This window comes from Pectinophora gossypiella, unplaced genomic scaffold (assembly GCF_024362695.1).
Source record: "Pectinophora gossypiella unplaced genomic scaffold, ilPecGoss1.1 Pgos_48, whole genome shotgun sequence".
Classification (NCBI taxonomy): Eukaryota; Metazoa; Arthropoda; class Insecta; order Lepidoptera; family Gelechiidae; genus Pectinophora; species Pectinophora gossypiella.
In genome coordinates, this window is record NW_026063258.1 from 53,641 (window position 1) to 125,729 (window position 72,089).

At 37.2% G+C, this 72,089-nt stretch overlaps 3 protein-coding genes and 2 long non-coding RNA genes across 7 annotated transcripts; all 5 read left to right on the top strand.

Moving 5' to 3' along the window:
- The first annotated feature begins 3,063 nt into the window (after nucleotides 1-3,063).
- LOC126381381 (uncharacterized) lies at nucleotides 3,064-4,784 on the top strand. Its single transcript, XM_050030869.1, has 3 exons — nucleotides 3,064-3,628; nucleotides 3,972-4,037; nucleotides 4,451-4,784. Exons 1-3 carry the CDS (start codon nucleotides 3,417-3,419, stop codon nucleotides 4,782-4,784), a joined length of 612 nt encoding a protein of 203 aa, XP_049886826.1. The 5' UTR covers nucleotides 3,064-3,416.
- A 23,146-nt stretch (nucleotides 4,785-27,930) lies between these two features.
- LOC126381378 (uncharacterized) lies at nucleotides 27,931-36,495 on the top strand. 3 transcript variants are annotated; one of them, XR_007568791.1, is made up of 3 exons: nucleotides 27,931-28,007; nucleotides 28,410-28,429; nucleotides 36,411-36,495. It is a non-coding gene; the product is annotated as an uncharacterized LOC126381378 (long non-coding RNA). The 3 variants fall into 3 exon arrangements; XR_007568790.1 differs by lacking the exon at nucleotides 36,411-36,495 and adding an exon at nucleotides 28,832-28,916; XR_007568789.1 differs by lacking the exon at nucleotides 36,411-36,495 and adding an exon at nucleotides 28,698-28,782.
- Nucleotides 36,496-50,149: 13,654 nt separating this feature from the next.
- Nucleotides 50,150-50,689, top strand: LOC126381382 (uncharacterized). The gene has a single exon (XM_050030870.1). The coding sequence runs from the start codon at nucleotides 50,150-50,152 to the stop codon at nucleotides 50,687-50,689; it is 540 nt and encodes a 179-aa protein (XP_049886827.1).
- Nucleotides 50,690-57,307: 6,618 nt separating this feature from the next.
- LOC126381383 (uncharacterized) lies at nucleotides 57,308-58,087 on the top strand. The gene has a single exon (XM_050030871.1). The coding sequence runs from the start codon at nucleotides 57,308-57,310 to the stop codon at nucleotides 58,085-58,087; it is 780 nt and encodes a 259-aa protein (XP_049886828.1).
- Nucleotides 58,088-61,880: 3,793 nt separating this feature from the next.
- LOC126381379 (uncharacterized) lies at nucleotides 61,881-62,732 on the top strand. The gene is made up of 3 exons (XR_007568792.1): nucleotides 61,881-61,957; nucleotides 62,360-62,379; nucleotides 62,648-62,732. It is a non-coding gene; the product is annotated as an uncharacterized LOC126381379 (long non-coding RNA).
- Nucleotides 62,733-72,089: the final 9,357 nt, after the last annotated feature.

The window sequence follows — 72,089 nt, forward strand, 5'->3', positions numbered from 1 at the left end:
CTCTAGAATTAGACATAAAAGTGATGATACAATGTGTGACCCAAAAATTACCACATGGGTGTCAGAAATTCTGTCCAAATTGGCGTGAGTCATAATTAGATTCAAGGACAGCAAATTGTAATAACATAATGAATTTGACTTACATGATATAATTCCCATAGCGGAAGCTTTTTCGTAATAGTGTGATCAATTAATTTAACTATTTATAAAAGAATCAAAATCACTCTCTAGCTCACTTGTCATGCCCGGTCAAGGCAAGAATCTATACTGAATTACATTACACATTGCACAGATTGTGCCTCGTATGCATTGAGGAATGTGGGCTATACTATACCATATACTATTGTATCAATCAAGTATCCTCTGACTCGTGGGAAACTTTTTTATAAACAACTAGTTTCAGTTACTGACTTCGCTTGATAAATTATTTTTATTGCAGGGTACAGGTTTACCTACAATACATTATGAAGAAGGTGAACAAGTTTTCACTTTTGATTCATCATGCAGAATCAATGCTTTGCGTTTACTCAAATATTGTTATGTTTTTGTTCAACTGTAATGATGATGGTGATTATAACGTTCGATTTACTGTTCGATTCAAAGCAGGTTGAAATAAGGTTAATATTATTTAAAATATCAGTATTGAAACGTTGCACTCCTTGTTCAGTACAACTTAGGTACCTACCTAATGTACAACTAGATCGTGATTACATAATCATCACAACCATATGCAGGTATATTCATGATATTCCTCTTCGTAAGATTATCGTTTATATTCAATGTACATAATGTAGTCAGAAAAAAAAATGTATGTAGAGAATCGAACATACATACATACATACATACATAAACTCACGCCTATTTCCCACCGGGGTAAGCAGAGACTATAGAATTCCATTTGCATTAGAGAATCGAACTTGTAACATATACCTACATTGAACATCAAACTCTTAACCACTGAGCCATCGTCGTACTGCGTCATCTATACTTATAATAAATCTGTAGAGAGGTCAATTCTGTACATTAAATATTTTTTCAAAATAACTATCAGGGGGTGATAAGTGGTCGATACTGATGCCAAAAATGCAATCAGTAAAATTTTTGTCTGTCTGTCTGTCTGTCTGTCTGTCTGTCTGTCTGTCTGTCTGTCTGTCTGTCTGTCTGTATGTTCCTTATAGAAACAAAACCTACTGGACGGATTTTAATGAAACTTGGTACAATTATTCTTCACACTCCTGGACAGGTTATAGTATACTTTTCATCACGCTACAATCAATAGGAGCAGAGTAGTGAAGGGAAATTCTTTTGTATGAAAAATCTAAACCACTCAAGTTAGACGTTTGAAATTTGGCATGCAGGTACCTTAGATACCGTAGAGGTATACTAAGAAAGGAATTCCCGAAAATCCTACGGGAACGGGAATTAGCGGGAAAATCCTTTTGTATGAAAAATCTAAACCACTCAAGTTAGACGTTTGGAATTTGGCATGCAGGTACCTTAGATACCGTAGAGGTGTACTAAGAAAGGAATTCCGGAAATTCCCACGGGAACGGGAATTAGCGGGAAAATCCTTTTGTATGAAAAATCTAAACCACTCAAGTTAGACAATTGAAATTTGGCATGCAGGTACCTGAAGTACCGTAGAGGTGCACTAAGAAAGGGATTCCCAAAATTCTCACGGGAACGGGAATTAGCGGGAAAATCCTTTTGTATGAAAAATCTAAACCACTCAAGTTAGACGTTTGAAATTTGGCATGCAGATACCTTAAGTACTGTAGAGGTGCACTAAGAAAGGAATTCCCGAAATTCCCACGAGAACGGGAATTAGCGGGAAAATCCTTTTGTATGAAAAATCTAAACCACTCAAGTTAGACCTTTGAAATTTGTCATGCAGGTACCTTAGGTACCGTGGAGGTGCACTAAGAAAGGAATTCCCGAAATTCCCACGGGAACGCGAATTAACGGGAAAATCCTTTTGTATGAAAAATCTAAACCACTCAAGTTAGACGTTTGAAATTTGGCATGCAGGTACTTTAGTAAACTTAAAGCTTAGTTGCAACAGGATATTACAAAATTCCCACGGGAACGGTAGTTAGCGGGAAAATCCTTTTGTATGAAAAATCTAAACCACTCAAGTTAGACAATTGAAATTTGGCATGCAAGTACCTTAAGTACCGTGGAGGTGCACTAAGAAAGGAATTCCCAAATTCCCACGGGAACGCGAATTAACGGGAAAATCCTTTTGTATGAAAAATCTAAACCACTCAAGTTAGACGTTTGAAATTTGGCATGCAGGTACTTTAGTAAACTTAAAGCTTAGTTGCAACAGGATATTACAAAGCCTGAACGGCTAAACGTAGGCATTTGAAATTTGGAAGGGACATAGCTTAGGTACCGTAGAGGTGCACTAAGAAAGGAATTCCCGGAATTCCCACGGCAACGGAAATTAGCGGGAAAATCTTTTTGTATGAAAAATCTAAACCGCTTAAGTTAGACGCTTGAAATTTGGCATGCAGGTACCTTAGTTAACTTAAAGCTTAGTTGCAACAGGATATTGCAAAATTCCCACGGAAACGGGAGTTAGTGGGAAAAAAACATTTGTATGAAAAAATCGAAACCGCGTAAGATAGATATTTTCAATTCAATTCAATTAAATTATTTATTGCATTCCATGTAGTACAATAGGGTGTTACATAGGCATAGGAACTAAAACATGGACCCTATAGGGCACAGCAACGTTGAAGGGAAGAGAGGAAGTGTGTATTAAAATTAAAACTCAATGAACAATCAATTAAAAAAAAACAATTCAATCAATTGATTCAATCTAGCACGCATGCATACCTTAGTAAATATAAAGTTTATTTTTGGCTGTATTTTGAAAAATGGGAGTTATTGGGAAAAAAAAATGTACTTATGAAAAAATCTAAACTGCATAAGTATGCACTCCCACACACACAAAGATCTCTCTCTTATATAACACGCCACGCGGACGAAGTCGCGGGCAAAAGCTAGTCGGAAATAGGTGTAAGTTTACGTCTGTGTAATAAATACCTAATTAATATGAATATGCGGTGTATCATTTTACAAAGTGTTGCGACTAACTCGTTTGTTCGTGAGAATAGCAACTAAGCATTTTAGCGATGACTACGCGTCCAAAATGCTAAAATTTGAAATATGCAATGCATAATCCGTTATTGTCTTGCATTTAAGGTTTTATTTTGCATAATTCAGTTTTGCACGGATTTGTATTGTTTTTCTATAAAATAGGAAAAATCATTAAACTTTACTCATTCCTTTGATCGATTCCCAATTGTCCACAATTGTGGTATCCTCATCCGTGTTATTTTCATCTTCAGTGCTTTTCTTCAAGAAAGTTTGTTAAAATGTTAGTAAGTATTTACATTTACTTTTAGTTCATGTATTGTGTTGGAGTTTTTTACATAATAAATTTACACAACATTTTAAATACCATATACCTAACCGATTTCTTAATTTTCAGGTCTAACTACGAATATTCATCCGGTTCGGACTCCCAACTGCCGCTGGCGCCTACGCCTGCGCCGAAAGTGTTGAAAAAGAAGCCTGCGAGCAAGAGGAAGCCGGCGGAGTCGACCCCAACGCCTACTAGGTAAGATTAACATGATTATCTTTAATCTTGTGTGCTTTTGAGAGAAGTTAATAGTGAGACAGTCGTGCCCATCAGTGGAACATTAAATAGGTACTTTAATATCTATCACTTTACTTTTATTTTATTCGAGATAATTTTACGCTATTTGCAAATACAACTTACATATCCCCTATCTCTACCCTTTTGAGATACATGCAGAATTATATGTTATGTTATGTATCTTGATTAATAGTAACAAAAGTAATATAAAATAATGTAATGGGTATAATGAGCGTTCTAATTGGAAATCGTAGCGCACGGCGGTAACACTTGCATCGTTTCAATATAAACATTATTGTTACAGTTCTAAAAAGAAGTCGCGGTCGAGCGCCAACGACGAGGCAGGCGCGACCGCAACGTATTCATCGAGGTATGTAACAAAACCTAATTTTCTACATATTTTGTCTACATTATTAATTTTATAAATAGGAAAGATTTGATTGTCAAATTGTGTATTTGGATCGAATAGACTCCGAAACTTACTGGATCGATTTGAAAAATTCTTTCACCATTAGAATCTTACATTATTTCTGATGAACATAGGCTACTCGTATACCTATGTATTTTGTCCACCCGAGCACCCGTGCGACGCCGGGGCGGACAGCTGGTTCAATAATTGTGTAGATATCTTTATTACACTCCATAATTCATTATACACATTACGAACAATATTATTATGATAAACATAGTTCAAAATAAGGTGACGAAGACGTTTGTGCAGCTATTCCTTTGTTCCTTTAAACCTATATAAATTATTACTTATTTGTATTTTTCGGTTTCCAGTACTGGCCCTGGAGGACTCTTCGGGTTTGAGACGGGAGCAACTTCGGGGACGTCGAAGTCTGCAGTGCTGCAGACTTATTTGACCAGCCGCGTCCCCAACGGTCGAGTGCGCCGGGAGCTCGTCAACCAGTCTGGCGAGTACTATATAGAGTTCCGGGTGTATAACACCGAGAAAGCTGTTGCCTCTAAACCAGATCAGCGGTGGAAAGAGGCTGAAGTTACTCTTAAAGTAAAGTTAGATCGGGGGACTCCGCAGTGGGAGAAAATGCAATCGTTTATGCAGCGGATTCATAATTTATTTGAAGATTGTGAGCCCGTCTTCATAAGCGAATAGTAATAAGTACCTACTACTCAGGTACTTATTACAACCTTTTCTCTCACTGCTGCTGTTCATTGATATAACTTCACTTTAAGATACTTTCCACTGCATTTTCAACCAAATACCTATGAAATTATAATTGTAAATCATACATTCATTGTGTATATTGCAATTTTATGTCGTTAGCGTATGAAAGGCGAGGCATTTTCTTTGTATATTTAAAGTATACTTATCAAAAATGGTGTTTTGTACAGTTTGTAAAGTCTCTGTAGATCGTGTTCATTGGGTGGGGCATTTACGAAGCACTAACCATAAAAATAAAAATATTTCTCCTTTTAGCGACGGGATTGAATTAATTGAGTCCGCATTTCGCAACCGAATAGCTTCATCTATACTTATAATAAATCTGTAGAGAGGTCAATTCTGTACATTAAATATTTTTTCAAAATAACTATCAGGGGGTGATAAGTGGTCGATACTGATGCCAAAAATGCAATCAGTAAAATTTTTGTCTGTCTGTCTGTCTGTCTGTCTTTCTGTCTGTCTGTCTGTCTGTCTGTCTGTCTGTATGTTCCTTATAGAAACAAAAACTACTGAACGGATTTTAATGAAACTTGGTACAATTATTCTTCACACTCCTGGACAGGTTATAGTATACTTTTCATCACGCTACAATCAATAGGAGCAGAGTAGTGAAGGGAAATTCTTTTGTATGAAAAATCTAAACCACTCAAGTTAGACGTTTGAAATTTGGCATGCAGGTATCTTAGATACCGTAGAGGTGCACTAAGAAAGGAATTTCCGAAATTCCCACGGGAACGGGAATTAGCGGGAAAATCCTTTGGTATGAAAAATCTAAACCACTCAAGTTAGACGTTTGAAATTTGGCATGCAGGTATCTTAGATACCGTAGAGGTGCACTAAGAAAGGAATTTCCGAAATTCCCACGGGAACGGGAATTAGCGGGAAAATCCTTTGGTATGAAAAATCTAAACCACTCAAGTTAGACGTTTGAAATTTGGCATGCAGGTACCATAGGTACCGTAGAGGTGCACTAAGAAAGGAATTCCCGAAATTCCTACGGGAACGGGAATAAGCGGGAAAATCCTTTTGTATGAAAAATCTAAACCACTCAAGTTAGACGTTTGAAATTTGGCATGCAGGTACCTTAGATACCGTAGAGGTGTACTAAGAAAGGAATTTCCGAAATTCCCACGGGAACGGGAATAAGCGGGAAAATCCTTTGGTATGAAAAATCTAAACCACTCAAGTTAGACGTTTAAAATTTGGCATGCAGGTACCATAGGTACCGTAGAGGTGCACTAAGAAAGGAATTCCCAAAATTCTCACGGGTACGGGAATTAGCGGGAAAATCCTTTTGTATGAAAAATCTAAACCACTCAAGTTAGTCGTTTGAAATTTGGCATGCAGATACCTTAAGTACCGTAGAGGTGCACTAAGAAAGGAATTCCCGAAATTCCCACGAGAACGGGAATTAGCGGGAAAATCCTTTTGTATGAAAAATCTAAACCACTCAAGTTAGACGTTTGAAATTTGTCATGCAGGTACCTTAGGTACCGTAGAGGTGTATTAAGAAAGGAATTCCCGAAATTCTCACGGGAACGGGAATTAACGGGAAAATCCTTTTGTATGAAAAATCTAAACCATTCAAGTTAGATGTTTGAAATTTGGCTCGCAGGTACCTTAGATACCGTAGAGGTGCACTAAGAAAGGAATTCCCGAAATTCCCACGGGAATGGGAATTAGCGGGAAAATCCTTTTGTATGAAAAATCTAAACCGCTTAAGTTAGACGCTTGAAATTTGGCATGCAGGTACCTTAGTTAACTTAAAGCTTAGTTGCAACAGGATATTGCAAAATTCCCACGGAAACGGGAGTTAGTGGGAAAAAAACATTTGTATGAAAAAATCAAAAACCGCGTAAGATAGATGTTTTCAATTCAATTAAATTATTTATTGCATTCCATGTAGTACAATGGGGTGTTACATAGTTAACTTAAAGCTTAGTTGCAACTGGATATTGCAAAATTCCCACGGGAACGGGAGTTAGCGGGACAAAACATTTGTATGATAAAAGCTAAACAGCGTAGATAGATGTTTTCAATCTAGCATGCATGCTACGAATAAAAGCATGCATGCATACCTTAGTAAATATAAATTTTAGTTATGGCTGTATTTTGAAAAATGGGAATTGGCGGGTAAAAAAAAATTGTATGAAAAAATCTAAACTGCATAAGTTAGATGCTTGAAATTTGACATGCATATATTATATACCTTAGTGAATGCAAAGTTAGAAATTTCCCTGGGAACGAGAAGCGAGTTAGAGGCTTGAAATTTGTAGCTCGCGGTAGTGGCAACCAAGAAACGTCGCGGCCGCGGCGGCGTTTGTGGGGCGGCGACAGCGGTGGCGAGGCGCGGAGGGGGGGCAAATACCCGAGTGAGCAACCGGAACGCGGCAGACGCGTGAGGGCAGACGTCGTTGATGGTCGTGTCAAATATTGAATTTTGCGGGCGAACTTTTCACTATTCTTGGATGGTTCAAATCTTTCGTAGGCAGTTTTCTGTTGAATTTTCCAGGCGGACGTTTCACGGCGTATTTCTGTTGTAATTTTTAAATTTTGTTTAAATTTTCGAAACTGATCGTATTTTCCTAAAATATCAAACCAAATCATAAACTAATAATCTAGAAATTAATAACAATTCATTATTTAACTGAGCTACTTATACTGTAACCTCATTTAAAAATAATAAAATTAAGCATTTTTTAACCTTTCTCCTTTTATAACACGCCACGCGGACGGAGTCGCGGGCAAAAGCTAGTACAGAATATTATCACCAGATTTGGATGGTCATAATTCTTTAGATCGGTTTCTTGATGATATAAAAAATAAAATCAAAACATTAATTGATTTGTCTCTCAAGGAAAATGACTGTATAAAACTCAATTTTGAACATTTTGCTGTTTTTCTTTTAGTAAAAAATGATTCTCAGGAAATAAAGTCTTTTGGAACTAAAAATTATACTCTCTATAAAAATTATGACTTTGATAGTTTAATGAACAAAGTGAAAATTAGTTTGATGAGAAAAAAATGTGAATTTCAAGAACGTGATAGTGGTTGGACCTTCTTACATAATTCCCATTTAGAATTGAATATTAATAAATATCAACCATTAAGAGGGTCAGGTCACATTGATTTGCCTGCACCAATCAAAGCCAGAAAAGCGTGTGTAAACATAAAAAACGAAGACAGTTTTTGCTTTTTGTGGTCAGTTACAGCTGCTTTATACCCAGTTAAATCTCATCCTGATAGAGTATCATCATATCCTAATTTCAAAGACGTTTTAAATGTAGAGGATATATCGTTTCCAGTTACTTTTTCAGACATAGCTAAATTTGAAATTAACAACCCTCAAATATGTATTTTTTTTACGGTTTAAAAGATAATAATACAGTTATCGGCCCTCTTTACAAATCTGAACCATTAAATAAAAAAGTAATTCATCTACTGTACCTACAGGAAGGTAATATGTCACATTACTGTTTAATCAAGGATTTACCGCGACTAGTTAGAAGTCAAATTTCTAAACATCATGGTAAATTGTATTTTTGCGAACATTGTTTGTTATTTTTCAACTCGACCGATCAGTTAAGTTCTCATAGTTGTGGAGGTGTAGCTACTAAATTACCCCCAAAAGGGTCATTTATAGAGTTCAAAAATTATAACAGAAAACAAAATGTTCCTTTTGTTGTTTATGCAGATTTTGAGTCAATGCTCGTACCCTACGAGACTTGTGAAAATGATCCTATCAAGTCAAGCACAGTGACTCATCAGCAGCACGTGCCCGTAGCTTTTGCTTATCATCTTGTTTGTACTGTAGATGAACGATATAATCACATTACATCGTACCGAGGACAAGATTGTGTTGACAAATTTGTTGATTCAATTTGCAACGATGCAAAAAGGATAAGCGCAGTATTAAGTAATAGTGTACCTATGGTTTTTACAGAAAGTGATGCGTTAAACTTTGAAAATGCCGAAACTTGTCACATATGCGAGCGTTTATTGGTTATGGATAAAGTTAGAGACCATTGTCACATAACTGGTAAATACCGCGGTGCGGCTCACAGTCAATGTAATTTGAACTTTCAAGTGCCCAAATTCTTACCTGTTTTCTTTCATAATCTTTCAGGTTATGACTGTCATCTTTTTATTAAGGAGCTTGCTAAAGTTCCTGGACCCATCAAGGTCATACCTAAAACCAAAGAAAATTATATTTCTTTCACGAAATTTGTGTCTATATCCGATACCGATAGCTTTCAGATACGATTTGTAGATTCCTTTAAGTTTTTGGGAACTAGCTTAGAAAAACTAACCCCCTCTTTAAAAAACGATGAATTTAGATACTTAAAATCTTACTATCCCGATGAAAAACACTTTAATTTGCTTACTCGAAAGGGCGTATACCCTTACGATTATATGTGTAACTGGGAACGATATAAAGAAAAGTGTTTGCCTCCCAAAGGCTGTTTTTACAATTCTCTTACCAATGAACCGATCTCAGATGAGGATTATGAGCACGCTCAATCAGTGTGGTTAAAATTTTCATTAACCAATATGGGTGAATATACTGATTTGTACTTGATAACAGATGTACTTTTGTTGACAGATATCTATGAAAATTTTCGACTTACATGTAAACAATATTACCAACTCGATCCTGCATTCTACCTTACGGCTCCGAGTCTATCATTTGATGCAATGCTCCTTAAAACAGGCGTTCGTTTAGAACTTGTAACTGATTTAGAAATTTACCGTATGTTACAGCAAGGTATACGCGGTGGCGTTTGCATGTGTTCTAAACGACATGTTAAAGCAAATCATAAATATCTGGAAACATTTGATCCATCTCACCCAAGTTCATATATTGTTTACTTTGACTGTAACAATTTATATGGATACAGTATGTGCCAAACATTACCACATTCAAACTTCAGATTTGTGAACGATTCTGAATTAAAAACTTTATAGAGTCGAATATTTTAAATATTATGGATGACTCTGAAAATGGTTTTATTCTTGAGGTGGACTTATCGTACCCTTCACATTTACATGATGAACATAATGATTTTCCATTTTGTCCTGAAAAAATTATTTCACCCAGAGGAAAATCGAAAAAATTAATACCTAATTTGTATGATAAATACAATTATGTTATTCATTACGTACATCTAAAAAAATGCTTAGAACATGGCTTGGTGTTGAAAAAGATTCATAGAGCTATAACATTTAATCAAAGTAACTTTTTAAAAAAATACATAGAACACAGAACAACGAGTAAATGTACGATTGGTTAATAAGTGGTCAGACAAAAATAATCTAACTAAAAAATGTACTGGCGCAGAGACCTTAATAGCAAGTCCCAATTTCCATAGTGCTTCAATTTTCTCTGAGAATTTGGTAGCTATACAGATGAAACATTCACAGATTGTGCTTGACAAACCAATTTATATTGGTTTTGCTGTACTTGAACTCTCAAAAAGTCATATGTACGATTTCCATTACTCAAAAATAAAACCATTTTATGGAAACCGCATTAAGTTGTGCTATACCGATACTGATAGCTTCGTATACAGGGTGTAACGGAACGGGGGTATCAACCCGAAGTGTGCCTACTCTGTCACTATCTACAAATCACATGCGAGAGTATTGGCCGCCTAAATTCATATTTGCATTAGTTATGAGCAATTGAATTCCAGGTCTTCATGTAATAAATTCAAATTTGCACAACACTACGTAGCAATCAGCTGTTCAAGGTATTTAACTTTTGAGTGAACAGCTACCACCTCTTTTATTTATGCCTGCCCTAGTAAAGGGTAAACGTGCCAGTGATGGCCATATTAATCAATATTTTTTAAATTGTTTTGTTTCATCCTTGTGAGGCCAAGATTTCCAGACACAATAGTTAAAAAAACAATGGGCATTGGTCCCGGTTACTGCTTACTGATGTAATAAGTAGTCGTTACATGAGCCATGTCAGGGGCATTTGGCGGCTCAATAATAACCCTCGCACCAGGATTGACGAGGTTGGTTATCCACCTCACAACCAATAGGATAGAACAAGATGTGAACATACATAAATCACGGCTTTATCCCTAATGGACCAGACAGAGCTACAAGTAATTACACATATCTAATATCACACTTACTGCGCTACTGAGATGGGCAGAGTCACTTTGTTGTACAAGTTTTGTCCAAAAATGTAGTCGATTACCTACATTAATAGTTGATAAAGAAATGTACTTTACAATGCATCTCGTCTCCTTGTGTAGTATGCTTTATTTTATGATTACGTAATATCAGGCTCCCTTAACACCGTCATCCAGGTCAAATGGGCATCACACTAGCGGCGAATGCGTTCATGGCTAGCTAGGTACGGGACAGTTTCATTAGAATACTTTCAGAGTTTTGCAGGCCCTAAACAACTACTACTACTCATACACAGTTACCACCAATCACTGACTAAGGTGTGCAAATACTAACACCTCACTTTACAATGGATCAAAGGACACAGTGATTCAAGAGGTAACGACGCGGCGGACGAGTTGGCCAGAAGGGGAACGGGAGGTAACAGCCATCGGTCCGGAACCGATATTGCCGATCTCATTCGGACAGGTCCGCTCGCTGCTACGAACGAGAGCAGCCAACAAACACACCTTTTTTTGACGTGACTTATCGAAGTTTTGCCGCAAATGACATTAACTACTTGGCCGGACAAATGGGGAGCGCTGAAGGCTCTCACCCGGTACAACGTTTAAGACAACAGGCCTGAGGGTGCCCAGTTGGGCGCGAACCTCGGCTCAGGGCGTCGTCTGAGAGGAAAAATATTTGAAAGAATTAAACGACCCTAGTAAGTCGATAGCGATAAGCGCTGATTGAGGGAAGTCGTCGACCACGCCGGCGGTGTCGGTATCGGGGTCCTGAAATGTTTGTTGTCGCGAGCTGATTGGCTGATTCTATGGCTAGAGTAATCGGGTCGTCGGGATCGTATTACATACTTCGGACGCCGATGCTATTCAGTACCGTTCCTAAGCGGGATGTATTCGGAAGCCGCAACTACCAGGGGATTTGGTTGGTGCGGAGCAGAATCAAAAAAACTAATTTGAGCCATTGGGCAATGGTTGGAAGACTTAGGTCAATGTGCAGATTTTCATTGCGATGGAACCACGAACGATTTTGTATTTCCTGTAGACGGTGGATTTGAGAGAGACTCGCGTGAGCGAAAACTACCCCTGCATAGGTCATGATCGGACGGATGCAAGTCGTGTAGATTCCAAAGGGATAATTTACTACGCTTGTTAAGGAGACAATGAACACGGCCCATTACAAACGTGGCGCGATCGCGCACACGTTTGATATGGGCCTTGAAAGTAAGACGTCTATCTAAGACTACGCCGAGATATTTGACTTGCTCCTCCCAAGGGATCGGCTTGCCAGACATCTTGATGACTTAAGTTGACAGCGTGACCGTGACGTATTATAATAGCCCTTTGAAAAGTACACCGCTGCACTTTTCTCCGGGTTTACCTTGATTCTCCATTTGCGAAACTACTTGCCCAAGGCATTGGCGCGTTGGAGAATTCCGGTCATCATAACTCGACCACGGCACGAAGAATAGATGGCTGTATCATCCGCAAATAAAGCTAGTTCGGTATTAGGGTATTTGGGAATGAACAAACACACCAGACTATGAACCACCGTAAATAAATGCAGGCAGGCTAAGATGGCACTACCCAACATCAATAGTTGTCTCTCCAAAAGAATTCTAAATGTGAAGAGGTCTCCACTAATACAGGTAACAGCTGCAGGTAGCAGGTGTAGCTGTGTGGTCACGGTGATATCAACAAACATCTGTTTACACTAGGTGTCACCGACAAGCCCCTGTGCAGAACCTGCATGGACGAGACAGCGGCCCATGTGCTACTGGAGTGTGAAGGAGCCGCCAACTACCGGGTCCGGCACCTTGGCCAGACGGGGTGCCTCCCTGAGGCGGCCGGCAACGTCAGAGGCTTCTTAGAATTCCTTGGGGATTTACAACATAGTAAAAGCAAAATAAATTTCTCAAGTACCGTTGTGACTGCCTACCCCTTAGTGATACGGGCGTGATATTATGTTAGTATGTTCTGATTACTTATGGCTCTGCCCACCACATTAGGGATACGAGCAGCTGCAAGTGATTGTGTATCTTATTAACGAGACATTAATGTTACGTTTACAACATAGTAAAGACAAAATCAATTTCTCAAGTAAAGTACCTACCTAACATAACTTTACTTTTACTATGACATGGTAAAAGTAATCTTAAAATAAGTACTTTCGTACAATACAATAATACTTTATTGCGTACAAGGAATTAAAAACACATAACAGTATTTTTTTAAATCTTTCTATCGTGTGGGTTGTGAGGTGGATTACCAACCTCATCAACCCTGGTGTCAGGGTAACTATTGAGCCGCCAGAGGCCCCTGACATGACTCATGTAATAACTACTTTCTTACATGAGTAAGTAGTCACCGGGACCAACCGTGCCTTCCGAAGCACGGAATTGCAAATTGCATTGGGACAGTTAATGGGATTTATACCCTGTACCAGGATGCCAGGGCTCGCGAATAGAAAAAGGCACGCTAGTGTTTCAAACTATCGATAGTTCAGTATCGATTATCGATCATAATCATTTTCAACTACGATTTTGATTGGTAGAAATAAAAAAATAGCTTTTCAAAAAATCTAAATCCATGGACTTTTGAGTTATTGAAATTCAGTTTAGACAATCAGCCCACTCAAAATAACCATACTATCGGAGTGTAGCAATACTACTGACTGAGGGCAAAATTATCGATAGTTTGTTATTAATCCGCAACGATACTATCGATTGTATTGCACTTAGGTAATAAAATCGAAAATGTTCCCACTTTCCGAGTTATCAATAGTCTTGCTATCGATCGACTCTCGGTCGGGATAGATTATCGATAGACATTTTTTGATCGGCAAGCCCTAGTGCACCCGAAATTCAAAATGGCGGTGCTGTTAAGGGGAAGTTATCATTAACCATGATAAAAAATATTTTTTTTTTTTGTATTTTTTTTCCTTCCTAAATTGTAGTCGTGTATTATCCAACAGTGAACAATAACATCACGCCTTTTTCCCATTGGAGTAGGCAGAGACTGTGGAATTTCACTTACCACTACACGCTCGTATCGCTACATGCCCGTACCAAACATACATACATAATATCACGCCTTTATCTCTTATGGGGCAGACAGAGCCACAAGTAATCATAACATAGGTACATAAATAATTATCATGCTCGTACCGCTAATGGGATGTTCTTGTGACTCTGCCCACCCCATTAGGGATACGGGCAGAGTGATAGTATGTCTTATTATTGACAGATTAATTTCGCCTTCTGCTATTGCGCGGGATATTTGCGAAGAAACGTGGCAATTCTGTGTTAGTGCCAGAGTGTGAGCGCGGGTGATCCTTATTAGATAAACGACTTTTTTACTTTTCTAGGTTCAAAGTAAAATACGTACCTACTTTCATAAAATACAATACATTCATTCATTCAAACAATACCATAAAAATATTTTATTGCGCACAAAGAAATAACACACCCTTAAGTACCAGGATACTAGCATTCGAAAGAGATAGAAACATGCACACGAAAGTAAACTGTCAAATTATTTGTCAGTGCTTGTTTACTATCTGTGGAGTGAAGTTCGAAATTTGGATTTGTTGTGATAACTGTGATCAGTGATAGTTCGAGGTGTCTTTGAGTAATGTAGGTTATTATGAAATGATGATGTGTGTGGGTGCCGGCGATGGCAACTTAAGTGAAGCACGGAACTTGTATCAGCGATTCATAGAAGGTAGACCAGCTGATGAAGCCAGGCAACTGCCTTCACTGCATTGCTTCAGGAAAATGGTCAATCGCCTACTGCATTTAACGGGCTCTTTCCACGCGTCATCCGAGACTGGCCGCTCGGCGACCCGTGATCCGGAGTTTGAAGAAGCCGTACTAGCCGTGCAGCCAACCCAAGGACTACCACGCGAACCTTACCACATGCAACGTACGCCCGAGCTAATTCCTGCTGATTATTTACCTCGTGTGGCATTCTGAGAATGGTACCGAGTTCAAGTGGAAAGCTCACCAGACTTTGCTTCGAAAGTGTTGTGGACAGATGAAGCGGCAGGTCTGTGCATCGAACGGGGATGACGACATTTCGAACCTTTCTTGTAAAACGTAAGTCTAATTATTAATTACCTACCTACTTACCCACACTTTCACACTTTTTTTCCTATTTACTATTAAATTAAATACCTTACCTAAACAAGTAGGTAATTTTAACTTATTTTACACGTCATAAAATAATGTGAGAATAGTTGTCAAAGCAAAATGACTCCAATTATTAGATGCTTTAGTGTCATTCTTGTTTGTTACAGTCGCCGACGTGCCGCCGACTCGGATTGTTCCAATCGGCCGCCGACTCCTTTTGACGTTGCCGCCAAAGCCGCCGCCCGCTCGAATTTCGTACCTATCGCGGCCGTGCGAGCGCCGCGAGTACCAGGCGACCAGGACGCGCTAGGAGATTTGTGTAGTGCCAATATTTGAGTGGATTAAGAACAGTGACCTCAATAGTGCTGTGCCGTGTTTTTTACATGCTGGAAATATTAAAATATTTTTTTAACTGAAATTGAAAAAAATATCAAAAGTGTTTTTTTTTAATTGAAATTTTGCAGATAAGATCTACATAAGGTATAGTTTTGTCCCCTTTCGGCTTGATACCCCCCTTCCGTTACACCCTGTATAATGTGCATACAGATGACATTTACCAAGATTTGAAGACTAACTTCTTAAAATATTTTGACACAAGCAATTACAACCCAAAAAATGAATTTGGTTTACCTATTGTTAATAAAAAGATTCCTGGTTTATTCAAGGACGAAATGGGTGGACAAATAATTAGAGAGTTTGTAGGATTAAGGTCAAAGCTTTACTGTATTAAAACCTTAAACAAAACAATAAAAAAGGCGAAGGGTACCAAAAAAAATGTAATTAATGGTTTGAGCGTATCAGACTATAAACATGTGTTATACAATGGTGATGTTGTTTACAAAAAAAATTTTCTATTTAAATCAATTAAACATGAAATTTTCACTCAAAAAGTAAATAAAATAGCTCTTTCTAGCAACGATGATAAGCGATTGTTAGAATCTGACAAAGTGACTACCCTTGCTTGGGGTCATAAATCAATTTTTGGCTGTACTGCTTAAGGTGATTCTTTCAAGGTCAATTGTTCTTCGCAGTGGGAGGAATTGCAGTCGTTTATGTAGCAGATTCATAATCTATTCGAAGATTGCAAGCTCGTTTTTAAGAGAGAAAAGTAAAAATACCTATGTAACAATTACCCCTGAAAGAATCATCCTTAAAACTCTTTGTTTGTAAATACTTAGGTTAGTGTACTTTATGTTGTAAGTAGGTACCTATAAACATAAAAATATAATACAAGATGATGACGATCCATACTAATATTATAAATGCGAAAGTAACTCTGTCTGTCTGTCTGTCTGTCTGTCTGTCTGTCTGTCTGTCTGTCTGTCTGTCTGTCTGTTACTCTTTCACGCCTAAACGGCTCAACGGATTTTGATGAAATTTGGTATGGTGATAGATGATAACCTAGAAATGGTCATAGGCTATAAATAATCACGCCATCGTTCTTAGGGGGTAGGCAGTTGGCAGATAACTAAATTGATTTAGTGATTTGTAGTCGTTTTTGTTGGGACTTTTGCTCTTTCACGTCTAAACGGCTGAACGGATTTTAATGAAATTTAGTAAGGTAATAGTTGGTTATCTAAAAACGGTTGTACGATCAAATTGATCACGTCATCGTACTTAGGGGGTAGGAAGTAGGCAGAAAACTGAATTGAGTTAGTGATTTTTTTATGGTTTTTGCTAGGAGTTTTGTCTATCATGCCTAAACGGCTCAACGGATTTTGATGAAATTTAGTTAGCTGATAGATAGTAATCTAGAAAAGGATATGGCCTATTAATATTTATGCTATCGTACTTAAGGCGTAGGCAGTAGACAGAAAACTAGGTTAGTGATTTTTAATTGTTTGTTTTAAAAGTTTGCCTCATTCACGCCTTAACGTCTGAACGGAATTTTATAAGACTTGGTTAATTTAAAGATAGGATCTTAGGCACGGACACAGGCTACTTTTTATGGCGGGAAAATACCTCATTCCCGCGGAAATCTAGATTTCGTGATCGTGTCAAGAAGCGCATGACGCCATAGCTACTGGAATGATTTCGATGTTTTTTTTTAAACTGAGTGACCTCAAGTTAGTATTTGATCACTTTTCTAACTTAGAGGGTAGGTAGGCGCCATAATTTAGGGAATTTATGATAAAATTTTGATGCAACTGTCTTTATTAAACAGTTATATCTCATTCCTACAGGAACCTACACATAGCTATAGCTAGCTATCTATTAACATTAAAACTCTTTCTAGAATCACATTACGCCAATTAATTGATCTGATTTGTATAAGTTTTTTTATTCAACTAACTATTACATTACATACAGATAAAATCTAATTACTTACACCACATAATTAATATAGTACTACATGACTAGCTACGCTTTAAACTTGAGGAGGTAATTCGATAGACATTTATACGAACTTTAAGCCCAGTAATCAATCATAGTAATAAGGTAATACTCATTTTAGACAAAGAAACGGATAGGTAATCAGTTCGTCAACGAAATTATAACACCTACACTTAGTTTGTTTACTATTTAACGAGGGAAAATAATCCTTACTAATATTATAAATGCGAAAGTAACTCTGTCTGTCTGTCTGTTACGCTTTCCCGCTAAAACCTCTCAACCGATTTTGATTAAATTTGGCACAGACAATCTTTCGACCCTGAGAAAGAAAATAGGATACCTTTTATTGCGAAAAGAAGGGACGAAGAGATTGAAATAGGGGTTGAAAGTTTGTATGGGATATTTTAATTTTAAAATATAAATCCATGAAACTTTATATTTAAGCACTTGATAAAAAATAATTAAACATTTGTTCTAGCGTTGCTGAAATTTCGACCAGTGAGGGGGTGAAATGAGGGTTGAAAGTTTGTATGGGAGTTCGTCATTTTTGGGGATAAAACCACGAAACTTTATATTTAGGAACTTGATAAGAAATAAAAAAACAATTTGTTAAAGCGTTTTTGAAAATTCGATCTTTGAGGGGATGAAATAGGTGTTGAAATTTTTTATGAGGTTCGTCATTTTTCAAGATAAAAATATTAAATTTTGTGTTTAGGCACTAAATAACAAACAAAAAATCGTTTGTTCAAGCATTTTGAAATTTTTACCAGTATGGGGGTGAAATACGGGTTGAATGTTTGTATGGGTATTCGTCATTTTTGAAGATAAAACCATGAAACTTGGTACGTAGGTCTCTTAGGATGTGCAGAGTTTTTCAACAAACGGATTTTCCGAAATTCGAACGGAACGGAACGGATTCGGAACGGGAACTACGAAGCCAAACTTTTTGTATACAAAATATTAACCACTGAACCTAGGAACATGATATTTAGTAGTTTTGGGTGTATCAAGTTAAAAAAATTTGGCTTTTGTAGATAAAGTTCCTTTTAACGAATACTCTGCATCGCCGCCACTGCCGTCGGTCGTCGTTCGTCGTCGCGCACATTCGCCGAAGTGTGGCGGCAGTCAACGGCGCTGTCTTGTGGTGGGGGAGCGCACGTGGTGTATACGTGGCCTGCTCGCGAGTGTCGAGTCCAAACAATTTCTACATTTTAACAAATAATAACAAAATAGCAAACGTTGTGTACAAAAAAGTTTTAAATTAGGTCATTTTAAAATATTTTTGTACACAACGTGACGCTGACCCCTGTAAGTGTCTTGGACATAAGGGACCGATAAATATTCCTAGGTAATTTCTGCCACTCAATGGAATACACCTCATACCTCACCTGGATACCTCAGGGCGGGCTTAGAAGTCGAGGCAGACCGCGTAAAAGATGGTGTGACGACCTCAATGCTTATCGCAAGGATTGGCCGGAGATCGCACAAAGTCGAGAGGAGTGGAAAAATCAAGGGGAGGCCTTTGCCCAGCAGTGGGATCGTATAGGCTAAATAAGATAAGAATGGAATACATAGGTACTTTATAACGACTGTAAACAGATATTTTTTATTTTTTTTAAATATACCTACTTACTCTCTTTTAATCACATGCTATACCGTTCCTTTTATATAATCCTTAATATTCAAATTAAAAGTACGCAGACGAAGTCGCGGGTACCAGCTAGTTGTTATATAAAAAGTTAGCAGCAGTGGAGAAAATAAATAAGAATATGATATACATAATAGTTTCATTTATTCATACCTACCAAACCATCAGACAGGTAACTTAGGCTTTCGTCACACTTGATGGAAATTAAGTCGTGGATCTTCCGCAACGGAACGCCGATACAAATATTTGTACTTATAAAAATTACAAATAGCAGGCACACACAGGCAGGTTATTTACCGCAACGGAAGTTCGGCGTCGGAATTTCCGCCAAGTGTGGCGAAGGTCTTACTGTTTCAACGAGTACCGACATGTTGGATACCTAAGTATACTATATTGTCTTGCACAATCATTGAAATTAATCACCCTAGATTCAAAATTTATAGGATAAAAAGTAGCCTATGCGTTAATGCGGTAGCTATTTGATATATCTAGCTACCAAATTTCATCCGTTCAGCTCTTTAGGGGTTTCGCATTTATAACATTAGTGTGATGAAATAAGTACTTAGATAAATACTTCCTTTAATTATAATCGCTAGTCTCCATTTTTCATGTTTAAACTTGTTAACGTGAAATACAACGCGACAATGAAAACCTAAGCGATTTTGAGTGTGCACGTGCGGTAACATCAGAAGGCGCATATGTGCGGGGCAACGCGGTTGTTAAAACCCCACACGGAACGGAGTGAGCGCAAGCGAACGAAGTGAAGTTTTGTGTTTTAACGATAAAGTGGTCTAGAAAGCCAGGACAAAAATCTAGACTCAAAAAATTGTGATATGAAATCGACTCGTGCTATACTGGTGAGTGTTGTAGTTGCTAACCGATTGATCGTAATATTAAGAACCACACTCGATGTTATTGGGTATTTCTAGACCATCGAAGTGAAGGGATTCTTGAGTGTGCACGTGCGGTAACATCAGAAGGCGCATATGTGCGGGGCAACGCGGTTGTTAAAACCCCACACGGAACGGAGTGAACGCAAGCGAACGAAGTGAAGTTTTGTGTTTTAACGATAAAGTGGTCTAGAAAGCCAGGACAAAAATCTAGACTCAAAAAAATGTGATATGAAATCGACTCGTGCTATACTGGTGAGTGTTGTAGTTGCTAACCGATTGATCGTAATATTAAGAACCACACTCGATGTTATTGGGTATTTCTAGACCATCGAAGTGAAGGGATTCGCGAAAATGTTCTTGGGCATTCTAGACCATCGAAGTGAAGGGATCCGCGAGAGCGCGCGCGATAGAGCGTTGGCGCTCGAGCGATCCGACTGAACGAAGATGGTCTAGAATGCCCAAGAACATTTTCGCGAATCCCTTCACTTCGATGGTCTAGAATGCCCAATAACATACTACTTATAACCATAAAGAATATAACCATAAAGATTGTTACACATGCTTAATTCGACTTTTTAAGTATATGGTAAACCGCGTATGATGGCGGATGACAGATGACTGTCACCAACTGAATGCGGGCAATAAAAGAAACAAATAGCTTTGAAAAAGTCTTAATATGCTTATACTCTGTGCTGAGTTTAATCTCACTATCACAACCTGTTTCCGATTTACTGAAAAATTTAAGACCACGTGGCTGGATGCAAGTTCCAAGCACTGGCTCCTACTAGATGGTACGCGGTACTAGGACAGACTGCAGTGAAGTACTGATTGCTCTCATATTAAGAGGCGGCCAGGGGTGGATAGATCAGCGACTTGTTTGATCAAAATTTCTGTTACATTTGCGCCTAAGACCTCTACTTCGAGCTGGCCATAAGATACCGTCGAAGTTGACAAACAATAACAGAACTCGATCATGCTTTTAAAGCCGAGATACGTCGGACATCGCAGCAGACACATCTGTCGATGAGATAATATAGATGATAATAATAATAAATAGATGGTGTTCCTTTGCCGAGCATTTTTATAGCTGTACTCTGCTCTACCTAAGTTATTGGTTGGTAAACCAGACCGCAAAACTAAGATTGGTGCGATGGTTCTAACGTGAAAATCAGCTCGTGGGGAACTACAGGCGGGCTTTTCTGTCACCATATGTCTCAAAAACAAATGCCAGGTGGAATAAGCTTGTGAAATTCAGCTCTATGCTGATTCCTATCAATCCAGTTCCGGTAGATTTTCGACAGCTTCAAGACTGTTTTCGGCCACAAACTTTGAAGAGAGTTTCAATCTACAACAAGGAAAAGACCCAACGCCTCACTGATCAGAAAGACTTATTAGCAGCGCTTTGGACACATTTTAACGATGTCTTAAATCCCAATAGTAATACCAGTGACTTGTTGTTACAACATATCGGTCGAGTTTGTTACAACAAGGTCCGGGGTTTTGCTTAAGATCTAGCGGCACCCCCGACCTTTGAAGAACTTCTTACCGCGCTAAGAAGGATGACGAATACCAACACATCAAAAATACCATCTGAACTGTATAATATGCCTACACATTAATAACCGGTTATACAAACTCACCCTGAAGATATGGGAGTCAGCTGCTGGAATGATTTTAGCCTTCTTCCTCTTTGCGAGTCGATGGCGATCGATATTAAATTTTAGCCTTAACGTTATTCTATCCCGTGATGCAGAAAAGGTACTTACGGAAACCCAATGATGATTTTGTCCGGACAGAGATATGGGGGTACGGTTTTGTTATTAAACAGATTCAGGCCAAAACTTGAACAACATCGGCCTTTGTTATGTGCTGCGTGAGGCTTCACGCGGCTTGTGGATTGCTCTAAAGAAAACAGATTGTCCTGAAAAGTTATGACTTATCCTGATACGACAATATCATGACGACATGATGACGACAGTTTGATTTAGAAGTAACTTTTCAGAGCTATTCGTCGTTACCTACGGCGCGAAACAAGGCTATGTCATAACACATGGAGCCATGGTTCCTAGTCTATTTTCTTTATATATCGCTTCTGTATCACGCATAAGTGGGATACTCTGTGGAATTGTTATTTATAGCTTAATTGAAATTAAGGCTAAAATGAATAAGATCATTTTTGATCTCTCACGTCTCACATCTATGCGTCAGTTAACCAAACTTGCCGAGGAATGGCCGATTCAATTAAGTCACACACCAGAATATTTATAGCTTTGTGCAAAACCCTTTTAAAATAACCATCCAGAGGATGCTCCGGGGATGTAGCTTCTTCCAATGTTGCTTTAAAGGGCGCTGAGCTGGAGGAAGTTTCAAAATTAAAATATTTGGGTTCTCAAATATGAAATGACTCCAAAGTCATCGGAGTTGCCAGCCCGGATAACAGGTGCGGTGGCAGCCTTTGGAAAACTTAAAATATTAGTGTACAAAGTCTCAGCGGCGTACTTGATACGTAACACTTTAAATGTCTAAGGTCCATCCTTCGCATAAAGCGGCAAGATGGTTTTCCAATAACAGAAGTATTACGTCGTTCTGGCATATTCGGAATAGAAGCTCTCATCATAAAACATCACCTACGATGGTGCGGTCACGTCATGCGAATGGATGACAGAAAGGTTTTCTATTTCGAGGTGTCTAGAAGGAACTGTAAACAAGGTGAACAATACCTGCGGTACAAAGACGTACTCAAGCGCAACCATGTGGCTTTCAACATGCCAACTGATAGTTGGGATGAGTGTGTCTGAACCTGGAATAGCGCGTGATATAGTCCTCGAAAATCTTAGTCCAAGACGCCAAATACGGAAAACTCAACGGAAACCTTCCTACAATTACACGGTAAACTCGGCTGGCGAGCTTGATTGTATGCCATGTGACCAGATCTTCAATTCGAAGTTCGGTTCCGCTAGCCACGTCAAAGTCTACCACAACAACGACTTGGGATAGACACAAATAGAAGTCACCATCAACGGATACGGCTTGGGTGACATGATGACACGCACACTCCCGGTCTTCCCAACCGTAATTTTTAGCTGTGTGAACCGCCCAACCAGGACCTGCCCATACTTATTTTGATATGTTGAAGTGATGCGGGCACAAGGTTTCATACAAAATTGCGATGACTGAAATGTTAACATTATTTCTTTTTTGTTTTGGAAAAACGTTTTAAGTCCTTTCAAAAGAAAATGATAGTTGTTTTATACGACAAAAAATTTAAAAAAATGTAGAATAAATAGCTGAAGTCAAATTCTATGAATATTTTCGGTAAAGGCAAAACAGTTCAAGTGCCAATTTTACTTTTAAACTGTCGAAGGCAAAACGGTTGAAGCGACAATATTTATAAAATCTGGATTAAAGCAAAAAGATTTAAGCGCCAAATCTATTTTCGTTTCGTCTAAGGACAAATGATTTAACCGACTTATCTATAACAAAACACTGTCAGGGAAAACGCTTTAACAGACTTCGAATCATGAAAATGAAAAGACATAACAGCTTATGTGACCGACTCATATCCCGGAATACGACTGATATGCCACCCGCCCAGAATTTTGTACATTTTTTTGTCGGTTAAAACACGGGTTTTTAAAAATGTACCCAAAGTGCTAATTGGTTGAAGCGCCAAAAAGTAGCTTCGATTGATCTGAAACCAAGATCAGTCGACGCGGAAAAAATCGCTGATTCCGAATATATATATAAGTCAATTTCGCCCCAAATGTCGCTTAAACCCATTTGCCTTTCAACCCTCGTTGTGATCAGTGTCCAGGAGCACGAGTGAGTTTGACAGAAAACTAAACAAGTGATTTACAGGCGGCTGGGGACGACTGGCAAGAGTCTTCTCTGCAAGATCTTTACCAATATTAATGAAATATGAATTGACGTTATTTATAGCTATTTCAGGATCACAGTTCGTTAACAGGCTGAGTGCTTTATCCTTCCGTTTATGTGTATGCGTGATAGTTTGAATAGTTTGCCATAATTTTTTATTACCCCTCTTAGCAGCCGACGATAACTGTTCTTTTTCATGATCATTTTTCAGTATTTTTAGTATTTTTCCACAATAATTTCTGTATCTATTATAGGTAGTTTTAATAATTTCACAGTTTGGATTCCTTTTCAATTTCTGGTGCAACTTATCTCGATTGCGTAAACATCTTAGTATACCAGGCGTAATCCAAGGTTTTTTTATAGTTTTACGATTAGATATCTTGATTATCTTAGTGTTAGCAGTGATTGCAATATTTAATGTATTAGTCAAAAAAGACGTCGCTAAATGAACATCACTTATACTAAAAACAGGCAGTAAATTTAAAACAGACATAGCAGAGTCCAATGCATTATAATCAATACGCTCTAACGTTGATGGAATTTTAAGGGCAACAGGTTTCATTTCCAAAATCAGTATAATTGAGTCATGATCGGTTATAGAAGTTTCCGCAACGTAACAAACTGACTTTAGTTTGGATTTCAATATTGCGTGATCAATACATGATTTATCATGTGTAGGAAGGCTATGTGCCGGCAGCATTCCACTAGAGGCCAAAACGTTCAGGTATAGTAGCATACTCACTTCCTCCTCACGAGAAGGTAATCTATGTCTATTATGAATTGGAGTGATGTTAATATTTATATCGCCTATTAGGATAATGTTTTTATATTTCGAATATTTGGATAAAAGTTGCTCAAGAGACTCAATAAACCTGGTGGGATTACCATATCCAGGAGGTCTGTAAATTGATATTATCAACGTGTCTTGGTTTATTTTTAACAGTAAGCAGTTAGCATTTAATATCGACGGTTCTTCACTAATTACATGAATAGATTTTTTATCATACACGACAACTCCCTCATTTTGTGTAAGATTATTTTCAGTTTGAACATGATTGTAGCCATCAATTATAGGAATAGTATGATTTTGGGATAAATGACATTCGGTTAATATAATTAAGTCCCATTCGATTAAAGTTCTACTTGACATGATCAGAAAATCGTCAATGTTTTTTGAGATGCTTCTTATGTTTTGGTGAATTAATTTTAATTTATTTTGTGGACTCTTTATTAATTTAGCGCAATTATCAATTTCAGTTAAAAGATACGACTGTGTGATCGAATAGTTATCTAATTCTTCAATCACGTTATTAATGTTATCGAACTTTAACAATAAGTAAATTGTAAGACTCGATTTGTATGTCATAGGATAATAAAAAATTAATACAGTTAATTATCAGTATATTTTGGCGGTAGGTAATTAGTTTCGTTGGCAGTTGGTCGCGTATAGTAGACAGTAGCTGAATTATATATGTTATATTATGATTGAGTGTATAGTGTACAGTGTGAGGTTTAATGTATGAACATAATAGAAAAAAAAAAGTAGTGATTAAGTATTCTTTTTCCCGCGTGACAAAGCCATGTAAACATGCAAAAACAGAATAGGCTTGTTGCATTAAAAAACAAGAACATATAGCAATAACATACAATAGTCATGCAGGCCTTATATCTAGGTCCTTCTCCGAATCAATACGTATGGGTGACGAATTTTCCTTTATTCTTAGGTAGGTTTTCCCATGTGAAGTCCAGAAGCTGTGGTAGTTCTTTGCTGTCACAGCCTGTTTGACTAAATATCTCAGTCTTTTTGCCCTGTTTGTAAGGGATTCGTCGATGTACACGGGTAACGGTGGATTTATAGTTAAGTTTATATGAGAAGTATTAAGCTTATTGAATTTATTTTCCTTATTATAGATTCGACATTTTTTTAATAATCGACTCCTTTAGAGTTAATGAGCTGAATTGTGTAATTATTATATTTTCCGATGCATTTTTGGATTTAATTCTATATATTGAACTTATGTCAGCATCAGAGATTGATTGTCCCAGAGTAGTACCAATATTTTTCACTATTTTCTTTAAAATGTCCGGGCTCTCGGATTGCTGTCGTGGAATATTTTTTATTTCAATAGTAGAAGCACGTGAATTTCGTTCTAGGGCTTCCAATTTTAACTCCAGTTCGTCTATCCGTGTTTTGTAATTAGAATTTTCTTGTTTCAATGTCGTAATATTGGTCAGTAAATCATCATATTTACTGTTAAGAAATTCCAGGTTTTTTTGAATTTCGGTGTTTTGCACTTGTACCGAGGTGACAGCTTGCAGCAGATCGTTCATTTTACTACAATTTTGTTGGGTTTGCAGACTACAGAAAAGTGATCTTATTTCTTTCATGTTAGTACCCGTAGTATCAAAAGGTGATGTTTCTCCGTATTTACGTTTATTTCTTTGTGTAATATGAGTTGTTTCCAGATTAGAGTCTTCGCATCTCGATACATCGGCTAGGTGTGAGTCCGATGGAAATTTAGATAAAAATGAATTTGGTGGGGTTTTCAGTGGGCTACTATTTTTAGACATTTCTGTAATTCGCTAGATGTAACCGGAGCGCTTCAGTTTAAGCCTAACACTTGCCGACGGTAAATTGTGAAAGCTGTTATTATGCGCGTAGGCCTAAATAATAATCGATCCGACGGCAAACGGTGTTCAAAGTGGGCGGAGCTGAACTAATGACGATGACGCAACGTAGACCGGTGGCAAAAAGCGGCCGATGATTGGTAGGTACGCGGTGGTCACAGTTCAAGTAACCGGTGTAAACACTAGTTGTCACTTTCACTGTTGAGATTTCTCTTTCACACAGTAATCGAGGATAAACTCATGCGCAGCTTGCGGTTTTCGTCCCACAGTAGGCTTCTCACTCACTCATAGATTACGAAGTTAAACTGATTTGAACTTAGTCGCACTTGATATAGGATTGAAAATGTGAAATTCAACTATTTAAAAATTAAATTAAAATTTTATGAACACGTCCGACCGCAGCGGAGTCCAAAGAGGAAGAGGAGGACTTAACCTCGAACAAGGTAAAATTATCGCATACGCAGACGATACGGCGTTGTTGTTCTCAGCTAGTTCATGGAATGAGGCTACAAAAATGGCACAACAAGGCTTGCATATAGTATCCGAGTGGCTTTACAATAATGCTCTAACACTGAACACGGAAAAAACAAAATTTATAACATTTTCAATATATTCCTCCATTTCACTAGATGCTACTAACATTTTTGCCCTCCTGTTTTGCTGACAAAAATCAATGCGCTTGTAAACCTATAATGCAAACTTCTTCTATTAAATACCTGGGGGTAGTTCTGGACCACAACCTCAGTTTCAGGGAACATGTTAATCTTTTGAGTAGTAGACTTCGCAAATTAATATTCATTTTTAAAACTCTTAGGCATGTAATGGACTTTTCTCTTCTGAAACAAATTTATTATGCGATCTGTCAATCTCTTTGCACCTACTGTATTGGCTCATGGGGAGGTGCTCCGAAAACAACTTTAATAAGAATGGAAAGGGCCCAAAGGGCTATTCTCAAAGTATCAACCTTTCGTCCGTACCTCTTCCCAACAAATCAGCTTTATAGTGGTTGTGAAGTTTTGACAATTCGGCAGCTTTTTATCTATACTTATAATAAATCTGTAGAGAGGTCAATTCTGTACATTAAATATTTTTTCAAAATAACTATCAGGGGGTGATAAGTGGTCGATACTGATGCCAAAAATGCAATCAGTAAAATTTTTGTCTGTCTGTCTGTCTGTATGTTCCTTATAGAAACAAAACCTACTAGACGGATTTTAATGAAACTTGGTACAATTATTCTTCACACTCCTGGACAGGTTATAGTATACTTTTCATCACGCTACAATCAATAGGAGCAGAGTAGTGAAGGGAAATTCTGTTGTATGCAAAATCTAAACCACTCAAGTTAGACAATTGAAATTTGGCATGCAGGTACCTTAGATACCGTAGAGGTATACTAAGAAAGTAATTCCCGAAAATCCTACGGGAACGGGAATTAGCGGGAAAATCCTTTTGTATGAAAAATCTAAACCACTCAAGTTAGACGTTTGAAATTTGGCATGCAGGTACCTTAGATACCGTAGAGGTGTACTAAGAAAGGAATTCCCGAAATTCCCACGGGAACGGGAATTAGCGGGAAAATCCTTTTGTATGAAAAATCTAAACCACTCAAGTTAGACAATTGAAATTTGGCATGCAGGTACCTTAAGTACCGTAGAGGTGCACTAAGAAAGGAATTCCCAAAATTCTCACGGGAACGGGAATTAGCGGGAAAATCCTTTTGTATGAAAAATCTAAACCACTCAAGTTAGACGTTTGAAATTTGGCATGCAGATACCTTAAGTACCGTAGAGGTGCACTAAGAAAGGAATTCCCGAAATTCCCACGAGAACGGGAATTAGCGGGAAAATCCTTTTGTATGAAAAATCTAAACCACTCAAGTTAGACCTTTGAAATTTGTCATGCAGGTACCTTAGGTACCGTAGTGGTGCACTAAGAAAGGAATTCCCGAAATTCCCACGGGAACGCGAATTAACGGGAAAATCCTTTTGTATGAAAAATCTAAACCACTCAAGTTAGACGTTTGAAATTTGGCATGCAGGTACTTTAGTAAACTTAAAGCTTAGTTGCAACAGGATATTACAAAATTCCCACGGGAACGGTAGTTAGCGGGAAAATCCTTTTGTATGAAAAATCTAAACCACTCAAGTTAGACAATTGAAATTTGGCATGCAAGTACCTTAAGTACCGTGGAGGTGCACTAAGAAAGGAATTCCCAAAATTCTCACGGGAACGGGAATTAGCGGGAAAATCCTTTTGTATGAAAAATCTAAACCACTCAAGTTAGACAATTGAAATTTGGCATGCAAGTACCTTAAGTACCGTAGAGGTGCACTAAGAAAGGAATTCCCAAAATTCTCACGGGAACGGGAATTAGCGGGAAAATCCTTTTGTATGAAAAATCTAAACCACTCAAGTTAGACGTTTGAAATTTGGCATGCAGATACCTTAAGTACCGTAGTGGTGCACTAAGAAAGGAATTCCCGAAATTCCCACGAGAACGGGAATTAGCGGGAAAATCCTTTTGTATGAAAAATCTAAACCACTCAAGTTAGACCTTTGAAATTTGTCATGCAGGTACCTTAGGTACCGTGGAGGTGCACTAAGAAAGGAATTCCCAAATTCCCACGGGAACGCGAATTAACGGGAAAATCCTTTTGTATGAAAAATCTAAACCACTCAAGTTAGACGTTTGAAATTTGGCATGCAGGTACTTTAGTAAACTTAAAGCTTAGTTGCAACAGGATATTACAAAATTCCTACGGGAACGGTAGTTAGCGGGAAAAAACATTTGTATGAAAAAATCAAATCTAAATAAAAGGAGAAACTGACTGACTCAGTGACTGACATATATCAACGCATAGCCTGAACGGCTAAACGTAGGCATTTGAAATTTGGAAGGGACATAGCTTAGGTACCGTAGAGGTGCACTAAGAAAGGAATTCCCGGAATTCCCACGGCAACGGAAATTAGCGGGAAAATCTTTTTGTATGAAAAATCTAAACCGCTTAAGTTAGACGCTTGAAATTTGGCATGCAGGTACCTTAGTTAACTTAAAGCTTAGTTGCAACAGGATATTGCAAAATTCCCACGGAAACGGGAGTTAGTGGGAAAAAAACATTTGTATGAAAAAATCGAAACCGCGTAAGATAGATATTTTCAATTCAATTCAATTAAATTATTTATTGCATTCCATGTAGTACAATAGGGTGTTACATAGGCATAGGAACTAAAACATGGACCCTATAGGGCACAGCAACGTTGAAGGGAAGAGAGGAAGTGTGTATTAAAATTAAAACTCAATGAACAATCAATTAAAAAAAAAAACAATTCAATCAATTGATTCAATCTAGCACGCATGCATACCTTAGTAAATATAAAGTTTATTTTTGGCTGTATTTTGAAAAATGGGAGTTATTGGAAAAAAAAATGTACTTATGAAAAAATCTAAACTGCATAAGTAGGGTAGGGCGGGGCTAGTTGAGCAATTTTTCACTTGAGCGGATATAGTTCCTCAATAATAAGTCTCAATGAGTTGTTATGCGGCTTGATGGATTAGTAATTTATCCCTTAACAAAAGTGTCCATAGTAATTTTTTTGTAACAAGTCGAATTTAAGAGCTACAACTGTTTAAATACAGAAAGTCAAGTAAGCTCAATGTACCCCACAGGTGAGGTAAGTTGAGCAAGAGTATGGGGCAAGTTGAGCACTAAGAATGTCTAACCAAACCATGGGTTCAATGTTGACTAGAGATGTAAAATATGTGTTTGACAATCAGCTCTTTATTTATTTAGTCTTTTAGTGACAGAACAACAAAACTTAAAGTAATTTTCTTTGAATAATTAACCAAAACTACAATCAACAAAACATTAACATATCTTATGATTAACTTCAGCATTAGATTCAGTCTTTCTGTTTAAAATCAGACTTAAATGTTTATATTATTGCCTATATTGCTTATATCTTAAAAAAATATTAATTAGACCTTTGAAACTTAATGGTCATTGTCACTGTTGCAATTGACAAAAATGAAATTAAATTTATATAGTCTTAGTGACAGAAAAACAAAACTTAAAGTAATTTTCTTTGGATAATTAACTGAAAATAGAATAAACAAAACATCAACGTATCTTAAGACTAACTTAAGGATTAGATTCAGTCTTTCTGTTTAAAATCAGACTTAAATATCTTAAAAAAATATATTAATAAGATCTTAGCAACTTAATCGTCGTTGTCACTGTTGCAATTGACACAAACGAAAGTAAGACCAGCACCTGGAACACATTTTGTATGTGCCCATTCCCTGCAAACTTGGCACTGGATCCAATTTTCTCCTGGTAAACTTTTAGCATAGTCTTCGCAACAAATCAGACAGGAATAATTATTATCATCACTTTCATCACTTGACTGGAGTATTTTTTTACAGACACCCTTCTTCCTTTTCTTACCCATATTCTTCTTTGGCTTCTTAATTTTTTTTGTGGTTTTCTTTTGCTGTTCTTCTAAAGCGTTCTTTTCGGGAGTGTCTGTGAGTATTGCAGCTTTCCTCTTTCTTCTATTAATTTTAGCTGCTTTTCTAGGGGCAGCCTTTGGGTATGGTCGTACAATTTCCGGGGAAAATACTTGAATTAGGTCGATCGTCTCGTTTTCTTTGTTGCTTAGACCAGGTTCGGGTTCAGCTTGGCTGGTGGAGGCAGAAGGGGTGGTATTAGGTTCAGTGCTAGACATCACAGCTTGCTCTGGATAATCTTTTTCCGGCTCGATAGTTTCTGGTTCAGGACGATCGGTTACAAATGATGGTGAAAACTCATCCTCACCAAATATTTTTGAATTATACGGGAAGATGCCTGTCTTTCGGAAACCGTTAACAATATTGATACTTGTCTGAGCAAACGGCAACGAATCAGCGACAATTTTTGGTATATCATAAATAGTAAGGGTTTTCCCCGGATTGTTTCGTAGCCATGCGTCTTGAGCAGCAGCGCAATACTTTTTGAACGGTCCAAAGACTGACACATCCAAGGGTTGTAATTTATGGCTACAATGCGGTGGAAAGGACAGCATTACAACTCCATTCTCTTTGGCCAAAGTTAGTGTCTTTACGTTTAAGTGAGAGGAGTGATTATCCAACACTAACAAAACAGGGCGCTCCATGGACGGTTTCACATGTTTTATAAAATGTTCCATAAACTGATAGAATTCTTCGTCTGTAACCCATCGACTGGCATTGCCTGCTCCTATACATTCAGGGGGACCACCGTTAAGAAAGTGTGTCTTAAACTGTTTTCTTGGAAATACAAACATAGGAGGTACAGCATTTCCAAGAGCAGATACAGCAGTTACTACTGTAACATTAGTCCCTCGTTCCCCAGAAGTCATTGCGCCGACGTTGCGCTTACCTTTGGCAGCTACAATTTTATTTGGTTTCAGCACAGTAGATACTCCTGTCTCATCTATATTCCAAATGTCTGCCGCAGTAAATCCATATCTATCCATTACTTCCGCTGATTTCTCAAAAAAAACTTTAACATTCTGCTCATTAAATGATGTTGCCCTACCAAGGCTGGTGGGCTCTGGTTTACGTATGGATAGCTCCAGATTTCGTTTTAAAAACATCGTAAGCCATTCTTTTCCGGCCATCTTATTCGCAGTCCAGCTAGGTGGAATTGTAATGCCAAATTTAATAGCACATTCGTAGGCAAGGCGACGGACGTCTTTTGGAGAATATCCATTAAAGATTGATGCCATTTGTAGCAAGTATTTTTTCAGAGAGTCTTCCTGTGTAGGAGAAAATACTTGCCTCGGTGTTGCATAGCCCATGGATGAATCACCACCTTCATTTAATTTCTTCAAAAATCTTGTCAAAGTCATCCGTTTGATACCAAATTCTTTAGCGGCAGCATTAACACTTTTTCCTTCGTCATTGACAGCCTTTGCAGCATTTTTTAAATCTTCAGTAGTGTAAGAACATCTTGTAGTCTTCCTCTTGTAAGTCCGCATCCTAACAAAAAATAAAACATTCATTACTTTAGTTGTTTGAGTCGTGGGGTAAGTTGAGCAACTATAGCTCAACTAACCCCAACCCGGGATTTTAGAACAAAAGTGAGGTTATAAAAAAATCGTAAGAATTGTACCCAGAACCTCTCTACATATCAAAAGTACAATAATTATCTGGAAGATTAACACTTACCTGATTGAAAACAGACAACAATTGATTAATACAGACGAAAATTTGCAATAAACGACGTTTTTACTTTTTGGGCACAAAATAAACAAAACGCACGGGCGCTTCACTCATTCGTCCAGCCGCCACTAGCGATCGCGTGGTGATTACCCCTCCCGCGACTCCTTCTTTCCGCCATACGATGCTTATGCGTATGGTGAATAGTTTGCGAGATATTTCGATTGCTCAACTTGCCTCTATGCTCAACTAGCCCCGCCCTACCCTATGCACTCCCACACACACAAAGATCTCTCTCTTATATAACACGCCACGCGGACGAAGTCGCGGGCAAAAGCTAGTATTACATATTATTATGAAAAAGCATCAAGAGCTGACTTTTGACCCCAAAATTCCACCTAAAAGACGCAAGGACCTTGTATGTAAGCAACCATCCTTTGCACGCACTTCCTTTATTCAGAAGTTTTATGCTTTCCTAGGTTCCTTTCTTTACAACAGAGTTAATAGAGAACTTCAAATATACTCCCTGAATAGTATAGAATGTAAAAAGAAAATTACTTCGTGGTTAATAAGCCTGGATTATGAAAGAACAGAAGCTGTGCTCAATGTCATTCGTTGACCAGATAATGGTATATATTATAAATTTCGTGCGCTGTTGTAGTCCATTGAGCATATACCTGCCTCATCTACACGTATCATACATGTCAAACACACACACACACACACACACACACACACACACACACACACACACACACACACACACACACACACACACACATACACGCACACACACACACACACACACACACACACACACACACACTCACACACACGCACACCTTTCATCTTCCTTTTCAAATGTTTAATTGTTATATACCTATACATACAAGTATGTACTAAATAAGGACAATTTATTTGGCTAAGTTGTTATTATCCGTTGGGAACAGGCGCTGCATGCTGAGATACAGGTTTCACCTATATCAGCTGCAGAGGCTTATTACCTTACCTGTTATAAATATGTTATTAGCCTATGAAACAATGTATTGCACTGTACTATACTTTATATGAAGAAATAAAATAAATAAATAAATTTCTGAGATGTATAATTATTACAAGTTGATTGAGAACCCTTCAGCTGACGACATGTCTCGATACACGTCAATTCAAATTAAAGGCGAAGAACTTGTAGCTGAATCCATACTAATATTATAAATGCGAAAGTAACTCTGTCTGTCTGTCTGTCTGTCTGTCTGTCTGTCTGTTACTCTTTCACGCCTAAACGGCTCAACGGATTTTGATGAAATTTGGTATGGTGATAGATGATAACCTAGAAATGGTCATAGGCTATAAATAATCACGCCATCGTTCTTACGGGGTAGGCAGTTGGCAGATAACTAAATTGATTTAGTGATTTGTAGTCGTTTTTGTTGGGACTTTTGCTCTTTCACGTCTAAACGGCTGAACGGATTTTAATGAAATTTAGTAAGGTAATAGTTGGTTATCTAAAAACGGTTGTACGATCAAATTGATCACGTCATCGTACTTAGGGGGTAGGAAGTAGGCAGAAAACTGAATTGAGTTAGTGATTTTTTTATGGTTTTTGCTGGGAGTTTTGTCTATCATGCCTAAACGGCTCAACGGATTTTGATGAAATTTAGTTAGCTGATAGATAGTAATCTAGAAAAGGATATGGCCTATTAATATTTATGCTATCGTACTTAAGGCGTAGGCAGTAGACAGAAAACTAATTAGATTAGTGATTTTTAATTGTTTGTTTTAAAAGTTTGCCTCATTCACGCCTTAACGTCTGAACGGAATTTTATAAGACTTGGTTAATTTAAAGATAGGATCTTAGGCACGGACACAGGCTACTTTTTATGGCGGGAAAATACCTCATTCCCGCGGAAATCTAGATTTCGTGATCGTGTCAAGAAGCGCATGACGCCATAGCTACTGGAATGATTTCGATGTTTTTTTTTAAACTGAGTGACTTCAAGTTAGTATTTGATCACTTTTCTAACTTAGAGGGTAGGTAGGCGCCATAATTTAGGGAATTTATGATAAAATTTTGATGCAACTGTCTTTATTAAACAGTTATATCTCATTCCTACAGGAACCTACACATAGCTATAGCTAGCTATCTATTAACATTAAAACTCTTTCTAGAATCACATTACGCCAATTAATTGATCTGATTTGTATAAGTTTTTTTATTCAACTGACTGTTACATTACATACAGATAAAATCTAATTACTTACACCACATAATTAATATAGTACTACATGACTAGCTACGCTTTAAACTTGAGGAGGTAATTCGATAGACATTTATACGAACTTTAAGCCCAGTAATCAATCATAGTAATAAGGTAATACTCATTTTAGACAAAGAAACGGATAGGTAATCAGTTCGTCAACGAAATTATAACACCTACACTTAGTTTGTTTACTATTTAACGAGGGAAAATAATCCTTACTAATATTATAAATGCGAAAGTAACTCTGTCCTGTCTGTCTGTTTCGCTTTCCCGCTTAAACCTCTCAACCGATTTTGATTAAATTTAGCACAGACAATCTTTAGACCCTGAGAAAGAAAATAGGATACCTTTTATTGCGAAAAGAAGGGACGAAGAGATTGAAATAGGGGTTGAAAGTTTGTATGGGATATTTTAATCTATACTTATAATAAATCTGTAGAGAGGTCAATTCTGTACATTAAATATTTTTTCAAAATAACTATCAGGGGGTGATAAGTGGTCGATACTGATGCCAAAAATGCAATCAGTAAAATTTTTGTCTGTCTGTCTGTCTGTCTGTCTGTCTGTCTGTCTGTCTGTCTGTATGTTCCTTATAGAAACAAAACCTACTGGACGGATTTTAATGAAACTTGGTACAATTATTCTTCACACTCCTGGACAGGTTATAGTTTACTTTTCATCACGCTACAATCAATAGGAGCAGAGTAGTGAAGGGAAATTCTTTTGTATGAAAAATCTAAACCACTCAAGTTAGACGTTTGAAATTTGGCATGCAGGTACCTTAGATACCGTAGAGGTGTACTAAGAAAGGAATTCCCGAAATTCCCACGGGAACGGGAATTAGCGGGAAAATCCTTTTGTATGAAAAATCTAAACCACTCAAGTTAGACAATTGAAATTTGGCATGCAGGTACCTTAGATACCGTAGAGGTGTACTAAGAAAGGAATTCCCGAAATTCTCACGGGAACGGGAATTAGCGGGAAAATCCTTTTGTATGAAAAATCTAAACCACTCAAGTTAGACGTTTGAAATTTGGCATGCAGATACCTTGAGTACCGTAGAGGTGCACTAAGAAAGGAATTCCCGAAATTCCCACGAGAACGGGAATTAGCGGGAAAATCCTTCTGTATGAAAAATCTAAACCACTCAAGTTAGACCTTTGAAATTTGTCATGCAGGTACCTTAGGTACCGTGGAGGTGCACTAAGAAAGGAATTCCCGAAATTCCCACGGGAACGCGAATTAACGGGAAAATCCTTTTGTATGAAAAATCTAAACCACTCAAGTTAGACGTTTGAAATTTGGCATGCAGGTACTTTAGTAAACTTAAAGCTTAGTTGCAACAGGATATTACAAAATTCCCACGGGAACGGTAGTTAGCGGGAAAATCCTTTTGTATGAAAAATCTAAACCACTCCAGTTAGACAATTGAAATTTGGCATGCAAGTACCTTAAGTACCGTAGAGGTGCACTAAGAAAGGAATTCCCAAAATTCTCACGGGAACGGGAATTAGCGGGAAAATCCTTTTGTATGAAAAATCTAAACCACTCAAGTTAGACGTTTGAAATTTGGCATGCAGATACCTTAAGTACCGTAGTGGTGCACTAAGAAAGGAATTCCCGAAATTCCCACGAGAACGGGAATTAGCGGGAAAATCCTTTTGTATGAAAAATCTAAACCACTCAAGTTAGACGTTTGAAATTTGGCATGCAGGTACTGTAGTAAACTTAAAGCTTAGTTGCAACTGGATATTACAAAATTCCCACGGGAACGGTAGTTAGCGGGAAAAAACATTTGTATGAAAAAATCAAATCTAAATAAAAGGAGAAACTGACTGACTCAGTGACTGACATATATCAACGCATAGCCTGAACGGCTAAACGTAGGCATTTGAAATTTGGAAGGGACATAGCTTAGGTACCGTAGAGGTGCACTAAGAAAGGAATTCTCAAAATTCTCACGGGAACGGGAATTAGCGGGAAAATCCTTTTGTATGAAAAATCTAAACTACTCAAGTTAGACGTTTGAAATTTGGCATGCAGATACCTTAAGTACCGTAGTGGTGCACTAAGAAAGGAATTCCCGAAATTCCTACGAGAACGGGAATTAGCGGGAAAATCCTTTTGTATGAAAAATCTAAACCACTCAAGTTAGACCTTTGAAATTTGTCATGCAGGTACCTTAGGTACCGTGGAGGTGCACTAAGAAAGGAATTCACAAATTCCCACGGGAACGCGAATTAACGGGAAAATCCTTTTGTATGAAAAATCTAAACCACTCAAGTTAGACGTTTGAAATTTGGCATGCAGGTACTTTAGTAAACTTAAAGCTTAGTTGCAACAGGATATTACAAAATTCCCACGGGAACGGTAGTTAGCGGGAAAAAACATTTGTATGAAAAAATCAAATCTAAATAAAAAAGAGAAACTGACTGACTCAGTGACTGACATATATCAACGCATAGCCTGAACGGCTAAACGTAGGCATTTGAAATTTGGAAGGGACATAGCTTAGGTACCGTAGAGGTGCACTAAGAAAGGAATTCCCGGAATTCCCACGGCAACGGAAATTAGCGGGAAAATCTTTTTGTATGAAAAATCTAAACCGCTTAAGTTAGACGCTTGAAATTTGGCATGCAGGTACCTTAGTTAACTTAAAGCTTAGTTGCAACAGGATATTGCAAAATTCCCACGGAAACGGGAGTTAGTGGGAAAAAAACATTTGTATGAAAAAATCGAAACCGCGTAAGATAGATATTTTCAATTCAATTAAATTATTTATTGCATTCCATGTAGTACAATAGGGTGTTACATAGGCATAGGAACTAAAACATGGACCCTATAGGGCACAGCAACGTTGAAGGGAAGAGAGGAAGTGTGTATTAAAATTAAAACTCAATGAACAATCAATTAAAAAAAAAACAATTCAATCAATTGATTCAATCTAGCACGCATGCATACCTTAGTAAATATAAAGTTTATTTTTGGCTGTATTTTGAAAAATGGGAGTTATTGGGAAAAAAAAATGTACTTATGAAAAAATCTAAACTGCATAAGTATGCACTCCCACACACACAAAGATCTCTCTCTTATATAACACGCCACGCGGACGAAGTCGCGGGCAAAAGCTAGTTAGATATAAAATTACGACAAAAGATTAGAAATGATGCACCGTCAGGAGCCAACGCGGGCAACCTCAATGTAACGAGTAAATTACCAAAAATGGAGTTAGCCAAATTCGACGGCGATGTTTTGAAGTGGCACCAATTTTGGGACCAGTTTTCATCTAATGTAGATACACGAAATATCAATGACGTGGATAAATTTTTGTACCTCCAATCGGCATTGGAAGGTGAAGCAAAGAGTGCAATAGAAGGTTTAGACACGACGAATAAAAATTACACCATAGCGGTATCGACATTAAAGGAAAGGTATGTAAAACCGGGTACTATTATCGATACGCATTATACTGCACTATATAGAATCAAAACAGCGGGCAAATCGGTTTCTGATTGTCGAAGAGTTTTCAATGAAATTGAAAGACAGTTGAGAATGAAAATGGGTACAGAGACTGATAGTATAGCAAACATACGGCAGTATAGCATACATATAAGTATTTGGAGCAGATTATATCGGCTAAGGAAGCGTCCAGTAGGATGATAGAGGAAACAGTTGCATTGGAAATGCCCAGTACGAGTGCAGTAGTACGTGTAGAAAAGGTGGGAAGTGATTCTGAGTCTAGGGATTGTAGAGTTCTTTTAGATTGTGGCAGTCAAAGGAGCTATATTACTAGCAAAATGGCCAAGATATTATGTTTGCAACCGCTAGAAGACAATAAGTTATCTGTATTTACTTTCGGAGCGAGTCAGCCACAAGAAATCAAAGGCCATTAGTTATACAAGAAACATTTATTGAGAAGCTGTGTAGGTTCATACATGCAGGTGTCAAAAATTATAAAATTGTCTCAACAGCATGTCCATGTCGGACAAATAATGTCATTATTAAGCATCAAGGAAATAAGTAAGTACCTAATAATTAGTCACATTATAAACATTTAGTCAATTTCAAATATCATTGTTGTTCAAATTATTCATTCAAGTCATAAAATTCCTTATCAACTAGCCAATTTTTAGACGTTTTTTAAATGTCTTGCCCTCTAACAATTTTATTTCGGTGGGTAGTGATTGAAAATTCGTATGGCTGATATAAATACACTTTTATATAATACTGAACCGTTTGATGATGGAAGATAAAAGTTATATAAATATTTGGAACGTAAGTTTTTCCTAACTGAACATTTCTCTATAAAATATTCCTTATGATATTTTACCCAAAGGTACAAATTTCCAAAATATAAATACATGTCAAGGTTAGTAAGTTGTCAGTCTTAAATACATTTCTAAGTGATTCAATTTGGTACTTTCTATAAATTATCCGTATACATCGCTTCTGCAAAATAAACACTGATTTGACGTTTACAGAATTGCCCCAAAAAATTATTCCGTATGACAGTATGGGATAAACAGTGCCATAGTAAGCACTTATTGTGACCGCAGTTGAAGCCACATTTGCTAAAATGGACAGTGCATAACATTGGCTTTCCAGTTTAGGTTCGTATCTATAGTTATGCCTAGAAACTTTGTGTCAGATACTTCTTAAATTTTTTGTCCTTCATTTATATTGGTTATATTTTTGTATGTTTATTATAATTTTTAAATGCTATAATTTTAGTCTTTTCAATATTTACTTTTAGATTTATACTTCTTAACCATATTTTTACTTTGTTAGTTAACTTTCAAATCTTGTCTAGAACGAACTATCACAAGATCATTCACGCCAATGCAGTACCTCATATTACGAACAGCATTCCTAGTCCTAATAAATTATGGAAACCACTGCCCTATTTTTCCCTAAAAAAGTAGTATGGTGAAATGCTACACCGACAAGAGCGTGGCTCTTAAATTGATGATGATGATGACGTACCCTGTTGATGGATACTTTAAATTACTTAAAATAAAATAAGATAGCTATTAATGAAGAAAATAAATATAATGAAAATGCGTTAAAATACCAAATAAATACAAGAAGATTTGGACATCTGGCGAAAATTAAATAAATATAATAAGTAAAAATGTGGTGCGGTAATCAACTTATGGTGATGGAAGATGGAATTAAGGAAGATCAGGGAGCCATCCAGCGGAGTATTGTTCGAGTCGGATATAAGAGGAGATAAGATGCAGGCAGCCGGGTGATGATGTAGATGGTGTCTGATGAGGAGGCAGCCGGGAGTTGTGCGAAATCATCGTCTTGCGAGTTTGTCATTACATTACGGAAAAGTGGTTAACAACATTATTTTGAATTTTATCAAGAATGAAGAAGAGGTATTTAACTATTTACGATGTATTTTAAAAATATATGATATGAAAGTGACTCTCATCTAACATTACTTTAGGTCACTTACATACATAATGTAACGTTAGTTTATGAATCAAGTTAATCAAATTATTTAAAAGCATTTATCAAATTAATCTAAAAAGGTGCGCACCTGACCCTATTAAAGGCATTTGAAGACTATTTTGCTTTCATTTCTTATTTTAAATATAAGTCTAATACGTACTATAAGCCTCCGTGCTTAGCGTTTATAATAACAATGCATAGTTTTAATTCATAACGTTATTAAAATTTTATGCTATTACTATCTAAATATAAATCTATATTTCGTTAATAATTGTACTTATATGTATCTTCAGCGAATAACAATTATTCTTGTCTTAACTCAATTTATTTTCAGAAATTAGAAACTCAATTCGAATATATACTTTACGTTTGAGGATTTGTTTGCTTTTGTAGGCGGTTTAAAAGAAAATTTTATATAGAATTAATAAATATATACACGTAGTACGGAATTACTTTCAAAACGTAAACTACAGAATTGAACAATTTAACATAATTATTACTGTATTTTTTTTCTCTCTCTCTCAATTTCGATAATTTACGAAGTAATACCAATTAAGTACCAATTAGCAGTGGAATAAGTAATATAGGAAAGATCTTTATCAGTCTAGGCACATTGATTTAATCACTTGTGTAATCTTGTGTTTTGAGTTACAGACTAACAGTATTTCCTGAAAAGGTAAGTGTAAACAGTAGATATTCAGTAGCTCATCATTTTGTTTAGAATTAGCATTTTTGTTTATAAATGACGATTATTAAAAGTTATCCAAAATGTATTAACATATTCTATTTTATACTAGCTTTTGCCCGCGACTTCGTCCGCGTGGCGTGTTATATAAGAGAGAGATCTTTGTGTGTGTGGGAGTGCATACTTATGCAGTTTAGATTTTTTCATAAGTACATTTTTTTTTCCCAATAACTCCCATTTTTCAAAATACAGCCAAAAATAAACTTTATATTTACTAAGGTATGCATGCGTGCTAGATTGAATCAATTGATTGAATTGTTTTTTTTTTAATTGATTGTTCATTGAGTTTTAATTTTAATAAACACTTCCTCTCTTCCCTTCAACGTTGCTGTGCCCTATAGGATCCATGTTTTAGTTCCTATGCCTAAGTAACACCCTATTGTACTACATGGAATGCAATAAATAATTTAATTGAATTGAATTGAAAATATCTATCTTACGCGGTTTCGATTTTTTCATACAAATGTTTTTTTCCCACTAACTCCCGTTTCCGTGGGAATTTTGCAATATCCTGTTGCAACTAAGCTTTAAGTTAACTAAGGTACCTGCATGCCAAATTTCAAGCGTCTAACTTAAGCGGTTTAGATTTTTCATACAAAAAGATTTTCCCGCTAATTTCCGTTGCCGTGGGAATTCCGGGAATTCCTTTCTTAGTGCACCTCTACGGTACCTAAGCTATGTCCCTTCCAAATTTCAAATGCCTACGTTTAGCCGTTCAGGCTATGCGTTGATATATGTCAGTCACTGAGTCAGTCAGTTTCTCCTTTTATTTAGATTTGATTTTTTCATACAAATGTTTTTTCCCGCTAACTACTGTTCCCGTGGGAATTTTGTAATATCCTGTTGCAACTAAGCTTTAAGTTTACTAAAGTACCTGCATGCCAAATTTCAAACGTCTAACTTGAGTGGTTTAGATTTTTCATACAAAAGGATTTTCCCGCTAATTCGCGTTCCCGTGGGAATTTGGGAATTCCTTTCTTAGTGCACCTCCACGGTACCTAAGGTACCTGCATGACAAATTTCAAAGGTCTAACTTGAGTGGTTTAGATTTTTCATACAAAAGGATTTTCCCGCTAATTCCCGTTCTCGTGGGAATTTCGGGAATTCCTTTCTTAGTGCACCACTACGGTACTTAAGGTATCTGCATGCCAAATTTCAAACGTCTAACTTGAGTGGTTTAGATTTTTCATACAAAAGGATTTTCCCGCTAATTCCCGTTCCCGTGAGAATTTTGGGAATTCCTTTCTTAGTGCACCTCTACGGTACTTAAGGTACTTGCATGCCAAATTTCAATTGTCTAACTTGAGTGGTTTAGATTTTTCATACAAAAGGATTTTCCCGCTAATTCCCGTTCCCGTGAGAATTTTGGGAATTCCTTTCTTAGTGCACCTCTACGGTACTTAAGGTACTTGCATGCCAAATTTCAATTGTCTAACTTGAGTGGTTTAGATTTTTCATACAAAAGGATTTTCCCGCTAACTACCGTTCCCGTGGGAATTTTGTAATATACTGTTGCAACTAAGCTTTAAGTTTACTAAAGTACCTGCATGCCAAATTTCAAACGTCTAATTTGAGTGGTTTAGATTTTTCATACAAAAGGATTTTCCCGCTAATTCCCGTCCCCGTGGGAATTTCGGAAATTCCTTTCTTAGTACACCTCTACGGTATCTAAGGTACCTGCATGCCAAATTTCAAACGTCTAACTTGAGTGGTTTAGATTTTTCATACAAAAGGATTTTCCCGCTAATTCCCGTTCCCGTAGGATTTTCGGGAATTCCTTTCTTAGTATACCTCTACGGTATCTAAGGTACCTGCATGCCAAATTTCAAACGTCTAACTTGAGTGGTTTAGATTTTTCATACAAAAGAATTTCCCTTCACTACTCTGCTCCTATTGATTGTAGCGTGATGAAAAGTATACTATAACCTGTCCAGGAGTGTGAAGAATAATTGTACCAAGTTTCATTAAAATCCGTCCAGTAGGTTTTGTTTCTATAAGGAACATACAGACAGACAGACAGACAGACAGACAGACAAAAATTTTACTGATTGCATTTTTGGCATCAGTATCGACCACTTATCACCCCCTGATAGTTATTTTGAAAAAATATTTAATGTACAGAATTGACCTCTCTACAGATTTATTATAAGTATAGATGACTAAATAACTTTTTAGCACACATAGACTTCATTCACTTCTAATTCGTAATGAAGTAAATAATTTCAATAAGTATGCAATTTCATTTTTTATACCATTGAGTGTTGTTATTTCATACAATGATTAATAATGATTATTTTAGTAGCGAATATTAGTAGATTTATTTTGCATTTTCTGATTCACAGTTGACATTGAAGATATAAACAAATGTATTAAGTAAACTTAAACATGACGAATAGACAAATTCAATTTCTCTTTACTGAAATAGGTATTAGACTATATAATATATATACGTTATTTCGTGATTGATTATTGGGTATTAACTTATTCATTCATTATTATTTTTACTACAGAAAACCATACGTAGATAACTTGATCTATTAATTAAACCCTTATAGCAATAAAACGCATGAAGAACTTTAGGAAACAATAAAACTATTAAGCAGATAAAAGTCGTAAAATTAGAAATAAAACATGATAAGTAGGTACAATGATACAAAAATATATCATCGTTTATCATTCTGCTTAAAGCGTCACTGGATACTTGTTATTGCAATAGAACAATTCGCTTACGTTGCAGTTGTATGCAAGATAGTTGCATAGAAGCTCGAATAGCTGGTTGATTAAAATAGCCCTGCAAATGGCTACACGTTACAGGTTCGATTCCTGTTCAATAATTTAATTATTATTTTTGATCAGTGTCGTTTATTCTTTCAGCTCTTCATTTTTGAGAACAGTTACTTTGTCTAGTTAAATGTTTACACTTAAAGAATTATTTCAATTAAGTAGTTGATTTTGTTATCCATTAATATTCTGTAAAAAATATAGGTACTCACTTCGAACTGAGCAGCATTATCAAATTCATAAGTCAGGACAAGAAGGTCTACATTATTAAATACAAGTAAGAATATATCAGTTTAGTGTGTATTGTATATGTACAATAACTCATCTGTATAAAGGATAGAGCTTAGTAACGTCGCAATTTGATTTTAGCTGACGATCTCAAATATTTCTACTTCGCTCCAGCTCAAGTAACTGGGAACGTAATCATGATGTGTATTCGTGATCAGTAGATAATATATATATATTTAAATATTTTTTAGATTTGAATGTTTATTGTGTATATTTAGTAGGTACCGTTCGTCCTTTTGATTAGTAGAGACGCGTTTCCAATGTAGGAATGTTGATGTTTTTAAACAAAAGAATCATTTTCATGCGAAGAAAAAAAAACGTATGTAGTAAGTGGAATTATTAAAAAAAAATGCTTTAGTTAGCATCGTGAAATGACTTAAAAATGTTATTAACACTTTGGTAGATAAGCTTACGTAAGCAACTGGACTGATCACCCAAATGCAACACGAATGTTTTGTTAGCCAAAGCGTTATTTAAAATTAATGGAATGAATGTATTGAAAAAGTTATGATATGAAATTGAAAGCTCAAAATAGGAATGAGAGTAAAACGTAAAAAGAAAGTAAGTAATATTCAATATGCGGTACAGGTATGAGGTATATAGGGTTCAGGTCCTTCTGTTTGTCACAGTGTGAACGAGCTTCCTCTGAGAATGCTGTTGGAGACCTTTATGTAGTTGTCTTAATTCTGACTCTATAGATAATACATTGTGGGTCAGATCCTTCCATTCGATCATGGTGTAATCGAGTATTCTCCGTGAGAAAAGTTGGTGTCCAAATGAGACTTAAAAATGACCACAATTATTAATAAGGATGTGCGCACAATCCATATTGAGCACTATGTTGCCAATAAATGAATGAATAATTATATTAAATGAAAGAAGAGTACCTCATATAAATATAATAATATAAATAAATGAATAAATATAATACGAGTAAGTAGCCGGCTACTCAAAATAAAATACCAAAGGGATGGTATTAAGTGTACCGATATTGCATCAAAAGGTTTGGTAGGAAGAGATATTGCATTAAAAGAGGTATTGTAAGTAGAGATATTGCATTAAAGTGTTTGATAGGAATAGATATTGCATCAAAAGGTTTGGTACGAGGAGATATTACATTAAAAGGTTTTGATAGGAATCATTAAAAGGCATTTGGAAGTTGTTTTTGTAAGTTGTGTGTGTTGGTTGTTGTGTGAGTTGCGATACTGCATTAGAAGGCGAGGTTGTGGAATTTGCCAATTGCATTAAAAGGCCAGGTTGTGTGAGTTGGTTGTGCGATACTGCATTAGAAGGAGAGGCTGTGCAAGTTGCGATAATGCATAAAGTAGCGATAAAGAAGTATTAAGTAAATAATGAATATTAAAAATGAAAGAAAAAAGTTGAATAAGCAGCAAGAGACAGAATAAGAGAATTGTTTAAAATGAAAAAGTGTTCAATCTGATTTTAGATTTGACAAAATAAATTAATAGATCATGAACGGTACGTACCTACGTCTTTTGTAATCCTAATTCTATAATCTTAATAAGTATATATTCATTAAAATGAAAACAATATTATAAATATGAATAAAAATATAGTAATTAAATAAATATATAAAAAACACCATTAGAAATAAAATAAATAAAAATAAAAGTAAATATCTGTGCATTGTTGTTATTATTACATTGTAAGAATATTATTGTAATCAAATGTTAAGATAATTATGATAGTGTTAAGATTTTAAGGCGGTTAAAGGACATTTCCATTATTTTTCCGATAGACCAGTTAATTTTACTTTAAACAAAATCAGGTCTTAATGATAGATAAAGTTTTTATAGGCATAATGTATCGTATGGAAACAAATATAATAATACAATTTTCATAAGAAACAGTTGTCATTACAGTTATTAAAATTGCTTTAAGTAATTGCTTTGTATGTGTAATTTTTAAAAATGTTACTTATCATCGATATCATATTATTGTTTTCGTTACTAAGGATTATTTTTATAAAATGAATTAGAATTGATTATGTACGAACAAAAATACACTTTCATAATATACAGGTAATACTGCATAATATTGTGATTTGTTAAATGAAATTTAGGTGACCATAAAACAAATGAGGTTATAAATAAAAAAAAGGTAAATTATAAAAAAATATATTATATTGTACTGAACTTAAAATTTTGAGTCATAGTAACATTTGCCTTTATATAAGTATGAATGTGTAAAAAAACAAAAAACTAATTTGTATTTTTTTTTTTCTCTAAAAGGAGGGAGGTGTAGTGTGTACCTCCACACCCATGTAATATACATATCTATGTTATATGTCATTATCTATAGTCAGACAATAAACGACCGTCTTAGAAGACACACGTCTTATATTTAACTCCACAACTCCGGCGTCCCACAGTGCACCTATATTTAGTTAACTCCCATTTTGGATGGATTCTTTCGGAGATGCGACATTTCTGAGGACAATGTAGCGGATAAACTGTCTTGCCTTACATATTTTCAATCTAGTATGGGTTGTAGTCCATTTAATGAACCCGATCCTCCATTAAGGAGTGATAGTCTTAAAAGATTGTGGGACCTTGAATCTATCGGTATTACGGATTCCCCAAAGGCAAGTCGAGACGATGAAGCTATTAGGCAGTTTAATGAGACGACTGAATACATCGACAATAGATATCATGTCAAATGGCCATGGATCGACTGTCCACCTTCTCTACCATCGAACTTTGGTTTAGCTTGTGGGAGGTTAACCAATCTACTGAAACGACTTGACCGTGATGTTTTACTAGCTTATAACAATGTTATAAAAGAACAACTAAATAAGGGTATCATTGAGGCCATTCCAAATGTTCTACCGAATTCTGACCATCCTATACATTACCTGCCGCATCACTGTGTTGCACAAGGAGAGAAGCTCTGCATAGTTTACGATGCATCAGCCAAGACCAAGGGCAATAAGAGCCTTAACGAATGCCTTTACCGTGGGCCTCTGATGTTAGAAGAATTGACTGGACTTCTGTTACGCTTTAGAGAACATCGCAACAATACCTATTGTTGCAGATGTTGAGAAAGCCTTTTTACAAGTCGGTCTTCAGGACATAGATCGGGATGTAACGCGATTCCTATGGATTAAAGATCTTGAAAGGAGTGTAGCAGCTGATAATTTAGTACATTTTCGATTCTGTCGTGTACCGTTCGGTATAATATCAAGTCCTTTTTTTGCTAAATGCTACAGTTAGACATCATTTAACGAAGGGAAATAAAGCAATACTAAAACAAATAGCAGATGACTTGTACGTAGATAATTTAGTCACAGGTACGGACTCCATTCTTGAAGCGACCGAACTGAATAAAGCAGCTAAAGCCGCTTTCAATGATTTGTCTATGAATTTACGAGAGTGGAATTCAAACTCAACGGAGTTTCGTGGAAAGGTACCTTCACAGTTTCTTAACAAAGAAATTAATAGTATAAAGGTATTGGGTTTAGAGTGGATGTACGGGACACGTCCGAACATAACTTTATGCTGAGGCGGCGACCTACATTTAGGCGCCGCGCGATATTGTAAATTAGCTATAATTAGTGTGCAATAAAACTTCATAGTGACAATACGTTTGTTTACTTTCTCAACTTTAACTTTATGTGCACTCGACAACGACCTTCAACTTAACCAACTTTACGATATATGGGCTATAAACTGTGGCTCATACATTTTGGTCCTTCGAGCCTGTGTAGTGTGAGTACAGTGATAGCGGATCGGTGCGTTTGGCCTCCCATAAGCGGGTCTCACCAATCGTACTGAGAAGGCGCTAACATCGCTGTGTCGTTAACGGCACCTACTTCAACAACCTACTACGAAGAACTTGGTGATCTCCTGAAGGCTACAGAACCTGTAGTATTCAGACCAACAAACCAGCGCAACGTAACTAATCTTGTAATAACTTATGTCTATAACTAAGTAACAATGGAATTTGTGAAAGATTTGGTAGAAAAACTTCTTGAGAAACAAGAGCATTGTTTTGGTAACATCAAACGATTGAAATCCAACTATAAAAAGGACAGCGCGTCGAGGAAAAGCCTGGATTACCTGACGTCACGTCTAGAAACTCTGGAAGTTTACTGGAAAGAGTTCCAGAGCAATCATGACATCTTAATGAAGAGCAACCATACTGATGATAAGTATTTTCAGGGAAATACTTATGAGCACACTCTAGCGATGTACAATGAGGTAAGAGAACACACACACACACACATTTTATCTCGTAAAAGTGGTTTGTCAACTAACAAAGAGCTGACTGCCGATGAAATTACATCTCAACAAGACATACCACCATGTCAAAATGACAGTGAACATCAGGAAGAACTTAGTGCGGATCATAAAAAGCTTATGCGACGACAAGTACTCAACTTTAACGCCTTGGAACGTGCTATTTCAAAGGTTAATCTCGAGAACATGGCAGAAAAATGGGAGCTGGAGGATCATCTCTGCATCCTAAAAACTAAGTGGGAAGCCATAGACAAGATTCATTGGGAGCTAGATTATGAATTGAGGGGAGACCAGTGGAACCGCTACAAACAGCAATACCATCAGTGGGAGACGAAGTATGATAACTTAAAAAAGTCTCTAAGTGAAAAGATGTGGTCAAGAGCTAACTACAATAAAACTATCCCTGCCATGGTCATTCCGGAATTTAACGGAAACTACAACCAGTGGATCTCGTTCCGTGACCTATATACTGAAACCATACATAATAACACACAACTTACTAAATGCCAGAAGATGCAGTACCTTAAGACAAAGCTAAAAGGCGAACCTGAGAAGTTAATCCAACACCTTACTTTAAGTGTTGACAATTACGACTCGGCAGGGAAGATCATACAGTTATAAAAAAACTTCATGACACACTTTTAGAGTGCTTAAATGGGTTACATAACCTAGGACTAGATGTCGAAACTTGGGACCCATTGATAGTACATCTACTGCTACCGAAACTGGATGCAGCTACTTATGCGGACTACATTCACGATCTCGAGAACCCTAGAGAACTACCAAAGCTACAGGAGTTTCTGGACTTTCTGGAAGGCAAATTTATGGCGTATGAAGCTCTAAAGCAGAACCAACATCAAAAACCTCAACAACGTATTCAATATGGTAATTATAATGAACAAAGGTCGACGAACTTTAAGAAACCAGAAAAGTGGATAAAGTCGTATCATGCCACTGTCCGATACTGTCCATTATGTAAAAAAGATCATGTGCTGATGCAGTGTACTACATTTCTAAATATGAATACGAATATTAGAAATGAAACAGTTGCCAAGCTAAAAATATGCAAGAATGCTTGTTTAGTCACGGCGAACAACAGTGCTTGTCGAGCAAAACCTGCAAATTGTGTGATAAACATCATCACACTTTACTGCATGTCAACCAAACTAGCAACAGAAACTCTGAAGAAACCCGAAATCACATACCATCAACTTCCAGGTCCTCCAACCACGTCAACGCCGACGATCAGGAGGTTCTACTAACTACTGTGCAGTTAGCAGTAAAAAATTCGGAAGGGAATTACATAACTTTGCGTGCACTATTAGACCAGGGGTCTCAAGTTACACTGGTCACTGAGAACGCCGCACAGCGACTGCGACTACCGCGACGAAAAATGAACGCTATCGTCTCGGGTATTGGAACAACACTTGGTAACTGCAAGGGTTTACTCACATTGGCGTGTAAGTCAATACATTCATTTATTCATTTATTTGGAGGCCTGGAGCCTATAGTACAGGGTAACCTAGTTTAGGCTCCAGCCTCCACAAACATAAGTTAATTACTTAAGTCAAAATGTAACTTATCACTATGTATTATGTTGTGGAGGTAATAAACGATTTTTATTTATTATTTATTTATTTATTCCGATTTTGCATTCCACACTGATGCATTTATTATGAAAAAACTAATAAACAACTTGCCTAACGCGAATTTAAAATCTACGAACTGGAACTACTTACAAAACTTAAAACTAGCAGATCCCAACTTCAACGTGCCCGGCCCTATCGACATACTACTCGGAGCTGATATCTACTCTAAGATTATTGATGATGGAGTCCTGCGCCGGGACCACAACTCCCCTGTGGCACAGCAAACTAAACTGGGGTGGATCCTCAGCGGCGGTATAAAAACTTTCAACTGCCTCGTAACCTTGAGTGAACTAGAAAACTCGATGATGAAGTTCTGGGAGACGGAAGACATTACACTACCAGATCCATCAACCAACACAGAAAACTTCTGTGAACAACACTACGTAGATACTACGGAGAGATTGAGCACAGGCCAATACGTAGTAAAAATGTCATTGAAGCCTGATTTATGCGAAAAACTGGGAAAAACTAGACCACAAGCAATCTCACAGTTTCTACAGCTTGAAAGAAAGATGGCATATATTCATCAAGGAATATATACAACTGGGTCACATGAAACCAGCTGACGCAACAAACAACAAACTTGAAGCTTTTTTACCTCATCACGGCGTACTACGAGAGGGGTCAACGACCACTAAACTTAGAGCGCTATTTAATGCGTCCATGCCGACAAGCACAAAATATAGCCTAAATGATCTTATGGAAAAGGGCCCCAACCTACAAAGGGATATTTTAACGCTTATATTAACATGGAGATCATACAAATACGCTCTCACAGCCGATATAGAGAAAATGTTCAGGGCCATTTTCCTACACAGGGATCAACAGACGTTACAGAAAATCATATGGAGATTTTCGTCCGAGGAACCGCTGCAGGAATGGCAGCTCTGCACCGTTACATACGGAACTAAAGCGGCGCCATTCCTTGCTATGCGAACGCTACAACAACTAGCCGCTGATGAAGGACATGCTTACCCGCTAGCAGAGAAAGCATTGAGATCGCAATTCTATATGGACGACGTCATAACGAGTCATAACACGGTGGAAGTAGCAAGGACACTGCAAAATGAACTATATTGTTTACTATTGAAAGGTGGTTTCATATTACGTAAGTGGGCGACCAACGAGCCTACTGTACTACAAAATGTGTCGGAAAAACAGAAAAGTCAAGAGCACGTCTTCAACTTTCAACACCCAAGTAGCAACCGATTGTCTTAAAAGAGAATTGTAGATATCTTGAAGGCAAGTAGACTAAATCAAGCCCTTGTCTTGGATAAGTCTTATATGTCTCCAAGATATCCCTCAAGATGTCTTGAAGATACAGTTTAGTAAAAGTGGGCACATACTTTAACTCTTATACAAGACAGACTTAAGACAACGTTAAGTCAGACTTAAACCCTACTTTAGACAATGTTCTTGCGTATTCTAAACTTAGAATTCTTGTAGTATCACTTAATACCAAAAATGTATACTTGAAGATATCTACAATACTTAGTTAAGACTATAGGATTGAATTGCACTGAGTCAATTGTAACTTAACGAAGTAAAACTTCAGGTCATACTAAAACGATTTTTACTTCACGCGTCTTTATTTTAGAATATAATGGCGAACATTTACATTAACACAAGAAATGAAGTCTGTAAGAAAATGGCGTCTAAAATATTTGTTAAGTTGTTTTAACAAAAGGTTATTCTGCCGTTTCACATACAGGAAATTATAAACGCATGATTGTTTCTCGTGTAAAATCGATAGAAAGTGTTAAAAAACAGAAGGGCCTTTAATATACCAGAAAAATAATAATAAAATTTGGATTGATTATTCAGCAAATAAAAAAAATGGTGACATATTGTATAGAGAAATTCATTTTGTATTAATATGTGACAGCTGAACGCAGTAATTGTTACTACAACAGAGATATATATTAATTTACTCAGTGGCGGATTTACAAATTTGCCGCCAGTAGGCTATTCAATTTTTGCCGCCCCTACTGACCTCTAAAATTCAATACGCTTATTTAGTTCACAATCATATTAATTACATTTATTCTGTTAATGCAACTTGCAACTTGTTTGTGCAACTTTCGGATTTGTATTCTATCGTTTTTAACGTGACTTATTGTAAATTTGCCGCAGATGGCATTAAGTACTTGGCCGGACAAATGGGGAGCGCTGAAGGCTCTCACCCGGTACAACGTTTATGACAACAGACCGACCAAATTTGCCGCCCCCTAAAATCTGCCGCCCTAGGCTTCAGCCTACTCAGCCTACTGGTAAATCCGCCACTGAATTTACTTCAGTTTTTGACGATAATATTGTCAAAAAAATATTACATGTTTTCTTCCTGTAAGTGCAAAATGGCGTTAAGTAATATTTTTCTAAATGAAGTAAGACTTTAGAAACAATTGATTTCGTAAGAATCAGTTTAGAAAAGTAAAGTCAAGTTGCACTTCATCAAGTACTAGTTAAGATAAATTTTACTTCAATTGTCTAGGAGTATACCAACTTAAGACAAAAAGTATTTAGTGAATTCCTACTTAAAACTCTTATGTCTAAAGTGATCCTCTATTTTGATTTAGTAAAGTAATGTCGTAAAATCATGTTTGTTTATTTTGTGCCAGAATCATCTATGTAACAAGTAACAATTAAAATCGAACAAGCTTTTAAAACCTATGGAAAGTATGTTTGTTTGAGAGGTAAGTTTTTCGACTCGTGGAAGATAAAAAATATTGTTATGCTGAGTTCTTACTTGGATAGGAATGTGATTTACTTAATTATTTAATATTTATCGCAATTGGAACTAACAAACATAAACTCAATTTGCTAATGAGTCTCCGCGCATACATTCTCATAGGTACCTACATGGTTCGCTGACGCAAAGTAGGTACGATCACCGCGCTTCTAATTGCCAACGGAAACAATGTGATTATTGTAAAAATTTACGAGTATCCGTTGAATATTGTATATACGAAGAACCCTTGCAATTTGATTAACGTCGTGTGTGTGCGCGGTAGTTTCTAAGCCCACCAAAAACATTATTGTTAAAAAAGGCGGCCCAATTCCCGATGACTTTATCAAGCTAAAAAAATAAAGGAATCGAATCTAATGCCCACTTTAAATGCATTTAACCATACACAAAACTTAAAATAGATATGTTTTGTTTATGATTGTGAATAAAGCTTAGTTAAAAATAGGTACATTTTTAAAATTATTAAAAGAAAGAATGAAAGAAGAAAGAAAAGTATCTAGACACGCGGTAGCGTATCAAGCCAAGTTCAAGAAATAGAACTGGCGAGCCGCACCGTGTGTAATATTACACGAACCATTTGCAGCCACTTTTGACCCCCTCATAAATCAAAAACTATTTTACATAAACGTATCAAATCGTATCGTATCGTATCGTAAATTTGGCTCATATATTGAGACTTGTGAGATACATATAAGTGTTCTAAATTTCATAAGCTTATCTCAAACGGTTATTTAGATATTAATGTACAAAAATCCTCATTTTTATCATTGACTGACTGACTGACTGACCTATAAATCAAAACTCTAACCCAGTTCCAGATGATCCTAGAGAGTTAAAATTTGGTATTTGGTAAGATAGGTAATTAGATGAATATAAAGGAAAAAATTATAAACTGGCAAAAAATAATTAGATTCTATTATGAACGCTTAACATAAATACCTAATTAGTGCCTGTACCTAACTATAGATGCAAGAGTCAGTAAGTAATCAAAACTCAGATTTATTCTTCGTTTGTCCCACTGAGTTTTGTCCCACATAAAAAATTCCTATGTCGTCCCGAACAATATTCTTCCTTCGTCCCAAAATATAATTTTAAATATTTTATTCCTACTTCGTCCCATTTTGTATTCCTTATACGGCCCATGTTTTTTTTATATGCCAAACTTACTATATTGTACAATCAGCAAAAAAGGATTACCTATTATTTTAAATATTACTCGTATTATTTTATTATAATAAAACTTAATAAATCATTTTTTTATATTTTTAATTGTAAATATTGCCTAATTATTGTTTCTCATAGATCTGACTGTTCTGTATTTATTTAAAATTATTATAACATAACATTTCTGTGATTTTGAATGTGATACTGAATAATAAAAGTGATTTATATTTTAATGATAAGACTTGTTTTATTGGTATTTAACTTTAAAAAAATAAGTAAGTAAGTATTCTTTTTTGTTGACTATACCTTTAAAGTACCTACTTATAATTTGGGACGAAGCAAGACTTCGAAATTGATATGGGACGAACTAAGAATTTTTTGGAATGTGGGACAAAACTTCAGGACGAACGAGGAATAAACCAAAACTCATGACAGCCGGTCTTTTTGTGGTAGGTATGTGGATTAACTTAACATAACATACAATCACGCCTATATCGGGGTAGGCAGAGCACTAAGTGATCATAAAACCACTTGATGCCATATTCGACAAGTACTTTAAGGGTAGGTAAGCAAGTTGGAACATGTGTTTAGCGGTGATAGGTTGTCAGCTTTTCGCCCACGATACAACACAACTCACATCCATTTTACTGGCATATTATTTTTTTTAACTTAACGTGAATCTTAAACGAGTTTAATAGGTATTCAAATGTATTATATCTATAAAGTCGACTTTTAGTTTTGAATTTGTCCTTTTAAAAGGACCCACGCGTTACGAGGATATGTACTTACCTACAATAAGACAGACTTTAGGCTACAATATATTTATGTTATAAGAAGATATGATATGTTATACTGTTAATTATAAATAAATTTCAGGACTGACCATTGAACTTGGCACCCATTTAGATCTCACTTCTTTTGTCGTTGAAGTCAACAACCAAAGCATTGCATAATATTGAACTTGGCTCTCATTTCACATTTATGTTTTTGATTGGATTTATTTATTATTAGACTAATAGGTACCTAATTTTATATTTGAACTTAGCAGGTTTTACTATAAAACTCGATTTTTCATGGTGTAGTGTTGCCGTGCGCTTAGATTAGGTTAGACTAGCTTAGTCATTTTTGAGAAGATTTGTGCGAGACGTAGGTACCTGGGCCGCCACACGCTGGATCGGATTTGAAAAACAGGAACTTACGATTTTTTTGCCAAAATTAAATGATTGTGTTATACCAATCGATATAAAAAAATGATGGCAATGAAGAAGATATCGCATCGCTAACAAAAACAGTGGGATGTGCATTATCACAGGTTAATTTTCTGTATTTAATATTCTGCCTTCGAAAACCACCAGATCCTTTTATTATTTGGACTTCATCCATCTTTCTGCTTGCTTCTATTTCGATTTTATCGTCCATTGAATAGACTTTTCTTATGTTTTACTTATTGTAGTCAAAAACGAATAAAACAGTCTTGTATAGGAGCAACAAAAAATAAAAATTGCCTTAAGTATATCTAGGCAATCAATTTTTACTTTACAAGACTAAACTGATACTTCACTAAATCAATTTAGTGTTAAGTGAGCCTTCAAATAATCTGAGTAAAGTAAAAGAATACTTGTAGACTTAACAGTAGGCTGAGATAAGACTAAATAGTTTTGTGAATACTTAACTTGGTTTTGTGTATTCTAAATTATCTAAAGTAGGATTTGTTGAAAACTATATAGAATTAAAGAAGGAAATGAATTTATGAAGTCCAAATAAGTCCTATTTGATTTGGATAAATCTCACTTTAGCTAAAGTTTAGACATATATGACTTAATCACAATTCTTGATTGCTACTTGGGGGATGAGTCTATGAAAACGTTAGGACTGAGTTGGAATACAACGAAGGATGAATTTTGCTTCAACTTAAATATTACACCAAAAGACAAAGCGAAATACACCAAACGCTTACTACTGTCTGAAATCAGCAAAATATACGATCCTCTCGGCTGGATATCACCTGTCACCATCAAAGCAAAACTGCTTTTCCAAACTGTATGGATAAACAATATAGATTGGGATAAACATGTGTCCGACAACATCGCGAAAGAGTGGGAAACTATTCGCAACGACTTGAAAACTTTAAATAAGGTTACAATACCGAGATGGATCAACGTCATCAAACAAACTATAGAGTTGCACGGCTTCTGCGACGCAAGCGAAAAGGCGTACGCGTGCGTCATCTACAGCCGAACTGTCAACGACGAGGGAAATTACGTCATCACCCTTCTAGCGGGAAAAACTAAAGTCGCTCCAATCAAAAACAAAACTACACTTCCACGACTTGAACTATGTGGAGCACTTCTGTTAGCTCAACTGATTGAAAGGATGAAAACTGCTTTCAATGACAAACAACTTATTATTACCTGTTGGACGGATTCGCAGGTGGTTCTCGCGTGGCTGCAAGGAAGTAACGCTAAGTGGGAGCGCTACATCAAACACCGAACTACACAGATAAATAACATAGTACCAGCTAAACTATGGAAATATGTCAATAAAAGAAAATGCAGCGGACTGTGCGACACGAGGCCTTCTACCGTCTCAACTGCTTAACTTTAACTTATGGTGGGAAGGACCTCTGTGGCTGAAAAATAACATAGAAACCGAAACTCAACAAAACTTTACAACCGACATGGAACGAACATTTGAATGTTGCTCTATTCACAAACTACAAAGCAACGTTATTACTCAACAGCTGACTGAGCGATGCAGTACGTTCATTCGCGTCATACGATGCCTAGCGTGGGTCTTACGTTTCAAAACTTTGCTTCGTCATAAGACGTCACAAACAGCTGTGAAAACTACAAGTAACTTGACACTTAATGAATTATACGATGCCACTACGTTTATTATTAAGTCTATTCAACATGAATACTTTTATGAAGACATTGAAAACATTAATAAAACAGGAACTGTAACTTCTAAATCTAAACTAAAAAACTTAACGCCCTTTCTGGACGACAAAGGGATACTGAGGGTCGGCGGAAGGTTACAACTCTCTTCTCTTCCGGAAGATGCAAAACATCCAGCAATTTTACCACACGATGGACGTTTAACTCGTCTTGTGATTCAATACTCCCACCAACAGACACTACACGGAGGAGCTCGAATTACATTGGCTCATACAAGGGAAAGGTATTAAATCATCGGTGGAAACAGAGCCGTCAAATCGGTAGTACGCGCTTGCGTTAGATGTCACCGCTTCAAACCTACAACAAATGAACAGATCATGGGTAACTTACCAGCAATACGGGTGACCCCATCACGACCGTTTGCTCACACCGGCGTGGACTACACCGGCTACGTAGACGTCAAACTGAATCGCGGAAAAGGAGTAAAAGTAACGAAGGGCTACATTGCCATATTTGTGTGTCTGTCGACTAAAGCGGTTCACATAGAACTTGTGTTGGACCTCAGTTCACAGGCTTTCATCGCAGCCCTTAAACGACTATGTGCTAGAAGAGGCACGCCGAAACATCTATATTCCGATAATGGAACAAATTTCACAGGAGCTGCGAAACTGCTGTATGAAGAATTTCAACAGTATAAAACAATGACATCAACAGACTTTTTCGATAAACTAAACGAACTTCATATCGAATGGCATTTCATCGCCCCGCGATGGCCAACAGCAGGTGGAATCTGGGAAGCGGCGGTGAAGTCGATGAAATATCAGTTTATGAGAGTCATAGGTGATCAAAAACTAGACTTTGAACAGTTAACTACCCTGCTGGCACAAATAGAGGCGTGCATGAACAGCCGCCCTCTTTGTCCACTTACGGAAGACCCTGAGGACTTGCAGTACCTTACGCCTGGTCACTTCCTAGTTGGAAGCCCAATGATGTCACTGCCCCAGGAAAACCAAACTGGGTCCAAACTGGATCTACGAAACAGATGGAAGATTGTAGAGATGATGCATCAACATCTGTGGAAGAGATGGTCAAACGAATATCTCCATCAACTGCAAACCAAAAGCAAATGGCTACAACCAAAACCGAACCTAACCTAGAGAAGGGAGATTTGGTACTTATCAAAGAGGACAACATACCTCCTGGAAAATGGCCAATGGGACGCGTTTTAAATACACATCCTGGCAACGATGGAAAAGTACGTGTCGTCACACTGAAGACACAAGGAAACACATTGAAACGCCCTATTACAAAATTGTCCCCACTCCCTAAAAACGAGTTAGACAGTCATTTATGGCAAAACAATGAGAACGCCACTACGTTACAGAGCGATGACGCGCCGCCGCATGCGCGGGTAACCCGACCGCGTCGCACGCGCCGGAATCAACTTACGAGCTACGTCATGACACTACTGCTCATGTTTTTCTGTACAGCTACGACAAGTGCGCAGCCAATTTCAGACTTTGAATTATCACCGATAGAAGGCAACCGCTGTATGTACTTTGACGAAATTGGAGATCTGCAAATGATAAACGATGAATGGACCCTGTTAATATATTACAATATATCTACATAATGGCAAGGCATGGCTCAGATTACGAAATATATAACGAACTTAAACAAACTATGTACACGTATGGAGGAACAACCATGTCTACCAGTTATATCTCAACTTGAACATGAACTACAACAACTCAACGAATATAATGGTATTCTTTTAAGTTCACATATAAACCGCAAAAAGAGGGGTTATATAAACGGAATTGGCAGCCTAGCACGCACCCTATTCGGCGTTTTAGATGAAGAATTCGCTCAGAATAATCAAAGCCATATCGAAAAGATTCAAAAAAATGAAAATCATCTGATGGACTTAATGAAAAACCAAACCAGCATTATTGAGACCGAGAACGATATCATCAAAAATAACGACAGATTTATGAGACAACAACTGAACTCAATTCATGAGTACCTTAATAGAGCTAACGACATCTTATCAAAAATAACTTATAAAGTGGAAGTGATGGCTACCATGAATGACTTCAACGCAGCGTCACTTACAGCTGCGTTAATAATTAACAACCTGAAACGAACTCAAGACATGTTATTAAACACCTTAACTAACTTGTACAACGGTCACCTAGACGTTCATTTTATAACACCAAAACAACTAATTTACCAACTTCATATGATTACAGCCAAAATATCGAAAGGCTTATCCCTTCCAGTCAAAGGAATGACATTGAAGCTAACATCAGAGATATATACAAACTCCTGTATGTGAGAGCCAGGATCACACCGTCATACTTGCTACTTGAAGTACACATTCCGCTTGCAAGCGACGATGAATACAAGATATACCAACCCATTGCATTACCGATGAACATAAGCAATGATTATTACACAACAGCTATGTTAAGCTCATCATACATCGCAGTATATCTGAAAACAAATACATACTTAACTCTTCACGAGAACGATTTGGATCATTGTATGCAGATTAACGAAGAGCGATATGTATGCAATACCAACTTCCCTGTTACCAGCTTACGGAGCGAGCATGCACCCTGTGAAGCCCAGGTGTTCGGTCCTTAAACAAGATTAAGATGTAGAACGAAAACAGAGAAGTGTGTCGACAAATGAATAAAACTAAGAAAGCTGAACAAATGGCTGCAATTATGCTGTAACTCATGCCAAGCTAGAATATTATGCGAGAACAACAGAATATTCAAAGCTAATCTGGCAAACATCGGCATCCTAGATTTGAACGAAGGCTGTGTTCTGCAGACTAAAGACACAACTGTGTCAGCTCATAATTATTTTGGAAGCAAATTGAATATAGACGTCGATACCTCACAAATTCCGAACGACAATTTACATTTTAAAAGTATCTTACCATACAACTTGAGCAACATACAGGACTCACCGGTTTTCAGTGGAGAAGAAAAATATAAGGGCTTAGAAACTAAACTGAATCAACTAAAAGAAAATGAAAGATTCCCGTCAACTATAAGCACCCACGACATACATCAGTTTTATATACTATATTTGTTGGTAGGAGGACTTTTGATTGCTCTCATATGCTATATAGTGAGACGCTGTACAGGAAAATTCTGGAAAGAAAACTCGAAGCAGCAATCCGCTACAGAACAGGAACTACCACAACCTCTACCTCCGAGAAACAACGCAAGACAAGCAAGCTGCGACGCATACTCGCAGCCAAAAGCGCAATCTAAGAGAGCAAAACGAAGATTTAGCATAGAATCTTATTAATTATGAATATTATCCTTTACTTTGTATTTTTTCTACTTTCTTACTTTTAACTGTAATCTTTTACTTTGTACTTTTATATTTTTAACCTTCACTTTCTCCTTCCCAGCATGTACGGGACACGTCCGAACATAACTTTATGCTGAGGCGGCGACCTACATTTAGGCGCCGCGCGATATTATAAATTAGCTATAATTAGTGTGCAATATAACTTCATAGTGACAATACGTTTGTTTACTTTCTCAACTTTAACTTTATGTGCACTCGACAACGAACTTCAACTTAACCAACTTTACGATATATGGGCTATAAACTGTGGCTCATACAGTGGAATTTACAGAAGGACGAGATGAAGTTAAGATTTAGTTTAGAGGGTAGAGACGTTAGCAAGATGAACACAAAAAGAGAAGTATTGAGACTTATTGCGTCGATATTTGATCCTTGCGGTTTGGTAGTTCCTATTGTGTTACCTGCTAAGGTATTTCTTCAAAGTTTGTGGTCCCAAAAGGTTCAGTGGGATACTCCACTGACAGAAGAGACACTACAAGAATGGAAATCCATCGTAGAAGGCTTAGAGAGGATAAAATATGTTACTGTGCCAAGACATTTTGAGAGTGCTTTAGTAGTAGAACGAGAAGGCGAAGTAAAGCATGAATTACATTGTTTACTGACGCGTCATTACAAGCGTATGCCACAGTTGCATACATGCGTAGTACGTATAGTGTAGTGGACGAATTTATTTACTTACACACTATATCTACTTATACTCGTATATACTTTAACTTATTTTGTCAATGTGTCATCTATACTTATAATAAATCTGTAGAGAGGTCAATTCTGTACATTAAATATTTTTTCAAAATAACTATCAGGGGGTGATAAGTGGTCGATACTGATGCCAAAAATGCAATCAGTAAAATTTTTGTCTGTCTGTCTGTCTGTCTGTCTGTCTGTATGTTCCTTATAGAAACAAAAACTACTAGACGGATTTTAATGAAACTTGGTACAATTATTCTTCACACTCCTGGACAGGTTATAGTATACTTTTCATCACGCTACAATCAATAGGAGCAGAGTAGTGAAGGGAAATTCTTTTGTATGAAAAATCTAAACCACTCAAGTTAGACGTTTGAAATTTGGCATGCAGGTACGTTAGATACCGTAGAGGTATACTAAGAAAGGAATTCCCGAAAATCCTACGGGAACGAAAATTAGCGGGAAAATCCTTTTGTATGATCTATACTTATAATAAATCTGTAGAGAGGTCAATTCTGTACATTAAATATTTTTTCAAAATAACTATCAGGGGGTGATAAGTGGTCGATACTGATGCCAAAAATGCAATCAGTAAAATTTTTGTCTGTCTGTCTGTCTGTATGTTCCTTATAGAAACAAAACCTACTGGACGGATTTTAATGAAACTTGGTACAATTATTCTTCACACTCCTGGACAGGTTATAGTATACTTTTCATCACGCTACAATCAATAGGAGCAGAGTAGTGAAGGGAAATTCTTTTGTATGAAAAATCTAAACCACTCAAGTTAGACATTTGAAATTTGGCATGCAGGTACCTTAGATACCGTAGAGGTATACTAAGAAAGGAATTCCCGAAAATCCTACGGGAACGGGAATTAGCGGGAAAATCCTTTTGTATGAAAAATCTAAACCACTCAAGTTAGACGTTTGAAATTTGGCATGCAGGTACCTTAGATACCGTAGAGGTGTACTAAGAAAGGAATTCCCGAAATTCCCACGGGAACGGGAATTAGCGGGAAAATCCTTTTGTATGAAAAATCTAAACCACTCAAGTTAGACAATTGAAATTTGGCATGCAGGTACCTTAAGTACCGTAGAGGTGCACTAAGAAAGGAATTCCCAAAATTCTCACGGGAACGGGAATTAGCGGGAAAATCCTTTTGTATGAAAAATCTAAACCACTCAAGTTAGACGTTTGAAATTTGGCATGCAGATACCTTAAGTACCGTAGAGGTGCACTAAGAAAGGAATTCCCGAAATTCCCACGAGAACGGGAATTAGCGGGAAAATCCTTTTGTATGAAAAATCTAAACCACTCAAGTTAGACCTTTGAAATTTGTCATGCAGGTACCTTAGGTACCGTAGTGGTGCACTAAGAAAGGAATTCCCGAAATTCCCACGGGAACGCGAATTAACGGGAAAATCCTTTTGTATGAAAAATCTAAACCACTCAAGTTAGACGTTTGAAATTTGGCATGCAGGTACTTTAGTAAACTTAAAGCTTAGTTGCAACAGGATATTACAAAATTCCCACGGGAACGGTAGTTAGCGGGAAAATCCTTTTGTATGAAAAATCTAAACCACTCAAGTTAGACAATTGAAATTTGGCATGCAAGTACCTTAAGTACCGTAGAGGTGCACTAAGAAAGGAATTCCCAAAATTCTCACGGGAACGGGAATTAGCGGGAAAATCCTTTTGTATGAAAAATCTAAACCACTCAAGTTAGACAATTGAAATTTGGCATGCAAGTACCTTAAGTACCGTAGAGGTGCACTAAGAAAGGAATTCCCAAAATTCTCACGGGAACAGGAATTAGCGGGAAAATCCTTTTGTATGAAAAATCTAAACCACTCAAGTTAGACGTTTGAAATTTGGCATGCAGATACCTTAAGTACCGTAGTGGTGCACTAAGAAAGGAATTCCCGAAATTCCCACGAGAACGAGAATTAGCGGGAAAATCCTTTTGTATGAAAAATCTAAACCACTCAAGTTAGACCTTTGAAATTTGTCATGCAGGTACCTTAGGTACCGTGGAGGTGCACTAAGAAAGGAATTCCCAAATTCCCACGGGAACGCGAATTAACGGGAAAATCCTTTTGTATGAAAAATCTAAACCACTCAAGCTAGACGTTTGAAATTTGGCATGCAGGTACTTTAGTAAACTTAAAGCTTAGTTGCAACAGGATATTACAAAATTCCCACGGGAACGGTAGTTAGCGGGAAAAAACATTTGTATGAAAAAATCAAATCTAAATAAAAGGAGAAACTGACTGACTCAGTGACTGACATATATCAACGCATAGCCTGAACGGCTAAACGTAGGCATTTGAAATTTGGAAGGGACATAGCTTAGGTACCGTAGAGGTTGTAACGAAGCATTTCGGACCAACGAGCCTTGTAGCGACATCTTGTGGTTTCTGGCGATTTAACATTGTTTTTATATTTTACCCGCAGGAAATCACAGATGGCGCTGCAGGGTTATCGATGGGCCCGAATATTTTTGATTATTTTATTTTCTTCAAAATTTGGTATATTTAATTATCTGCAACATTTATTGAAATTATATTATATTTTATTTAGGTTTCGGATCAAACAAGTCGATCGATTATTGTCGTTGATTCGGCGAATTTATGGTTTGGTAGATTTTTTCTAGTTTGGCAACTTTGTTCGTGGTTCTTGTGTCAGACTGACAGCTGGCTGAGCTGAGAGACAGGTTATGGAAAGTGGGGACGTCGCGAGAGCGCCGGAGACTCCACTGCCGTAACAATAATGTGGGCAAATTAAAAGCCACGATTTATCGGCGACATCAAGAGCCGATGTCTCGATTTAAATAAACAACTTAACCGAGATGGTGAGTCCTCGCAATTCTTCGTGCATATTTTTGCACCAACTTTGTGATAACCTCGAGGTCCTTGTTTTCAGCAACATCACTGAAATCCCATCGCCTAAGGTCCAGTGGGTGGGTTTAGGTTTCATCCGAGCGATGCCCAACTATCCCGGATGAACCTGTAAGTTATTTTCTTTGTTTTACACTCGTGAGTTGCCTTGCCACGCTGTCAGCTGAACCACATGCTAATCATTGCCATTCCTTGTTGCAGATGGGGTTTTAAAATTTCTGAGTTTTTGTTTTGTTTTCTTTAAGTTCTTAACGTTTTGAAGTTTTAACGTTTTTGCAAGTTTTTAACGTCGAACGTTTTGCAAGTTTTAATCTAAGAAGAAGTTTATGATTGGATCAGACTATTTCAACAAATTTTGTGAATGAAGATTGCTACTGTTTTCTTCTGAGTTTGCAAGTTATTTCAAGCTTCATTTCGGCGGAGCTTGCCTTGGTTGTTTGCACGTCGAAGCTTCCTTTTGTGCGGCGCGCATGTGGATGTGCCGCGCCTCTCCTTTTGTCAACACTCCGGATAAGGCCCGGTGAAGGACTGCGAGGTTGACCGGTGGACGTGCAGCCCGCCAGCTGCGTAACAGTTGGCCCGCTGCGCCGCCATCGTCCAGCACGCCCTGGCCTGAGCCGGCCTCAACTCATCACCTGTACGGTATTCCGGAACGCCTCAGGTAGGCCTGATAGTCGGAGGTCCTCGAGTAAGTGAGGTGCCTACAAGGAGGACGGAAAGATGTTTTTAAAACCTAGTGCTATCTTATGGGCATGTCACAGAGAGATACTTTACCTAACGGCCCACTATTTTTCATTGAATTCCATTCTCTAAGTAAAAAAAAGTGTTTCAGTGGCGCCCTTCTTGGTGAAATTGTCGCTCTGTACAACCATTTTAGAATATAAGTGGTGTTGGCATAAACTTTAAGAATAAATTTTGTGAAAACAGTGTATTTTTTTTTTAATATTAAAAGTGATGGGATTTTGTGTGAATTGTTTGTGTTTTGTTTGCATCTTAGGTTAAGTTGTGTTTGTCTTAGCATAAGTAAGGTTCTAGGCCTCCTACAGAGACCTAACTTAAATACTTTTTTTTGTACAATAAGTTTTAAACCCAAATTTAAGACCAAAGTGGTCCAGGGCTTATTGTCATATTTAGTAGCTACTACATTTGTGTTTTCATTATTTATTTAACCTTTTGTATAACTACAGGTTAAAACCATATTTTGAACATTTTCTTTTTTTGATGCTTACTAGCAATTTTATAGATTGAGTTTTTTTTGCTAAACATATATTATTTAATTAAAAAACAAACATAATTACCCTATTATTTGAAATCAATTATTATCACTTTCTTAAAACACATAAAGGTAGAATTTTATAACATTTACAACAGGATATTGAGTAGAAATAGATATTTTGTAACTTTGCTTCATCATCATATTGATAGTTGTGCCGCTGCTTGGCAAATATTTTGCTTATTTGTTTTTATTGAAATAATTATAGAACTGTCTTTCAATATCAACTTTATTGAGTATTCAGTAGTAAATTTCCTTTACCATCTTTACATATTGATTGATAACATATTACAACTTAAAAATAAACATTTACTTCATAGTAAACATAACCTTAAACAAAATTTATATAAAACACTGTTGTTTCTTTTATTGTTTTGAAAATTATTTACAGGGATAGACTGAGAATTGATGTTGTGTGATAATTACACTTATTTGGTTTATATTTAATGGAAAATTTGTACAAATTTAAGAAAATAAGTTTTGGAGGCAGACGGGTACATTTAGAAACATAAATTTACTTCAGTTAACTTCAGAACTCTTTTCAAACTTGAAATTATAGCTAAGACACAACCATGGATATCCAAACTGTTGGTTTACAATCACTGCTCCGTTATGAGTTGGTTTATGGAGTGAGTATTTGTGCTGAAGCACCAGCTGATATTGTTCTCAAAATGAAGAAACAGCTTAGGGAGTTGATCACTGGTTTCTCTCCGGATGAAGTACTGGACGATGAGCGGAAGCCACTGGCCGAATTCCCAATTATCACCGAAAAGCTGAAGGAGCTGCAGGCAAAGACTGATACTGCAGTGAAGTCTAGGGAACGTCATCGCCTTATGCGTGCTAGGGCTTTGTATAATCATCTTCATCACCGTCTTGAGCGTGTAGTATGCACGGAGTCTGTCGATAGGGACATCCAATCGAAGCAGAATGGGAATCTTAAAGCTTGCGGTCACTCATTGGAGAATTTTTCCTTTTCATGGTTAGCATTCAATAACATTTAGAAAAAATTTTTGGGGTTACTTGTGTCATTAGGACCTAGTAACAACCTATTTATAACAAACACATTTTTTTTATGTAGTTAAAGACTATTAATTAGTCTTTTGGATTTTAAAATAACTAGGTACATTTACCAATAGATGTTTTATGTTTGTTTATGTTAAAATTGTTAAATGTTTTTTTTAGTGTGTTTATGGTGCGCTGATAAGGCCCATACACACTGGCGTCTGCAACGCAGCGTTTTTATGAACGCTCAACTTAGCGTTTTTATGTTTTTTTTGTTTAGGCGGTTATAGCCAACTATTTGATATAGTTTATTCATGTTGCTCGTGACAACATTTTTTAGGCTTTATAGTAGCCATTTATTAGAAATTCATTTAAATAGGAAACCTCATTAGGTTGACTATTTTTTTTTGTTTTTCGACGGAGCGGGTAGTGACTCCTTAAATAAGCCTCTAGCAACTGTTGTTTTGTTTTTTGTCTTTGTCTTTAGAATTGGGGATCGAGTGACACTAAGAGAGTTGTCAGCTCAACAGGGGTATGAATGTGGGTAACACCCAGTGAAATGGATACTGGGTGCTACTTTATGAAAGAAGTGAAAGGTAATCAATGAATGGTGATGAATATCAGGTCGGGGTAATTGTTGTGCTTAGGGTTGTGCTGTTTAGATGTTTGATTTGTGCTTCGTTACGTTTTTTTAATTTGTTTAGTTGTCTCGTCTTTAGAGGCAGATTATTTTTATTCTTCAAAATTAAGACTGGTTGTGCGCTCCAGGCTCTATGGCTGAGGGCAGCCGTGTTTCTCACCCAGTTCGAAACCTCTCGTGGGTAGGGGGGTATTGTAACGAAGCATTTCGGACCAACGAGCCTTGTAGCGACATCTTGTGGTTTCTGGCGATTTAACATTGTTTTTATATTTTACCCGCAGGAAATCACAGATGGCGCTGCAGGGTTATCGATGGGCCCGAATATTTTTGATTATTTTATTTTCTTCAAAATTTGGTATATTTAATTATCTGCAACATTTATTGAAATTATATTATATTTTATTTAGGTTTCGGATCAAACAAGTCGATCGATTATTGTCGTTGATTCGGCGAATTTATGGTTTGGTAGATTTTTTCTAGTTTGGCAACTTTGTTCGTGGTTCTTGTGTCAGACTGACAGCTGGCTGAGCTGAGAGACAGGTTATGGAAAGTGGGGACGTCGCGAGAGCGCCGGAGACTCCACTGCCGTAACAATAATGTGGGCAAATTAAAAGCCACGATTTATCGGCGACATCAAGAGCCGATGTCTCGATTTAAATAAACAACTTAACCGAGATGGTGAGTCCTCGCAATTCTTCGTGCATATTTTTGCACCAACTTTGTGATAACCTCGAGGTCCTTGTTTTCAGCAACATCACTGAAATCCCATCGCCTAAGGTCCAGTGGGTGGGTTTAGGTTTCATCCGAGCGATGCCCAACTATCCCGGATGAACCTGTAAGTTATTTTCTTTGTTTTACACTCGTGAGTTGCCTTGCCACGCTGTCAGCTGAACCACATGCTAATCATTGCCATTCCTTGTTGCAGATGGGGTTTTAAAATTTCTGAGTTTTTGTTTTGTTTTCTTTAAGTTCTTAACGTTTTGAAGTTTTAACGTTTTTGCAAGTTTTTAACGTCGAACGTTTTGCAAGTTTTAATCTAAGAAGAAGTTTATGATTGGATCAGACTATTTCAACAAATTTTGTGAATGAAGATTGCTACTGTTTTCTTCTGAGTTTGCAAGTTATTTCAAGCTTCATTTCGGCGGAGCTTGCCTTGGTTGTTTGCACGTCGAAGCTTCCTTTTGTGCGGCGCGCATGTGGATGTGCCGCGCCTCTCCTTTTGTCAACACTCCGGATAAGGCCCGGTGAAGGACTGCGAGGTTGACCGGTGGACGTGCAGCCCGCCAGCTGCGTAACAGTTGGCCCGCTGCGCCGCCATCGTCCAGCACGCCCTGGCCTGAGCCGGCCTCAACTCATCACCTGTACGGTATTCCGGAACGCCTCAGGTAGGCCTGATAGTCGGAGGTCCTCGAGTAAGTGAGGTGCCTACAGGTGTACGGACAGTGTTTTTAAATATAGTGATATCCCATGGTTGTTACGGAGTGACAATTAACCTGACGGACCAAAGCGCGACCTGTCTCCCTCCATAGGGTTTTTGACCTACCTATGGTTAACTAAATTTGTATATTTCAAATTATACATTGTACAAATTCAAAGGGAGTTTTCTTTGTCTCATGCTCACCGGTCTATAACATCTAGCTGTGCCCTTCAGGTAAACACCACTTTATAAATTTCTGAAACATATCGATATCAGTATTTCTATAACACCATTTCCTATTTACCTACCTTCTCCGTTAGGTAGCAAAAGATCTTTGTTTCAAGGTGCACTAAGAAAGGAATTCCCGGAATTCCCACGGGAACGGAAATTAGCGGGAAAATCTTTTTGTATGAAAAATCTAAACCGCTTAAGTTAGACGCTTGAAATTTGGCATACAGGTACCTTAGTTAACTTAAAGCTTAGTTGCAACAGGATATTGCAAAATTCCCACGGAAACGGGAGTTAGTGGGAAAAAAACATTTGTATGAAAAAATCGAAACCGCGTAAGATAGATATTTTCAATTCAATTCAATTAAATTATTTATTGCATTCCATGTAGTACAATAGGGTGTTACATAGGCATAGGAACTAAAACATGGACCCTATAGGGCACAGCAACGTTGAAGGGAAGAGAGGAAGTGTGTATTAAAATTAAAACTCAATGAACAATCAATTAAAAAAAAAACAATTCAATCAATTGATTCAATCTAGCACGCATGCATACCTTAGTAAATATAAAGTTTATTTTTGGCTGTATTTTGAAAAATGGGAGTTATTGGGAAAAAAAAATGTACTTATGAAAAAATCTAAACTGCATAAGTATGCACTCCCACACACACACAAAGATCTCTCTCTTATATAACACGCCACGCGGACGAAGTCGCGGGCAAAAGCTAGTACCTAATAAATGCAGTTCGTTACCAACCTCCGAGTTTGATTCATCTCCTAAATACCACCTCCACATGGCGACCTCTGCCATTGGAACCGTGGCACGCGTGTATCCCAAAAAGGAGCAACATGTGTAAACATCGAGCGCGAACTAGAATTTATGTACGGCATGGAGCACTACTTCGTTGACGATAACTGCGGACTAGTAACGCATTTTTCTTTGTTCGAGAGTTTTCGACTGCCGGTTCAAAGAAATAAGGAAAATGGACAACAACAAGAGTACTGAGAAGGAGCAGCAGGTGGAAGCAGGGGCTTGTACAGATCACAGGAGTAGGTGCAAATAACGCAGCTGCAGAGCAGGTCCAACGACACGAAATGAGCAATATTTTATTGCTGATTATATGCACCGCATTGGTGTTGGGAATCTTGGCCCTGGCCTACAAGTTCGCGAAAAACTGTAACGATAAGCAGATACAACGGAGAATAGATGACCAGAGACTGATGAGGTATTCGAGCATCATAAGGCGGCATCAACTAAAACCAGAAACTGTGTGACGTGTGCGCGATTCCGTAAATCTACTGTGCGCGTGTAAGGATGTGCAGTGCGGATTTTGAATGTGATTAAATTACTCGAGGTATGATACATTATAATCACATTTATCCTCTTTAATTATTAAGGTGCATAATCGTATATAATTAGCATAATGAACTTATTTAAGAAACTTTACGCATACAATTATTTTAATGGTTTTAACATATAATACACTATTATTTATCCACTTCCTTTTAATGATATTCGTGGATTTATACGACATGCAAGTAAAATTTGATTTTCTTTTCATCTGTCATGGCAGAGGAGTTGTCTTTAATTTGCAATGAACTGAAAGCCATTAGAACTTATTTAATAAAAATCGGGCCTAGACGGAGAGAAGGTAATATTTTGGAAGTAAAAGTAAAAGAGGCAAATAAAGTTTTATTAAAGTTTAATGAGTGCCTGAATATTCTGCAGTCTATGCAAACAGAGATTAAGCAAGCCGAGCTAACTCTAATAAATACCATTAGTGGAGAATTTGACACTTTATATAAAGACATTATTTCGCTGTGTACAGTCACTAAAACAAGTGCGACCATGGCGGAAGATACTTTTGATTTGCGATCGGCTTTAAACTTACTCCCTGTCATGACCGATAATGAAGAAAACACTAAACAATTAATTGAGAACATAGAATATTATAGTTCTATTTTTCCTAGACAGGAATGTAAAACCAAGTTGAAGCTATTCATCATAAAAAATAGTGATAAAATCAACTAAATTGATTTTATCGCCTGAATATAACACCATTGAGGAGCTTATAAAGGATATGCGAAAACTGCTTTTACCGCAAGAGTTTTTCTGCTATCCAAACGAAATTAACGAATTGTCGTCAAAACAGCAAATCTATAGTAGAATTCGGAAAGGAAATATCCGAACTGTTCGTAGAATTGACGATCTCGCAGGCTGAAGGGAACTCCGACAGCTACAAAGTTTTGCGGCCTTTAAATGAAAAGCAGGCAATAACGAGATTTGCCAATGGCTTGCGGGATCCTCGCCTAAGTACGATAGTTACTGCGCGTAATTGTTCTTCTTTAACAGAGGCTATCCAAGCGGCGCAAGATGAAGAGGTGCGACCTTTAGCAAATGTTTTTAATATGTATAGGTCTCATAACAGGTCATACGCAGGAAGGGGTCCTACGCGAGGGCAGCCTAGGGGACGAAGCAGATTCATCAACAACAGTCGAGGTGGTATGCAAGGTGGTATGCTCTATAGGGGTATGCTTAGTCAGCGTTATAGACTGCCGAATAATAATCGTGGAGGATTTAACCAATTCCGAAATAGAGGGAGATTTTCTAGGAATCGAACCAGCAATCTCCCGGGGCGCGAGAACAACAACGTGCACTACATGACAACAGAACACGACACCGTGACGAGTGACCCGGAGGTGAGTTCGTTGAATCACTTTTTTCGAGCCTGAGTACATGTTCACGTGTAATAATCTAAACAAAGTGTCATTTAAGATTCACGAATATGTACATGACTTGTTAATTGATACAGGTGCTTCAGTTTCTGAGTTTGATTCATCTCCTAAATACCACCTCCACAATAGAGACAAGACCGTTGTCAGTTTTATTGCAGGAAAATCACGTTTAGTAGAGAGAACTGAGCAGTCCGAGTTGCAAATACCGAAACTCGAGTTACTAGGCGTTGTTATAGGTTGTAGGCTGCTCCGGTATGTACACAAATTCCTCAGAATGACAATTGTCAATCAGTATTTGTGGACGGATAGCCAAATCGTGTTGAGTTGGTGTACTTCAGAAAAGCTTTTGCCACCGTTTATAGCTAAACGAGTAGATGACATCAAGCGGAATCGCGATCTTCGTTTACGCTACGTACCCACTCAGATTAATCCAGCGGATGTAGCAACAAAGTCCAATAGTTCTCGAGTTGATGATATAGAGCAGTGGATAACAGGTCCCGAATTTTTGACACGTTCGATTCACTATTGGCCTAAGAATGGTACTGAGGTGTTATGTGCTCCAATTTCTTCGACTGGGGAGGGTCCTTCGGATACGCAAACGAAGGTACATCAGGAAAACAATCTTCCTTCCCCTGAAGTTTCCAATATAGTTGAGGATTCAAGAGGTGAGTCTAATATCTTCGATAGTGATGACGTGCAGGCAATCTCCCAAACTGATTTTTGAGACCCTGAAGATAACATTAAAGAGATTTTACGTATACAGCGGACATATTTTCCGAAAGAGACGCGAGGCGAGCAAACTGACTTAAAGAGATCACTTGGGTTGTTTTTAGATGACAAAGGACTGCTTCGTTGTGGTGGAAGATTTCGTAACGCAGACTGG

Coding starts and splice junctions, on each gene's coding strand:
- LOC126381383 (XM_050030871.1), top strand. CDS start 57,308: ATGGGTAACTTACCAGCAATACGGGTGACCCCATCACGACCGTTTGCT.
- LOC126381382 (XM_050030870.1), top strand. CDS start 50,150: ATGAAAAAACTAATAAACAACTTGCCTAACGCGAATTTAAAATCTACG.
- LOC126381381 (XM_050030869.1), top strand. CDS start 3,417: ATGTATTGTGTTGGAGTTTTTTACATAATAAATTTACACAACATTTTA. Junction 3,629..3,971: donor TCGACCCCAACGCCTACTAG/GTAAGATTAACA, acceptor TTATTGTTACAG/TTCTAAAAAGAAGTCGCGGT. Junction 4,038..4,450: donor ACCGCAACGTATTCATCGAG/GTATGTAACAAA, acceptor TTCGGTTTCCAG/TACTGGCCCTGGAGGACTCT.